Raw genomic sequence first — 72,089 nt, 5'->3', positions numbered from 1 at the left:
GGGAGGTATCCGCATCTCGACTAAGGAGAGGGAACGGAGAATCACCAACCGCCTCTGTCTCTATTGCGGTTCTGCTGGTCATTTTGTCACTTCATGTCCAGTAAAAGCCAGAGCTCATCAGTAAGCGGAGGGCTACTGGTGAGCGCTACTACTCCTGTCTCTCCTTCAAGATCCTGCACTACCTTGTCGGTCCATCTACGCTGGACCGGTTCGTCAGCTTCCTGCAGTGCCTTAATAGACTCTGGGGCGGAGGGCTGTTTTATGGACGAGACCTGGGCTCGGGAACATGACATTCCTCTCAGACAGTTAAGGGAGTCCACGGCCTTGTTCGCCCTGGATGGTAGTCCTCTCCCCAGGATTCAGCGTGAGACGCTACCTTTAACCCTCACTGTTTCTGGTAATCATAGCGAAACCATTTCTTTTTTAATTTTTCGTTCACCTTTTACACCTGTTGTTTTGGGCCATCCCTGGCTAGTTTGTCATAATCCTTCCATTAATTGGTCTAGTAATTCTATCCTCTCCTGGAACATCTCTTGTCATGTGAAATGTTTAATGTCTGCTATCCCTCCTCTTTCCTCTGTCTCTTCTTCACAGGAGGAGCCTGGTGATTTGACAGGGGTGCCAGAGGAATATCACGATCTGCGCACGGTGTTCAGTCGGTCCAGGGCCACCTCTCTTCCTCCACACCGGTCGTATGATTGTAGTATTGATCTCCTTCTGGGAACCACTCCCCCCGGGGTAGACTATACTCTCTGTCGGCTCCCGAACGTAAGGCTCTCGAAGATTATTTGTCTGTAGCTCTTGCCGCCGGTACCATAGTCCCCTCCTCCTCTCCCGCCGGAGCAGGGTTTTTTTTTGTTAAGAAGAAGGACGGGTCCCTGCGCCCCTGCATAGATTATCGAGGGCTGAATGACATAACAGTGAAGAATCGTTATCCGCTTCCTCTTATGTCTTCAGCCTTCGAGATCCTGCAGGGAGCCAGGTTTTTCACTAAGTTGGACCTTCGTAACGCTTACCATCTCGTGCGCATCAGGGAGGGGGACGAGTGGAAGACGGCGTTTAACACTCCGTTAGGGCACTTTGAATACCGGGTTCTTCCTTTCGGCCTCGCTAACGCTCCAGCTGTCTTTCAGGCATTAGTCAATGATGTCCTGAGAGACATGCTGAACATCTTTGTTTTCGTTTACCTTGACGATATCCTGATTTTTTCACCGTCACTCCAGATTCATGTTCAGCACGTTCGACGTGTCCTCCAGCGCCTTTTAGAGAATTGTCTTTTTGTGAAGGCTGAGAAGTGCTCTTTTCATGCCTCCTCCGTCACATTTCTCGGTTCCGTTATTTCCGCTGAAGGCATTAAGATGGATCCCGCTAAAGTCCAAGCTGTCATTGATTGGCCCGTCCCTAAGTCACGCGTCGAGCTGCAGCGCTTTCTCGGCTTCGCGAACTTCTATCGTCGTTTCATCCGTAATTTCGGTCAGGTGGCAGCTCCTCTCACAGCCCTTACTTCTGTCAAGACGTGCTTTAAGTGGTCCGTTTCCTCCCAGGGAGCTTTTGATCTCCTCAAGAATCGTTTTACATCCGCACCTATCCTTGTTACACCTGACGTCACTAGACAGTTCGTTGTCGAGGTTGACGCGTCAGAGGTGGGCGTGGGAGCCATACTTTCTCAGCGCTCCCTCTCTGACGACAAGGTCCACCCTTGCGCGTATTTTTCTCATCGCCTGTCGCCGTCGGAACGTAACTATGATGTGGGAAACCGCGAACTGCTCGCCATCCGCTTAGCCCTAGGCGAATGGCGACAGTGGTTGGAGGGGGAGACCGTTCCTTTTGTCGTTTGGACTGACCATAGGAACCTTGAGTACATCCGTTCTGCCAAACGACTTAATGCGCGTCAGGCGCGCTGGGCGCTGTTTTTCGCTCGTTTCGAGTTCGTGATTTCTTATCGTCCGGGCTCTAAGAACACCAAGCCTGATGCTTTATCTCGTCTCTTCAGTTCTTCAGTAGCCTCCACTGACCCCGAGGGGATTCTCCCTGAGGGGCGTGTTGTCGGGTTGACTGTCTGGGGAATTGAGAGGCAGGTAAAGCAAGCACTCACTCAAACTCCGTCGCCGCGCGCTTGTCCTAGGAACCTTCTTTTCGTTCCCGTTCCTACTCGTCTGGCCATTCTTCAGTGGGCTCACTCTGCCAAGTTAGCCGGCCACCCTGGCGTTCGGGGTACGCTTGCTTCCATTCGCCAGCGTTTTTGGTGGCCCACCCGGGAGCATGACACGCGTCGCTTCGTGGCTGCTTGTTCGGTCTGCGCGCAGACTAAGTCCGGTAACTCCCCTCCTGCCGGCCGTCTCAGGCCGCTTCCCATTCCCTCTCGACCGTGGTCTCACATCGCCTTAGATTTTGTCACCGGACTGCCTTCGTCAGCGGGGAAGACTGTTATTCTTACGGTTGTCGACAGGTTCTCTAAGGCGGCTCATTTTATTCCCCTTGCTAAGCTTCCTTCTGCTAAAGAGACGGCACAAATCATCATCGAGAATGTTTTCAGAATTCATGGCCTTCCGTCAGACGTCGTTTCGGACAGAGGTCCGCAATTCACGTCTCAATTTTGGAGGGAGTTTTGCCGTTTGATTGGGGCTTCCGTCAGTCTCTCTTCCGGCTTTCACCCCCAGTCTAACGGTCAAGCAGAACGGGCCAATCAGACTATTGGTCGCATCTTACGCAGTCTTTCTTTTCGCAACCCTGCGTCTTGGTCAGAACAGCTCCCCTGGGCAGAATACGCCCACAACTCGCTTCCTTCGTCTGCGACCGGGCTATCTCCTTTTCAGAGTAGCCTCGGGTACCAGCCTCCGCTGTTCTCATCTCAGTTCGCCGAGTCCAGCGTCCCCTCCGCTCAGGCTTTTGTCCAACGTTGCGAGCGCACCTGGAAGAGGGTCAGGTCTGCACTTTGCCGTTATAGGGCGCAGACTGTGAGAGCTGCTAATAAGCGTAGAACTAAGAGTCCTAGATATTGTCGCGGTCAGAGAGTTTGGCTCTCCACTCAGAACCTTCCCCTTAAGACCGCTTCTCGCAAGTTGACCCCGCGGTTCATTGGTCCGTTCCGTATTTCTCAGATCATTAATCCTGTCGCAGTGCGACTTCTTCTTCCGCGATATCTTCGTCGCGTCCACCCGGTCTTCCATGTCTCCTGTGTCAAGCCCGTTCTTCGCGCCCCCGCTCGTCTCCCCCCCCCCCCCCCATCCTTGTCGAGGGCGCACCCATCTACAGGGTCCGTAGGATTTTGGACATGCGTCCTCGGGGCCGTGGTCATCAGTACCTAGTAGATTGGGAGGGGTACGGTCCTGAGGAGAGGAGTTGGGTTCCCTCTCGGGACGTGCTGGACCGTGCGCTGATCGATGATTTCCTCCGTTGCCGCCAGGTTTCCTCCTCGAGTGCGCCAGGAGGCGCTCGGTGAGTGGGGGGGTACTGTCATGTATTGTCATGTTGTGTCTTGTTTCTGTCCTTTCTCTTCACCCTGTCTCCCTCTGCAGGTCGTTTTAGGTTACCTTTACTCCCCCTCTTTCCCCCAGCTGTTCCTTGTCTCCTCCTAACTACCTCGTCACCCCTTTTCCCACCTGTTCCCTTTTTCCCTCTGATTAGTCCTCTATATCTCTCTCTGTTTTTGTTTCTGTCTTTGTCGGATTCTTGTTTGTGTTATTCATGCCTGAACCAGACTATCGTCATGTTTGCTGCAACCTTGTCCTGTCCTGTCGGAATCTGCCGGTCCATCTGAGCCTACCTATGTTTTGTCATTAAAGAAGCTCTGTTTACGTTAATTCGCTTTTGGGTCCTCATTCACGCACCGTAACATATATGGGTTAATATCTATATATATATCTCCATACTACCATTCATTTGTATGGGTTAATATCTATATATATATCTCCATACTACCATTCATTTGTATGGGTTAATATCTATATATATCTCCATACTACCATTCATTTGTATTGGTTAATATCTATATATATCTCCATACTACCATTCATTTATATGGGTTAATATCTATATATATCTCCATACTACCATTCATTTGTATGGGTTAATATCTATATATATCTCCATACTACCATTCATTTATATGGGTTAATATCTATATACATCTCCATACTACCATTCATTTGTATGGGTTAATATCTATATATATCTCCATACTACCATTCATTTGTATGGGTTAATATCTATATATATCTCCATACTACCATTCATTTGTATGGGTTAATATCTATATATATCTCCATACTACCATTCATTTATATGGGTTACCTTCAGATGAAGGTTTAATATCTATATATATCTCCATACTACCATTCATTTGTATGGGTTACCTTCAGATGAAGGTTTACTATCTATATATATCTCCATACTACCATTCATTTGTATGGGTTAATATCTATATATATCTCCATACTACCATTCATTTATATGGGTTAATATCTATATATATATATCTCCATACTACCATTCATTTGTATGGGTTAATATCTATATATATCTCCATACTACCATTCATTTGTATTGGTTACCTTCAGATGAAGGTTTAATATCTATATATATCTCCATACTACCATTCATTTATATGGGTTAATATCTATATATATCTCCATACTACCATTCATTTATATGGGTTAATATCTATATATATCTCCATACTACCATTCATTTGTATTGGTTACCTTCAGATGAAGGTTTAATATCTATATATATCTCCATACTACCATTCATTTGTATGGGTTAATATCTATATATATCTCCATACTACCATTCATTTGTATGGGTTAATATCTATATATATATATCTCCATACTACCATGCATTTGTATGGGTTAATATCTATATATATCTCCATACTACCATTCATTTATATGGGTTAATATCTATATATATATCCATACTACCATTCATTTGTATGGGTTAATATCTATATATATCTCCATACTACCATTCATTTGTATGGGTTAAGATCTATATATATCTCCATACTACCATTCATTTATAAGGGTTAATATCTATATATATATATCTCCATACTACCATTCATTTGTATTGGTTAATATCTATATATATCTCCATACTACCATTCATTTGTATGGGTTAATATCTATATATATCTCCATACTACCATTCATTTGTATGGGTTAATATCTATATATATCTCCATACTACCATTCATTTGTATGGGTTAATATCTATATATATCTCCATACTACCATTCATTTGTATGGGTTAATATCTATATATATCTCCATACTACCATTCATTTATATGGGTTACCTTCAGATGAAGGTTTAATATCTATATATATCTCCATTCTACCATTCATTTGTATTGGTTAATATCTATATATATCTCCATACTACCATTCATTTGTATGGGTTACCTTCAGATGAAGGTGTAATATCTATATATATCTCCATACTACCATTCATTTATATGGGTTAATATCTATATATATATATCTCCATACTACCATTCATTTGTATGGGTTAATATCTATATATATCTCCATACTACCATTAATTTGTATTGGTTACCTTCAGATGAAGGTTTAATATCTATATATATCATTAATTTGTGATGTTAATTGAAAAACAGATCTCTCTTAAACTGCAGGATTTGGTTGGGGATATTTGTATTATGTTATTTAGATAAACACATACATGCGTCAATACACTCGTAAGGAAATGATTGTCTGTGTTAGTATCTGTGGTACAGCTCAGTGTTTACATCATGTACCATAGTGATAGTTATCTCTGCGTGTTTCAGTGTTTACATCATGTACCATAGTGATAGTTCTCCCTGTGTGTTTCAGTGTTTCCATCATGTACCATAGTGATAGTTATCTCTGTGTGTTTCAGTGTTTACATCATGTACCATAGTGATAGTTCTCTCTGTGTGTTTCAGTGTTTCCATCATGTACCATAGTGATAGTTCTCTCTGTGTGTTTCAGTGTTTCCATCATGTACCATAGTGATAGTTATCTCTGCGTGTTTCAGTGTTAACATCATGTACCATAGTGATAGTTCTCTCTGTGTGTTTCAGTGTTTCCATCATGTACCATAGTGATAGTTCTCTTTGTGTGTTTCAGTGTTTACATCATGTACCATAGTGATAGTTCTCTCTGTGTGTTTCAGTGCTGTTGAGTACACTGGTATACTGTAGCCTCGGACAAGGTGGAGGTGAGTACATTTCTCTATATTCATCACCTGTTCTATAATAGTAACATTTCTCTATATTCATCACCTGTTATATAATAGTAACATTTATCTATATTCATCACCTGTTCTATAATAATATTTCTCTATATTCATCACCTGTTCTATAATAGTAACATTTCTCTATATTCATCACCTGTTCTATAATAGTAACATTTCTCTATATTCATCACCTGTTCTATAATAGTAACATTTCTCTATATTCATCACCTGTTATGTAATAGTAACATTTATCTATATTCAACACCTGTCTATAATAACAACATTTCTCTTTAATTATCACCTGTTTGTTCTATAAAAGTATAATTTTGTCCTGGTCTCTTCATTGGTTTGGACTTCATGTCAGTCTCCATTCTCTTAGTAAAGAAGATTCTAAGAGAGAAGATAAGAGGGGTTAGAGTCCAGTGTAGTGTGGGAAGAGTCCAGTGTAGTGTGGGTAGAGTCCAGTGTAGTGTGGGTAGAGTCCAGTGTAGTGTGGGTAGAGTCCAGTGTAGTGTGGGTAGAGTCCAGTGTAGTATGGGTAGAGTCCAGTGTAGTGTTGGTAGAGTCCAGTGTAGTGTGGGTAGAGTCCAGTGTAGTGTTGGTAGAGTCCAGTGTAGTGTGGGTAGAGTCCAGTGTAGTATGGGTAGAGTCCAGTGTAGTGTGGGTAGAGTCCAGTGTAGTGTGGGTAGAGTCCAGTGTAGTTTGGGTGGATTCCAGTGTAGTCTGGATAGAGTCCAGTGTGGTGTGGGTAGAGTACAGTGTAGTGTGTGAGTAGAGTCCAGTGTAGTGTGGGTAGAGTCCAGTGTAGTCTGGGTAGAGTCCAGTGTAGTGTGAGTATAGAGTCCAGTGTAGTGTTGGTAGAGTCCAGTGTAGTGTGGGTAGAGTTCAGTGTAGTGTGGGTAGAGTCCAGTGTAGTGTGTGTGAGTGTATGAATGTGTGGGTCCTGTGTAGTGTGTTTGTTGAGTCCAGTGTGGTGTGGGTAGAGTCCAGTGTAGTGTGGGTAGAGTCCAGTGAGGTGTGTGTAGAGTCCAGTGTAGTGTGGGTAGAGTCCAGTGTAGTGTGTTTGTTGAGTCCAGTGTGGTGTGGGTAGAGTCCAGTGTAGTGTGGGTAGAGATCAGTGTAGTGTGGGTAGAGTCCAGTGTAGTGTGTGTGAGTGTATGAATTTGTGGGTCCTGTGTAGTGTGTTTGTTGAGTCCAGTGTGGTGTGGGTAGAGTCCAGTGTAGTGTGGGTAGAGATCAGTGTAGTGTGGGTAGAGTCCAGTGTAGTGTGTGTGAGTGTATGAATTTGTGGGTCCTGTGTAGTGTGTTTGTTGAGTCCAGTGTAGTGTGGGTAGAGTCCAGTGAGGTGTGTGTAGAGTCCAGTGTAGTGTGGGTAGAGTCCAGTGTAGTGTGGGTAGAGTCCAGTGTAGTGTGGGTAGAGTCCAGTGTAGTGTGTTTGTTGAGTCCAGTGTAGTGTGTGGGTGGATTCCAGTGTAGTGTGGGTAGAGTCCAGTGTAGTGTGTTTGTTGAGTCCAGTGTAGTGTGTGGGTGGATTCCAGTGTAGTGTGGGTAGAGTCCAGTGTAGTGTGGGTAGAGTCCAGTGTAGTGTGGGTAGAGTCCAGTGTAGTGTGGGTGGATTCCAGTGTAGTGTGGGTAGAGTCCAGTGTAGTGTGTTTGTTGAGTCCAGTGTAGTGTGTGTAGAGTCCAGTGTAGTGTGTTTGTTGAGTCCAGTGTAGTGTGGGTAGAGTCCAGTGTAGTGTGTTTGTTGAGTCCAGTGTAGTGTGTGGGTGGATTCCAGTGTAGTGTGGGTAGAGTCCAGTGTAGTGTGGGTAGAGTCCAGTGTAGTGTGGGTAGAGTCCAGTGCAGTGTGGGTGGATTCCAGTGTAGTGTGGGTAGAGTCCAGTGTAGTGTGGATAGAGTCCAGTGAAGTGTGGGTAGAGTCTAGTGTAGTGTGTGGGTAGACTCCAGTGTAGTGTATTGTTGGAGTCCAGTGTAGTGTGGGTAGAGTCCAGAGTAGTGTGGGTAGAGTCCAGTGTAGTGTGGGTAGAGTCCAGTGTAGTGTGGGTAGAGTCCAGTGTAGTGTGTGGGTAGAGTCCAGTGTAGTGTGGGTAGAGTCCAGTGTAGTGTGGGTAGAGTCCAGTGTAGTGTGGGTAGAGTCCAGTGTAGTGTGTTTGTTGAGTCCAGTGTAGTGTGTGGGTGGATTCCAGTGTAGTGTGGGTAGAGTCCAGTGTAGTGTGGGTAGAGTCCAGTGTAGTGTGGGTAGAGTCCAGTGCAGTGTGGGTGGATTCCAGTGTAGTGTGGGTAGAGTCCAGTGTAGTGTGGATAGAGTCCAGTGAAGTGTGGGTAGAGTCTAGTGTAGTGTGTGGGTAGACTCCAGTGTAGTGTATTGTTGGAGTCCAGTGTAGTGTGGGTAGAGTCCAGAGTAGTGTGGCTAGAGTCCAGTGTAGTGTGGGTAGAGTCCAGTGTAGTGTGTGGGTAGAGTCCAGTGTAGTGTGTGGGTAGAGTCCAGTGTAGTGTGGGTAGAGTCCAGTGTAGTGTGGGTAGAGTCCAGTGTAGTGTGGGTAGAGTCCAGTGTAGTGTGTGGGTAGAGTCCAGTGTAGTGTGTGGGTAGAGTCCAGTGTAGTGTGAGGATAGAGTCCAGTGTAGTGTGTGGGTAGAGTCCACATTAGTGTGTGGGTAGAGTCCAGTGTAGTTTGGGTGGATTCCAGTGTAGTGTGGGTAGAGTCCAGTGTAGTTTGGGTAGAGTCCAGTGAAGTGTGTGTAGAGTCCAGTGTAGTGTGTGGGTAGAGTCCAGTGTAGTTTGGTTAGAGTCCAGTGTAGTGTGGGTAGAGTCCATTGTAGTGTGTGGGTAGAGTCCAGTGTAGTGTGGGTAGAGTCCAGTGTAGTGTGTGGGTAGAGTCCAGTGTAGTGTGTGGGTAGAGTCCAGTGTAGTGTGTGGGTAGAGTCCAGTTTAGTGTTTGTGAGTAATTGAGTGTGTGAGCAGTGTAGTGTGGGTAGAGTCCAGTGAGGTGTGTGTAGAGTCCAGTGTAGTGTGTTTGTTGAGTCCAGTGTGGTGTGGGTAGAGTCCAGTGTAGTGTGGGTAGAGATCAGTGTAGTGTGGGTAGAGTCCAGTGTAGTGTGTGTGAGTGTATGAATTTGTGGGTCCTGTGTAGTGTGTTTGTTGAGTCCAGTGTGGTGTGGGTAGAGTCCAGTGTAGTGTGGGTAGAGATCAGTGTAGTGTGGGTAGAGTCCAGTGTAGTGTGTGTGAGTGTATGAATTTGTGGGTCCTGTGTAGTGTGTTTGTTGAGTCCAGTGTAGTGTGGGTAGAGTCCAGTGTAGTGTGGGTAGAGTCCAGTGAGGTGTGTGTAGAGTCCAGTGTAGTGTGGGTAGAGTCCAGTGTAGTGTGGGTAGAGTCCAGTGTAGTGTGGGTAGAGTCCAGTGAGGTGTGTGTAGAGTCCAGTGTAGTGTGTGGGTAGAGTCCAGTGTAGTGTGTGGATAGAGTCCAGTGAAGTGTGGGTAGAGTCCAGTGTAGTGTGTTTGTTGAGTCCAGTGTAGTGTGTGGGTAGAGTCCAGTGTAGTTTGGGTGGATTCCAGTGTAGTGTGGGTAGAGTCCAGTGTAGTGTGGGTAGAGTCCAGTGTAGTGTGTGGGTAGAGTCCAGTGTAGTGTGTGGGTAGTGTCCAGTGTAGTGTGTTGGTAGAGTCTAGTGTAGTGTGTGGGTAGAGTCCAGTGTAGTGTGTTGGTAGAGTCCAGTGTAGTGTGGGTAGAGTCCAGTGTAGTGTGGGTAGAGTCCAGAGTAGTGTGGGTAGAGTCCAGTGTAGTGTGTGGATAGAGTCCAGTGAAGTGTGGGTAGAGTCCAGTGTAGTGTGGGTAGAGTCCAGTGTAGTGTGGGTAGAGTCCAGTGTAGTGTGGGTAGAGTCCAGAGTAGTGTGGGTAGAGTCCAGTGAAGTGTGTGGATAGAGTCCAGTGAAGTGTGGGTAGAGTCCAGTGTAGTGTGGGTAGAGTCCAGTGTAGTGTGGGTAGAGTCCAGTGTAGTGTGGGTAGAGTCCAGAGTAGTGTGGGTAGAGTCCAGTGAAGTGTGTGGATAGAGTCCAGTGAAGTGTGGGTAGAGTCCAGTGTAGTTTGGGTAGAGTCCAGTGTAGTGTGGGTAGAGTCCAGTGTAGTGTGGGTAGAGTCCAGTGTAGTGTGGGTAGAGTCCAGTGTAGTGTGGGTAGAGTCCAGAGTAGTGTGGGTAGAGTCCAGTGTAGTGTGGGTAGAGATCAGTGTAGTGTGGGTAGAGTCCAGTGTAGTGTGTGTGAGTGTATGAATTTGTGGGTCCTGTGTAGTGTGTTTGTTGAGTCCAGTGTGGTGTGGGTAGAGTCCAGTGTAGTGTGGGTAGAGATCAGTGTAGTGTGGGTAGAGTCCAGTGTAGTGTGTGTGAGTGTATGAATTTGTGGGTCCTGTGTAGTGTGTTTGTTGAGTCCAGTGTAGTGTGGGTAGAGTCCAGTGTAGTGTGGGTAGAGTCCAGTGAGGTGTGTGTAGAGTCCAGTGTAGTGTGGGTAGAGTCCAGTGTAGTGTGGGTAGAGTCCAGTGTAGTGTGGGTAGAGTCCAGTGAGGTGTGTGTAGAGTCCAGTGTAGTGTGTGGGTAGAGTCCAGTGTAGTGTGTGGATAGAGTCCAGTGAAGTGTGGGTAGAGTCCAGTGTAGTGTGTTTGTTGAGTCCAGTGTAGTGTGTGGGTAGAGTCCAGTGTAGTTTGGGTGGATTCCAGTGTAGTGTGGGTAGAGTCCAGTGTAGTGTGGGTAGAGTCCAGTGTAGTGTGTGGGTAGAGTCCAGTGTAGTGTGTGGGTAGAGTCCAGTGTAGTGTGTTGGTAGAGTCTAGTGTAGTGTGTGGGTAGAGTCCAGTGTAGTGTGTTGGTAGAGTCCAGTGTAGTGTGGGTAGAGTCCAGTGTTGTGTGGGTAGAGTCCAGAGTAGTGTGGGTAGAGTCCAGTGTAGTGTGTGGATAGAGTCCAGTGAAGTGTGGGTAGAGTCCAGTGTAGTGTGGGTAGAGTCCAGTGTAGTGTGGGTAGAGTCCAGTGTAGTGTGGGTAGAGTCCAGAGTAGTGTGGGTAGAGTCCAGTGAAGTGTGTGGATAGAGTCCAGTGAAGTGTGGGTAGAGTCCAGTGTAGTGTGGGTAGAGTCCAGTGTAGTGTGGGTAGAGTCCAGTGTAGTGTGGGTAGAGTCCAGAGTAGTGTGGGTAGAGTCCAGTGAAGTGTGTGGATAGAGTCCAGTGAAGTGTGGGTAGAGTCCAGTGTAGTTTGGGTAGAGTCCAGTGTAGTGTGGGTAGAGTCCAGTGTAGTGTGGGTAGAGTCCAGTGTAGTGTGGGTAGAGTCCAGTGTAGTGTGGGTAGAGTCCAGAGTAGTGTGGGTAGAGTCCAGTGTAGTGTGGGTAGAGTCCTGTGCAGTGTGGATAGAGTCCAGTGTAGTGTGGGTAGAGTCCTGTGAAGTGTGGGGGTAGAGTCCAGTGTAGTGTGGGTAGAGTCCAGTGTAGTGTGTGGATAGAAGCCAGTGTAGTGTGGGTAGATTCCAGTGTAGTGTGTGGATCGAAGCCAGTGTAGTGTGGGTAGAGTCCAGTGTAGTGTGTGGATAGAGTCCAGTGAAGTGTGGGTAGAGTCCAGTGTAGTGTGGGTAGAGTCCAGTGTAGTGTGGGTAGAGTCCAGTGTAGTGTGGGTAGAGTCCTGTGCAGTATGGGTAGAGTCCAGTGTAGTGTGTGGGTAGAGTCCAGTGTAGTGTGTGGGTAGAGTCCAGTGTAGTGTGTTGGTAGAGTCTAGTGTAGTGTGTGGGTAGAGTCCAGTGTAGTGTGTTGGTAGAGTCCAGTGCAGTTTGGGTGGATTCCAGTGTAGTGTGGGTAGAGTCCAGTGTAGTTTGGGTAGAGTCCAGTGTAGTGTGGGTAGAGTCCAGTGTAGTTTGGGTAGAGTCCAGTGTAGTGTGGGTAGAGTACAGTGTCGTGTGAGGATAGAGTCCAGTGTAGTTTGGGTAGAGTCCAGTGTAGTGTGGGTAGAGTCCAGTGTAGTGTGTGGGTAGAGTCCAGTGTAGTTTGGTTAGAGTCCAGTGTAGTGTGGGTAGAGTCCATTGTAGTGTGTGGGTAGAGTCCAGTGTAGTGTGTGGGTAGAGTCCAGTGTAGTGTGTGGGTAGAGTCCAGTGTAGTGTGTGGGTAGAGTCCAGTGTAGTGTGTGGGTAGAGTCCAGTGTAGTGTGTTTCTAGAGTCCAGTGTAGTGTGTGTGAGTGTTTGAGTGTGTGAGTCCAGTGTAGTGTGGGTAGAGTCCAGTGTGGTGTGGGTAGAGTCCAGTGTAGTGTGGGTAGAGTCCAGTGTAGTGTGGGTAGAGTCCAGTGCAGTGTGGGTAGAGTCCAGTGCAGTGTGGGTAGAGTCCAGTGCAGTGTGGGTAGAGTCCAGTGTAGTGTGGGTAGTGTCCAATTTAGTGTGGGTAAAGTCAAGTCAAATCAAATCAAATTTATTCATATAGGCCTTCGTACATCAGCTGATATATCAAAGTGCTGTACAGAAACCCAGCCTAAAACCCCAAACAGCAAGCAATGCAGGTGTAGAAGCATGGTGGCTAGGAAAAACTCCCTAGAAAGGCCAAAACCTAGGAAGAAACCTAGAGAGGAACCAGGCTATGAGTAGTGGCCAGTCTTCTTCTGGCTGTGCCGGGTGGAGACTATAACAGAACATGGCCAAGATGTTCAAATGTTTATAAATGACCAGCATGGTCAAATAATAATAATCACAGGCAGAACAGTTGAAACTGGAGCAGCAGCATGGCCAAGTGGACTGGCGACAGCAAGGAGTCATCATGCCAGGTAGTCCTGAGGCATGGTCCTAGGGCTCAGGTCCTCCGAGAGAGAGTTAGAAAGAGAGAAAGAGAGAATAAGAGAGAGCATACTTAAATTCACCAAGGACACCGGATAAGACAAGAGAAGTACTCCAGATATAACATACTGACCCTTGCCCCCCGACACATAAACTACTGCAGCATAAATACTGGATGCTGAGACAGGAGGGGTCAGGAGACACTATGGCCCTATCCGATGCAACCCCGAGACAGGGCCAAACAGGAAGGATATAACCCTCCACTTTGCCAAAGCACAGCCCCCACACCACGAGAGGGATATCTTCAACCACCAACTTACCATCCTGAGACAAGGCCGAGTGGTGTAGCAGTCAGACGTCTTTTTCCTGCCGTGTCCCTTGTATAAATATTTACTTCGGATCTGGAATCCCTCAACTGAAGCTAGCCAGCTAACTACCAGCTATCAGTCAGCAATCCATTGCTAGCGGTCATCAGCTAACCTTTAGCTCGGAAAGCTCTTGCCAGTTCGAACAACGCGACTCTAACCAGAGCGTAACGGACCTATTATTTTTATCCCCGGATTCCCACCGCAAACTGAACATTTTCATCTGGATCTTCACAACTAGCTAACCACAACCCCGGATGGCTACTCCTGGCTAGCAATTCCATTCACTTAGCTTGAAGCTAGCCCGGCCAGAGCTCCTGTGCTACCACCGAAGCATACTCCTGGGCTACAATATCCGAACCCCTTCTACAGCTGGTACGGGGCATAGAACCCTGCAGATCCCCTACGACTGGAATACTGACATGATCTGCTATCTGCTTGCTTGCTAACCCGGTCTGCTAACTGCTAGCCCCTGCTAACTGCTTGCTTGCTAACCTGGTCTGCTAACTGCTAGCTCCTGCTAACTGCTTGCTTGCTAACCTGGTCTGCTAACTGCTAGCTTGTTTAGCCCCGGTCTGCTAACTGCTAGCTCCGGAACCTGGTCTGCTAGCACCGGATCCTTGCTGTAAACTCTGGACCTTGGCTAACGACACTTCCACGAAGCAAGCACCAGTTAGCAGTGAGCCAGGCACATCTCCCTGCCAACCCTGAGCAGACCTACCACCCCCAGGCTACTATCTTTAAATGCTGTGTCGCTAGCGTAGTGACGGCTTCCCTGTCCCATCTACCGCTGCCCCCTGGACACTGTGATTACTTGGCTACATAGCTGATGCCTGCCGGACTGTCCATTAATCACGGTACTCCATTCTGTATATTTATGTTTTATCTGTCGGCCCCAGCCGCGAACTCAGGCTCTGTGTGTAGTTAATCTGACCCTCTCTGCCTAGTCATCCCCATTTTACCTGCTGTTGTTGTTAGCTGATTAGCTGTTATTGTCTCACCTGTTGTTTTAGCTAGCTCTCCCAATCAACACCTGCGATTACTGTATGCCTCGCTGTATGTCTCTCTCAAATGTCAATATGCCTTGTATACTGTTGTTCAGGTTAGTTATCATTGTTTTAGTATACAATGGAGCCCCTAATTCCAATCTTCATACCTCTGACACCTCCTTTGTCCCACCTCCCACACATGCGGTGACCTCACCCATTTTTTATTTTATTTTTTTTATTTTACCTTTATTTAACTAGGCAAGTCAGTTAAGAACAAATTCTTATTTTCAATGACGGCCTAGGAACAGTGGGTTAACTGCCTGTTCAGGGGCAGAACGACAGACTTGCCAGCTCGGGAGTTTTGAACTTGCAACCTTCCGGTTGCTAGTCCAACACTCTAACCACTAGGCTACCCTGCCGCCCATTACAACCAGCATGTCCAGAGATACAACCTCTCTTATCATCACCCAGTGACTGGGCTTACCTCCGCTGTACCCGCACCCCACCATACCCCTGTCTGCGCATTATGCCCTGAAAATATTCTACCACGCCCAGAAATCTGCTCCTTTTATTTTTTGTCTCCAACGCTCTAGGCGACCAGTTTTGATAGCCTTTAGCCGCACCCTCATACTACTCCTCCTCTGTTCCGCGGGTGATGTGGAGGTAAACCCAGGCCCTGCATGTCCCCAGGCACCCTCATTTGTTGACTTCTGTGATCAAAAAAGCCTTGGTTTCATGCATGTCAACATCAGAAGCCTCCTCCCTGAGTTTGTTTTACTCACTGCTTTAGCACACTCTGCCAACTCTGTTGATGTCATTGCCGTGTCTGCATCCTGGCTTAGGAAGGCCACCAAAAATTCGGAGATTTCCATACCCAACTATAACATTTTCCGTCAAGATAGAACTGCCAAAAGGGGAGGAGTTGCAGTCTACTGCAGAGATAGCCTGCAAAGTAATGTCATACTTTCCAGGTCCATACCCAAACAGTTCAAACTACTAATTTAAAAAATTACTCTCCAGAAATAAATCTCTCACTGTTGCCGCCTGCTACCGACCCCCCTCAGCTCCCAGCTGTGCCCAGGACACCATTTGTGAATTGATTGCCCCCCATCTAGCTTCAGAGTTTGTTCTGTTAGGTGACCTAAACTGGGATATGCTTAACACCCCGACAGTCCTACAATCTAAGCTAGATGCCATCAATCTCACACAAATCATCAAGGAAACCACCAGGTAACACCCTAAATCTGTAAACAAGGGCACCCTCATAGACGTTATCCTGACCAACCAGCCCTCCAAATACACCTCCGCTGTCTTCAACAGGATCTCAGCGATCACTGCATCATTGACTGTATCCGCTACTGGTCCGCAGTCAAACGACCACCCCTCATCACTGTCAAACGCTCCCTAAAACACTTCTGAGAGCAGGCCTTTCTAATCGACCTGGCCCGGGAATCCTGGAAGGATATTGACCTCATCCCGTCAGTTGAGGATGCCTGGTCATTCTTTAAAAGTAACTTCCTCACCATCTTAGATAAGCATGCTCCGTTCAAAAAATACAGAACTAAGAACAGATATAGCCCTTGGTTCACTCCAGACCTGACTGCCCTCGACCAGCACAAAAACATCCTGTGGCGGACTGCAATAGCATTGAATAGTCCCCGCGATATGCAACTGTTCAGGGAAGTCAGGAACCAATACACGCAGTCAGTATAAAGCAAAGACAAGCTTCTTCAAGCAGAAATTTGCATCATGTAGCTCAAAAAGTTCTGGGCCACTGTAAAGTCCATGGAGAACAAGAGCACCTCCTCTCAGCTGCCCACTGCACTGAGGCTAGGTAACACGGTCACCACCGATAAATCCATGATAATCGGAAACTTCAACAAGCATTTCTCAACGGCTGGCCATGCCTTCCTCCTGGCTACTCCAACCTCGGCCTACAGCTCCGCAGCTACTCGCCCAAGCATCCCCAGCTTCTCCTTTACCCAAATCCAGATAGCAGATGTTCTGAAAGAGCTGCAAAACCTGGACCCGTACAAATAAGCTGGGCTTAACAATCTGGACCCTCTATTTCTGAAACTATCCGCCGCCATTGTCGCAACCCCTATTACCAGCCTGTTCAACCTCTCTTTCATATCGTCTGAGATCCTCAAGGTTTGGAAAGCTGCCGCAGTCACCCCCCTCTTCAAAGGGGGAGACACCCTGGACCAAAACTGTTACAGACCTATATCCATCCTGCCCTGCCTATCTAAGGTCTTCGAAAGCCAAGTCAACAAAAAGGTTACTGACCATCTCGAATCCCACCGTACCTTCTCTGCTGTGCAATCTGGTTTCCGAGCCGGTCACGGGTGCACCTCAGCCACGCTCAAGGTACTAAACGATATCATAACCGCCATCGATAAAAGACCAGCCGTCTTCATCGACCTGGCCAAGGCTTTCGACTCTGTCAATGACCATATTCTTATCGGCAGACTTAGTAGCCTCGGTTTTTCTAATGACTGCCTTGCCTGGTTCACCAACTATTTTGCAGACAGAGTTCAGTGTGTCAAATCGGAGGGCATGTTGGCCGGTCCTCTGGGAGTCTCTATGGGGTTGCCACAGGGTTCAATTCTCGGGCCGACTCTTTTCTCTGTATATAGCAATGATGTTGCTCTTGCTGCGGGCGATTCCCTGATCCACCTCTACACAGACGACACCATTCTGTATACTTCTGGCCCTTCCTTGGACACTGTGCTATCTAACCTCCAAACGAGCTTCAATGCCATACACCACTCCTTCCCTGGCCTCCAACAGCTCTTAAACGCTAGTAAACCCAAATGCATGCTTTTCAACTGTTCGCTGCCTGCACCCGCACGCCCGACTAGCATCACCACCCTGGATGGTTCGGACCTAGAATATGTGGACAACTATAAATACCTAGGTGTCTGGTTACACTGTAAACTCTCCTTCCAGACTCATATCAAACATCTCCAATCTAAAATCAAATCTAGTCGGCTTTCTATTCCGCAACAAAGCCTCCTTCACTCACACCGCCAAACTTACCCTAGTAAAACTGACTATCCTACCGATCCTTGACTTCGGCGATGTCATCTACAAAATAGCTTTGAATACTCTACTCAGCAAACTGGATGCAGTTTATCACAGTGCCATCCGTTTTGTTACTAAAGCACCTTATACCACCCACCACTGCGACCTGTATGCTCTAGTCGGCTGGCTCTCGCTACATATTCGTCGCCAGACCCACTGGCTCCAGGTCATCCAGGTCATCTACAAGTCCATGCTAGGTTAAGCTCTGCCTTATCTCAGTTCACTGGTCACGATGGCAACACCCACACGTAGCACACGCTCCAGCAGGTGTATCTCACTGATTATCCCTAAAGCCATTACCTCATTTGGCCGCCTTTCCTTCCAGTTCTCTGCTGCCTGTGACTGGAACGAATTACAAAAATCGCTGAAGTTGGAGACTTGTATCTCCCTAACCAACTTCAAACATCTGCTATCTGAGCAGCTAACCGATCGCTGCAGCTGTACATAGTCCATCGGTAAATAGCCCACCCAATTTACCTACCTCATCCCCATACTGTTTATATTTATTTACTTTTCTGCTCTTTTGCACACCAATATCTATACCTGTACATGACCATCTGATCATGTTTCACTCCAGTGTTAATCTGCAAAGTTGTAATTATTCGCCTACCTCCTCATGCCTTTTGCACACAATGTATATAGACTCTTTTTTTAAAATGTTCTACTGTGTTATTGACTTGTTTATTGTTTACTCCATGTGTAACTCTGTGTTGTTGTCTGTTTACACTGCTATGCTTTATCTTGGCCAGGTCGCAGTTGTAAATGAGAACTTGTTCTCAACTAGCCTACCTGGTTAAATAAAGGTGAAATAAAAAATCTAATTAAATTAAAAAGCCCATGTAATGCTTTGTAGGTTAGCAGGAAAACCTTTAAATCAGCCCTTGCCTTGACAGGAAGCCAGTGTAGGGAGATTTTTGCAATATTACGTTGATGGAAAAAAGCTGTCCTTGAAACAGCCTTGATATGTTAGTCAAAAGAGAGATCAGGGTCCAGAGTAATGCCGAGGTCCTTCACAGTTTTATTTGAGATGACTGTACAACCATTAAGATTAATTGTCAGATTCAACAGACGATATTTTTTGTTTCTCGGGACCTTGAACAAGCATCTCTGTTTTGTCCGAGTTTAAAAGTAGAATGTTTGCATCCATCCACTTCCTTATGTCTGAAACACAGGCTTCTAGCGAGGGCAACTTTTCAATGTTTCATTGAAATGTACAGCTGTGTGTCATCCGCATGGCAATGTAAGTTAACATTATGTTTTCGAATGACATCCCCAAGAGGTAAAATATATAGTGAACACAATAGTGGCCCTAAAACGGAAAACAGTGTAGTGTGTGGGTAGAGTCCAATGTATTGTAAAGGTAGAGTCCAGTGTAGGGTGGGTAGAGTCCAGTGTAGTGTGTGGGTAGAGTCCAGTGTAGTGTGTGGGTAGAGTCCAGTATAATGTGGGTAGAGTCCAGTGTAATGTGGGTAGAGTCCAGTGTAGTGGGGGTAGAGTCCAGTGTAGTGTGGGTAGAGTCCAGTGTTGTGTGGGTAGAGTCCATAGTAGTGTGGGTAGAGTCCAGTGTAGTATGGGTAGAGTCCAGTGTAGTGTGGGTAGAGTCCAGTGTAGTGTGGGTAGAGTCCAGTGTAGTATGGGTAGAGTCCAGTGTAGTGTGGGTAGAGTCCAGTGTAGTGTGTGGGTAGAGTCCAGTGTTGTGTGGGTAGAGTCCAGTGTTGTGTGGGTAGAGTCCATAGTAGTGTGGGTAGAGTCCAGTGTAGTATGGGTAGAGTCCAGTGTAGTGTGGGTAGAGTCCAGTGTAGTGTGGGTAGAGTCCAGTGTAGTGTGGGTAGAGTCCAGTGTAGTGTGGGTAGAGTCCAGTGTAGTGTGGGTAGAGTCCAGTGTTGTGTGGGTAGAGTCCAGTGTAGTGTGTTTTTAGAGTCCAGTGTAGTCTGGGTAGAGTCCAGTGTTGTGTGGGTAGAGCCATTACCATATAGTTAGTTGGTAAAAGGAGGTCAGTGTAAATAGTCCAGGTTGCCATTTGATTAGCTGTTCAGCAGTCTAATGGTTTGGGGGTGGAAGCTGTTATGGAGCCTTTTGGTTCCGCCTGGCACTCTGGTACAGCTTGCCATGCAGTTGCAGAGAGAACAGTCTATGACATGGGTGGCTGGAGGCCTACCATTTTTGGGCCTTCCTCTGACACTGCCTGGTATAGAGGTCCTGGATGGCAGGGAGCTCGGCCCCAGTGATGTCCTGGGCCGTACGTGGGTAATCCCTCTGTTGAACGTTGCGGCAGGTGGCAAAGCAGTTGCCATACCAGGCAGCGATGCAGCCAGTCAATATGCTCTCAATGGTGCAGCTGCAGAGCTTTGAGGATCTGAGGACCCATGCCAAATCTTTTCAGTCTCCTGAGGGGGAAGAGGCGCTGTCATAACCTCTTCACGACTGTGTTGGTGTGTTTGGACCATGAAAGTTTCTTAGTGATGTGGACATCAAGGAACTTGAAGCTCTCGACCCGATCTACTTCAGCCCCGTCGATATGAATGAGGCATTCTCAGACTACAGTTTCCTGTAGTCCACAATAATCTCCTTTGTCTTGCCCATCTTGAAGGAGAGATTGTTGTCCTGGCACCACACTGTCAGGTCTCTGACTTCCTCGCTATAGGCTGTCTCAATGTCATTCGTAATCAGGCCTATCACCCTTGTGTCATCAGCAAACGTAATGATGGTGTTGGAGTCGGGCTTGGCCATGCAGTCATGGGTGAACAGGGAGTACAGGAGGGGACTGAGCACGCACCCCTGAGGGGCCCCTGTGTTGAGGATCAGCGTGGCGGATATGTTGTTACCTACCCTTACCACCTGGGGGCAGGCCATCAGGAAGTCCAGGATCCAGTTGCAGAGGGAGGTGTTCAGTCCCAGGGTCCTTATCTTAGTGATAAGGTTGGAGGGCACTATGGTGTTGAACATTAAACTGTGGTCAATGAATAGCATTCTGTTCCTTTTGTCCAGATGGGAAAGGGAGTGCAATAGAGATTGCGTTATCTTTGGATCTGTTGGGGCGGTATTTGAATTGGAGTGGGTCTAGGGTGTCTGGGATGATGGTGTTGATGTGAGCCATGACCAGCATTTCAAATCATTTCATGGCTACAGATGCGAGTGCTACAGAACAACTACCTTGGTGTTCCTGGGTACAGGGACTATGGTGGTTTGCTTGCAACAGGTAGGTATTACAGACTGGGTCACTAATTGGGGTAAGAATGTTGATTATGAACATGCGAGAGTACCTAGTTCTACAGATAGGTGCTGGAGGAGGCCTGATGCTCCTGGAAGTGTGTCCATCCAACAGCATGTGGATGAGTTGGGGGTGGAGCTGACATCTTGGAGTGATATGTACCTTCCTTCATTTGAGATTACCACTGATCAGCGACCACCTTACCTAGTTATTACACCTGCCCCTGTTGGGTGGGTGTGTTTAACCAATGACACAACTCAGAGACCACCTTACCTAGTTATTACACCTGCCCCTGTTGGGTGGGTGTGTTTAACCAATGACACTACTCAGAGACCACCTTACCTAGTTATTACACCTGCCCCTGTTGGGTGGGTATGTTTTAATAGGTCACTCTCTCGGGATCTGTCTCAGCTGCACCAGGACATGTTTGTCATGGTAGTACAGAGTGAGTCTGATCAGACAACAGACCTAGTATCTGCCTGTGACAGTTCTAAGGTTGAGGAATGTCTAATGTCTGTTGAATTGACTCTCAGTGATAACACTAATGGTAACACTAGGACTACTTTTAGTGCCAATACCTTCGGTAATATCATCAATTATGGTATGATAGCTCCTAATGGGACTTACTTTATCTGTGGATCCTATGTCTATTCCTGGTTACAAAAGTTGTGGCAAGGGTCATGCTATTTGGGTTGAGTTATTAGGGTCGTGTTATTAGGGTCGTGTTATTAGGGTCATGCTATTAGGGTAGTGTTATTAGGGTCTTGTTATTAGGGGCATGTTGTTAGGGTCGTGTTATTAGGGTCATGCTATTAGGGTAGTGTTATTAGGGTCGTGTTATTAGGGTAGTGTTGTTAGGGTCGTGCTATTAGGGTAGTGTTATTAGGGTTGTGTTATTAGGGTAGTGTTATTAGGGTCGTGTTATTAGGGTAGTGTTATTAGGGTCGTGTTATTAGGGTCATGCTATTAGGGTAGTGTTGTTAGGGTCGTGCTATTAGGGTCGTGTTATTAGGGTCGTGTTATTAGGGTATTGTTATTAGGGGCATGTTGTTAGGGTCGTGTTATTAGGGTCGTGTTATTAGGGGTGTGTTGTTAGGGTCGTGTTATTAGGGTCGTGTTATTTGGGGTGTGTTGTTAGGGTCGTGTTATTAGGGTCGTGTTATTAGGGTTGTGTTATTAGGGTCGTGTTATTAGGGGAATGGTGTTAGGGTCGTGTTATTAGGGTTGTGTTATTAGGGGCATGTTGTTAGGGTCGTGTTATTGGGGTCGTGTTATTAGGGTTGTGTTATTAGGGGCATGTTATTAGGGTAGTGTTATTGGGGTCGTGTTATTAGGGTAGTGTTATTAGGGTCGTGTTATTAGGGTCGTGCTATTAGGGTCGTGTTATTAGGGTCGTGTTATTAGGGTCTTGTTATTAGGGGCATGTTGTTAGGGTCGTGTTATTAGGGTCGTGTTATTAGGGGCATGTTGTTAGGGTCGTGTTATTAGGGTCGTGTTATTTGGGGTGTGTTGTTAGGGTCGTGTTATTAAGGGCATGTTGTTAGGGTCGTGTTATTAGGGTCGTGTTATTAGGGGTGTGTTGTTCGGGTCGTGTTATTAGGGGCATGTTGTTAGGGTAGTGTAATTAGGGTCGTATTACTAGGGTCGTGTTATTGTGGTCTTGTTATTAGGGTCATGCTATTAGGGTAGTGTTATTAGGGTTGCGTTATTAGGGTCGTGTTATTAGGGTAGTGTTATTAGGGTAGTGTTATTAGGGGCGTGTTGTTAGGGGCATGTTGTTAGGGTCATGTTGTTAGGGTCGTGTTGTTAGGGTCGTGTTATTAGGGTAGTTTTATTAGGGTAGTGTTATTAGGGTAGTGTTATTAGGGTAGTGTTATTAGGGCCATGTTGTTAGGGTCGTTTTATTAGGGTCGTGTGTTAGGGTCGTGTTGTTAGAGTCGTGTGGTTAGGGTCGTGTTGTTAGGGTCGTGTGGTTAGGGTCGTGTGGTTAGGGTCGTGTGGTTAGGGTCGTGTTTTTAGTGTTGTGTTATTTAAGGGTGTTATTTGGGATATGTGGTACCCCATGTAAGACATTCTGTGAATTCTCCTTTTTCACACCGTCATGAATGTGTGATTACAGAAATGGAGAGATTCTTTGTGATTGCATTTAATCTTATGGTATTTCTAAAATTGCACGGAAAGTTATTAATATGGTTAGCTCTTTGGAAATACTAGCTAATAGTACAGGTGAGAGTCTTGAGGTAATAACAGCTGAGATGGTTGCCGTTCGTACTGTGGCAAAATCGTTTGGCCCTTGATTATCTTCTGTCCGCACAAGAGGGTAGATGTGCTGTTATTGGTGCTGAATGCTGTACTTACATTCCTGATCATTCTGAGGAAATAACTGACCTAATCCAAAAGATCAGGACTGAGGGCGCTAAATATCATGAATACAATCCAGATTTAGGCTTAGTCATGTGGTTGTCTTCCACAGTCGGTACATGGGGAGCATGATACTTCCAATAGTGTGAGTTCCAATAGTGTGAGTTCCAATAGTGTGAGTTCCAATAGTGAGAGTTCCAATAGTGAGAGTTCCAATAGTGTGAGTTCCAATAGTGAGAGTTCCAATAGTGAGAGTTCCAATAGTGTGAGTTCCAGTAGTGTGAGTTCCAGTAGTGTGAGTTCCAATAGTGAGAGTTCCAATAGTGTGAGTTCCAATAGTGTGAGTTCCAATAGTGAGAGTTCCAATAGTGAGAGTTCCAATAGTGAGAGTTCCAATAGTGTGAGTTCCAATAGTGGGAGTTCAAATAGTGAAAGTTCCAATAGTGAGAGTTCCAATAGTGAGAGTTCCAATAGTGTGAGTTCCAATAGTGTGAGTTCTAATAGTGTGAGTTCCAATAGTGTGAGTTCCAATAGTGTGAGTTCCAACAGTGTGAGTTCCAACAGTGTGAGTTCCAATAGTGAGAGTTCCAATAGTGAGAGTTCCAATAGTGAGAGTTCCAATAGTGTGAGTTCCAATAGTGAGAGTTCCAATAGTGAGAGTTCCAATAGTGAGAGTTCCAATAGTGTGAGTTCCAATAGTGGGAGTTCAAATAGTGTGAGTTCCAATAGTGAGAGTTCCAATAGTGAGAGTTCAAATAGTGTGAGTTCCAATAGTGTGAGTTCCAATAGTGTGAGTTCCAATAGTGTGAGTTCCAATAGTGAGAGTTCCAATAGTGAGAGTTCCAGTAGTGTGAGTTCCAGTAGTGTGAGTTCCAATAGTGTGAGTTCCAATAGTGTGAGTTCCAATAGTGTGAGTTCCAATAGTGAGAGTTCCAATAGTGAGAGTTCCAATAGTGTGAGTTCCAGTAGTGTGAGTTCCAGTAGTGTGAGTTCCAATAGTGTGAGTTCCAATAGTGTGAGTTCCAATAGTGTGAGTTCCAATAGTGAGAGTTCCAATAGTGAGAGTTCCAATAGTGAGAGTTCCAATAGTGAGAGTTCCAATAGTGAGAGTTCCAATAGTGTGAGTTCCAATAGTGTGAGTTCCAACAGTGTGAGTTCCAACAGTGTGCGTTCCAATAGTGTGAGTTCCAACAGTGTGAGTTCCAACAGTGTGAGTTCCAACAGTGTGCGTTCCAAAAGTGTGCGTTCCAATAGTGTGCGTTCCAATAGTGTGAGTTCCAACAGTGTGAGTTCCAACAGTGTGAGTTCCAACAGTGTGAGTTCCAACAGTGTGAGTTCCAACAGTGTGAGTTCCAATAGTGTGAGTTCCAATAGTGTGAGTTCCAATAGTGTGAGTTCCAGTAGTGTGAGTTCCAGTAGTGTGAGTTCCAATAGTGTGAGTTCCAATAGTGTGAGTTCCAATAGTGTGAGTTCCAATAGTGAGAGTTCCAATAGTGAGAGTTCCAATAGTGAGAGTTCCAATAGTGAGAGTTCCAATAGTGTGAGTTCCAATAGTGTGAGTTCCAATAGTGAGAGTTCCAATAGTGAGAGTTCCAATAGTGAGAGTTCCAATAGTGTGAGTTCCAATAGTGTGAGTTCAAATAGTGTGAGTTCCAATAGTGAGAGTTCCAATAGTGAGAGTTCCAATAGTGTGAGTTCCAATAGTGTGAGTTCCAACAGTGTGAGTTCCAACAGTGTGCGTTCCAATAGTGTGCGTTCCAATAGTGTGAGTTCCAACAGTGTGAGTTCCAACAGTGTGAGTTCCAACAGTGTGCGTTCCAAAAGTGTGCGTTCCAATAGTGTGCGTTCCAGTAGTGTGAGTTCCAACAGTGTGAGTTCCAACAGTGTGAGTTCCAACAGTGTGAGTTCCAACAGTGTGAGTTCCAACAGTGTGAGTTCCAATAGTGTGAGTTCCAATAGTGTGAGTTCCAACAGTGTGAGTTCCCACAGTGTGAGTTCCAATAGTGTGCGTTCCAATAGTGTGCATTCCAATAGTGGGAGTTCCAATAGTGTGCGTTCCAATAGTGTGCGTTCCAATAGTGTGCGTTCCAATAGTGTGCGTTCCAATAGTGTGCATTCCAATAGTGTGCGTTCCAATAGTGTGCGTTCCAATAGTGTGCGTTCCAATAGTGGGCGTTCCAATAGTGGGCGTTCCAATAGTGGGCGTTCCAATAGTGGGAGTTCCAAAAGTGGGAGTTCCAATAGTGGGAGTTGTGGTTATTTCTAGTGTGCTATTGGCCGATGTTTGTCTACTAAAATCCGATGGTGACGTGATAGGGGACATCATAAGATTCATCAACCGTGAGCTTTTGGAGATGGGTGTCAGTGGTGTTCACCAGAATGGGGATCAGAAGGGTCTTCATCATCACAGCCTCATGATCAATGTGTCCTCGGTGCTGTAGTGTGGTGGGGATCATAAGGGTCTTCATCATCACAGCCTCATGATCAATGTGTCCATGGTAACTGTCCTCGGTGCTGTAGTGTGGTGGGGATCATAAGGGTCCTCATCATCACAACCTCATGATCAATGTGTCCATGGTAACTGTCCTCGGTGCTGTAGTGTGGTGGGGATCATAAGGGTCTTCATCATCACAGCCTCATGATCAATGTGTCCATGGTAACTGTCCTCGGTGCTGTAGTGTGGTGGGGATCATAAGGGTCTTCATCATCACAGCCTCATGATCAATGTGTCCATGGTAACTGTCCTCGGTGCTGTAGTGTGGTGGGGATCATAAGGGTCCTCATCATCACAGCCTCATGATCAATGTGTCCATGGTAACTGTCCTCGGTGCTGTAGTGTGGTGGGGATCATAAGGGTCCTCATCATCACAACCTCATACTACTGTTTTCTAAAAACACATTTAAGTATATATTTTTTTAAATGGTCTACCCTACCTACCCTACACTAACCCTCCCTACCCTACACTAATCCTACCTACCCTACACTAACCCTCCCTACCCTAACCCTACCTACCCTACACTAACCCTACACTAACCCTACCTACCCCTACACTACCCTACACTAACCCTACCTACGCCTACACTAAACCTACCTACCCTACACTAACCCTACCTACCCTACACTAACCCTACCTACACCTATACTAACCCTACCTACCCTACACTAATCCTACCTAGGCCTACACTAACACTACCTACCCTACATTAACACTACCTACCCCTACACTAACCCTACCTACCCTACCTACCCTACACTAATCCTACCTACCCTACACTAACCCTACCTACCCTACACTAACCCTACCTACGCCTACACTAACACTAACTACCCCTACCTACCCTACACTACCCTACCTACCCTACACTAACACTAACTACCCCAACCCTAACCCTACCTAGCAACCCTAAACTAACCCTACCTACCCTACACTAACCCTACCTACCCTACACTAACCCTTCCTAACCCTACACTAACCCTACCTACCCTACACTAACCCTACCTACCCTACACTAACCCTACCTACCCTACACTAACCCTACCTACTCTACACTAACCCTCCCTACCCTACACTAACCCTACCTACCCTACACTAACCCTTCCTAACCCTACACTAACCCTACCTACCCCTACACTAACCCGACCTACCCTACCTACCCTACACTAACCCTACCTACCCCTACACTAACCCTACCTACCCCTACACTAACCCTACCTACCCTACACTAACCCTACCTACCCTACACTAACCCTACCTACCCCTACACTAACCCTACCTACCCTACACTAACCCTACCTACCCCTACACTAACCCTACCTACCCTACACTAACCCTACCTACCCCTACACTAACCCTACCTACCCTACACTAACCCTTCCTAACCCTACACTAACCCTACCTACCCTACACTAACCCTACCTACCCTACACTAACCCTACCTACCCTACACTAACCCTACCTACCCTACACTAACCCTACCTACTCTACACTAACCCTCCCTACCCTACACTAACCCTACCTACCCTACACTAACCCTTCCTAACCCTACACTAACCCTACCTACCCCTACACTAACCCGACCTACCCTACCTACCCTACACTAACCCTACCTACCCATACACTAACCCTACCTACCCCTACACTAACCCTACCTACCCTACACTAACCCTACCTACCCTACACTAACCCTACCTACCCTACACTAACCCTACCTACCCTACACTAACCCTACCTACCCTACACTAACCCTACCTACCCTACACTAACCCTACCGACCCTACAGTAACACTACCTACCTTTCCTAAGTTACTACTAACAGAAATCACTAGGTTAATTAAACAGCTAGAGAATAGCATCTTTGCTGTGTTTCAGCATCTCTCTTCCAATATAGGCTTTACTGCTCTTGAGGTCCAATATTTACAAATATACTTTCATCAATGCATCTCTCTCTCGGTCTTTCTCTCTCTTCCAGACTCTCTGAGTATCAGTCCGGACAGATCTCAGTTTTTTAAATATGAGTCTGTCTCTCTGAGCTGTGAGGTTCAGGGGAACTCTGCTGGATGGAGACTGAAGAGAAACACATTCTCTGGGGGGAGTTCAGATTGTGGAGGAAACTGGGGAAAACCACAAGGGTCTTCATGCACCGTGTCACTAATACCATCAGACAGTGGAGTGTACTGGTGTGAGTCTGGGTCTGGAGAACACAGCAATGCTGTAAACATCACAGTACATGGTATGTCCACAAACACCATCTACTGACATTATAGTGTTTAGTGGTTCATCTGGTTTCAGATAGCTGATGTTATGTTTATATATGATGTTTATATATTATATACAGCTGGAGCTGTGATCCTGGAGAGACCTGTTTATATGTGATGTTTATATATTATATACAGCTGGAGCTGTGATCCTGGAGAGACCTGTTTATATATGATGTTTATATATTATATACAAGCTGGAGCTGTGATCCTGGAGAGACCTGTTTATATATGATGTTTATATATTATATACAGCTGGAGCTGTGATCCTGGAGAGACCTGTTTATATACAGTGCCTTGCGAAAGTATTCGGCCCCCTTGAACTTTGCGACCTTTTGCCACATTTCAGGCTTCAAACATAAAGATATAAAAGTGTATTTTTTTGTGAAGAATCAACAACAAGTGGGACACAATCATGAAGTGGAACGACATTTATTGGATATTTCAAACTTTTTTAACAAATCAAAAACTGAAAAATTGGGCGTGCAAAATTATTCAGCCCCTTTACTTTCAGTGCAGCAAACTCTCTCCAGAAGTTCAGTGAGGATCTCTGAATGATCCAATGTTGATCTAAATGACTAATGATGATAAATACAATCCACTTGTGTGTAATCAAGTCTCCGTATAAATGCACCTGCACTGTGATAGTCTCAGAGGTCCGTTAAAAGCGCAGAGAGCATCATAAGGAACAAGGGACACACCAGGCAGGACCGAGATACTGTTGTGAAGAAGTTTAAAGCCGGATTTGGATACAAAAAGATTTCCCAAGCTTTAAACATCCCAAGGAGCACTGTGCAAGCGATAATATTGAAATGGAAGGAGTATCAGACCACTGCAAATCTACCAAGACCTGGCCGTCCCTCTAAACTTTCAGCTCATACAAGGAGAAGACTGATCAGAGATGCAGCCAAGAGGCCCATGATCACTCTGGATGAACTGCAGAGATCTACAGCTGAGGTGGGTGACTCTGTCCATAGGACAACAATCAGTCTTATATTGCACAAATCTGGCCTTTATGGAAGAGTGGCAAGAAGAAAGCCATTTCTTAAAGATATCCATAAAAAGTGTCATTTAAAGTTTGCCACAAGCCACCTGGGAGACACACCAAACATGTGGAAGAAGGTGCTCTGGTCAGATGAAACCAAAATTGAACTTTTTGGCAACAATGTAAAACGTTATGTTTGGCGTAAAAGCAACACAGCTGAACACACCATGCCCACTGTCAAACATGGTGGTGGCAGCATCATGGTTTGGGCCTGCTTTTCTTCAGCAGGGACAGGGAAGATGGTTAAAATTGATGGGAAGATGGATGGAGCCAAATACAGGACCATTCTGGAAGAAAACCTGATGGAGTTTGCAAAAGACCTGAGACTGGGACTGAGATTTGTCTTCCAACAAGACAATGATCCAAAACATAAAGCAAAATCTACAATGGAATGGTTCAAAAATAAACATATCCAGGTGTTAGAATGGCCAAGTCAAAGTTCAGACCTGAATCCAATCGAGAATCTGTGGAAAGAACTGAAAACTGCTGTTCACAAATGCTCTCCATCCAACCTCACTGAGCTCGAGCTGTTTTGCAAGGAGGAATGGGAAAAAATTTCAGTCTCTCGATGTGCAAAACTGATCGAGACATACCCCAAGCGACTTACAGCTGTAATCGCAGCAAAAGGTGGCGCTACAAAGTATTAACTTAAGGGGCTGAATAATTTTGCACGCCCAATTTTTCAGTTTTTGATTTGTTAAAAAAGTTTGAAATATCCAATAAATGTCGTTCCACTTCATGATTGTGTCCCACTTGTTGTTGATTCTTCACAAAAAATACAGTTTTATATCTTTATGTTTGAAGCCTGAAATGTGGCAAAAGGTCGCAAAGTTCAAGGGGGCCGAATACTTTCGCAAGGCACTGTATGATGTTTATATATGATATACAGCTAGAGCTGTGATCCTGGAGAGACCTGTTTATATATGATGTTTATATATTATATACAGCTGGAGCTGTGATCCTGGAGAGACCTGTTTATATATTATAATCAGCTGGAGCTGTGATCCTGGAGAGACCTGTTTACATATGATGTTTATATATTATATACAGCTGGAGCTGTGATCCTGGAGAGACCTGTTTATATATTATATACAGCTGGAGCTGTGATCCTGGAGAGACATGTTTATATATGTTTATATATTATATACAGATGGAGCTGTGATCCTGGAGAGCCCTGTTTATATATGTTTATATATTATATACAGATGGAGCTGTGATCCTGGAGAGCCCTGCCCTTCCTGTGACTGAGGGAGATTATGTGACTCTGCGCTGCAGATATCAGGGAACTCCCTCTGACCACACAGCTCATTTCTACAAAGATGGATCCCTGATCAGGACTGAGACTACAGGAGAGATGACCATCCCTGCAGTATCCAAGTCAGATGAAGGACTCTACAAGTGTACCAACTCTGGAGAATCACCAGAGAGCTGGATGACTGTGACAGGTGAGAATATGAGAAACCTTGACATTCCGATTATCTGCTTCTTCTTTACACTGTTAGGAGGTGCTGAAACCTGCATTATAAACTGGGTGGTTCTTCTTTACACTGTTAAGAGGTGCTGAAACCTGCATTATAAACTGGGTGGTTCTTCTTTACACTGTTAAGAGGTGCTGAAACCTGCATTGTAAACTGGGGGGTTCCAGGTTCATCATGAGTGAGACATTACTTAATAGTTCTTATAATCTCTGATTGATCAATAGAAGTTATTCATACTGTGTGTCTAAGATCAGATCAGTTTCTAACTATGTATTCTAACTGTTTCCTGTGTTTTTCAAGCTAGGGGATCTACCACCCCCCTCACACCCCACCCATCCTCCTCTCCTCCCTCCCCCCACCCCTCCTCTCCCCCCTCCCCCCTCTCTACCTCCCCCCTCACCCCCTCTCTCCTCCTCCCTCTGTCTGTCTCTGGGTTGGTGGCTGCCCTCTCCATCTCTCTGATCATTCTACTGGTCCTGATCTGCAAGAGGAACAAAGATGTAGCAGCTGAACCCAGAGATGTTACGTATGCTGACGTTAGAATCATACAGGAACCACAACCCAGGAGAAGGAGAGGTACACACACACACACACACGCACACACACAAAAACACACACAGTACAATGTCTTTATGTCTTCAACCCGTTGTCTCGTCTCCTCCAGAGAAGTCTCCAGGAGCTGATCCACTCTACTCTGCAGTGAAGACCTCCAACACCACAGGTACTGTCGTACTGTATAACACTATAACACCACAGGTACTGTAATACTGTATAACACTATAACACCACAGGTATTGTAATACTGTATAACACTATAACACCACAGGTACTGTAATACCGTATAACACCACAGGTACTGTAGTACTGTAATACCGTATAACACCACAGGTACTGTAATACTGTATAACACCACAGGTACTGTAGTACTGTATAACACTAACACCACAGGTACTGTAATACTGTATAGCACTACAACACCACAGGTACTGTAATACAGTATAACACTATAACACCACAGGTACTGTAATACTGTATAACACTATAACACCATAGGTACTGTAATACTGTATAACACTATAACACCACAGATACTGTAATACCGTAACAATATAACACCACAGTTGCTGTAATACTGTATAACACTATAACACCACAGGTACTGTAATACTGTATAACACTATAACACCACAGGTACTGTAATAAGGTATAACACGATAACACCACAGGTACTGTAATACTGTATACCACTAACACCACAGGTACTGTAATACTGTATACCACTATAACACCACAGGTACTGAAAAAATGTATAACACAATAACACCACAGGTACTGTAATACTGTATAACACCACAGGTACTGTAATACTGTATACCACTATAACACCACAGGTACTGTAAAACTGTATAACACGATAACACCACAGGTACTGTAATACTATATAACACTATAACACCACAGGTACTGTAACACTGTATAATACTATAACACCACAGGTACTGTAGTACTGTGTAACACTAACACCACAGGTACTGTAATACTGTATAACATTAACACGACAGGTACTGTAATACTGTATTACCCTATAACACCACAGGTACTGTAATACTGTAACAATATAACACCACAGGTGCTGTAATACTGTATAACACTAAAACACCACAGGTACTGTAATACTGTATAACACTATAACACCACAGGTACTGTAGTACTGTATAACACCACAGGTACTGTAGTACTGTATAACACGAACACCACAGGTAATGTAATACTGTATAACACTATAACACCACAGGTACTGTAATACCGTATAACACCACAGGTACTGTAATACTGTATAACACCACAGGTACTGTAATACTGTGTAACGCTAACACCACAGGTACTGTAGTACTGTATAACACTAACACCACCGGTACTGTAATACTGTATAACACTATAACACCACAGGTACTGTAGTACTGTATAACACTAACACCACAGGTACTGTAATACTGTATAACGCTATAACACCACAGGTACTGTAATACTGTATAACACTATAACACCACAGGTACTGTAGAACTGTATAACACTAACACCACAGGTACTGTAATACTGTATAACACTATAACACCACAGGTACTGTAATACCGTATAACACCACAGGTACTGTAGTACTGTGTAACGCTAACACCACAGGTACTGTAATACTGTATAACACTATAACACCACAGGTACTGTAATACCGTATAACACCACAGGTACTGTAGTACTGTAATACCGTATAACACCACAGGTACTGTAATACTGTATAACACTAACACCACAGGTACTGTAATACTGTATAACACTAACACCACAGGTACTGTAATACTGTATAACACTAACACCACAGGTACTGTAATACTGTATAACACTATAACAACACAGGTACTGCAATACCGTATAACACCACAGGTACTGTAATACTGTATTACACTATAACACCACAGGTACTGTAATACTCTATCACTATAACACCAAAGGTACTGTAATACTGTATAACACTAGAACACCACAGGTACTGTAATACTGTATAACACTAGAACACCACAGGTACTGTAATACTCTTTCACTATAACACCAAAGGTACTGTAATACTGTATAACACTATAACACCACAGGTACTGTAATACTGTATAACACTAACACCACAGGTACTGTAATACTGTATAACACTAACACCACAGGTACTGTAATACTGTATAACACTATAACACCACAGGTACTGCAATACCGTATAACACCACAGGTACTGTAATACTGTATTCCACTATAACACCACAGGTACTGTAATACTGTATAACACGATTACACCACAGGTACTGTAATACTGCATAGCACTATAACATAACATGTACTGTAATACTGTATAACACTAACACCACAGGTACTGTAATACTGTATAACACTATAACACCACAGGTACTGTAATCCTTTATAACACTATAAAACCACAGGTAATGTAATACCGTATAACACCACAGGTACTGTAATACTGTATAACACTAACACCACAGGTACTGTAATACTGTATTACACTATAACACCACAGGTACTGTAATACTGTATAACACTAACACCACAGGTACTGTAATACTGTATAACACTAACACCACAGGTACTGTAATACTGTATAACACTAACACCACAGGTACTGTACTACTGTATAACACTAACACCACAGGTACTGTAATACTGTATAACACTATAACACCACAGGTACTGTAATACTGTATAACACTATAACACCACAGGTAATGTAATACCGTATAACACCACAGGTACTGTAATACTGTATAACACTAACACCACAGGTACTGTAATACTGTATTACACTATAACACCACAGGTACTGTAATACTCTATAACACTATAACACCACAGGTACTGTAATACTGTATAACACTAACACCACAGGTACTGTAATACTGTATAACACTATAACACCACAGGTACTGTAATACTGTATAACACTATAACACCACAGGTACTGTAGTACTGTATAACACTAACACCACAGGTACTGTAATACTGTATAACACTATAACACCACAGGTACTGTAATACCGTATAACACCACAGGTACTGTAGTACTGTAATACCGTATAACACCACAGGTACTGTAATACTGTATAACACTAACACCACAGGTACTGTAATACTGTATAACACTATAACACCACAGGTACTGCAATACCGTATAACACTATAACACCACAGGTACTGTAATACTGTATAACACTATAACACCACAGGTTCCTGCAATACCGTATAACACCACAGGTACTGTAATACTGTATAACACTATAACACCACAGGTACTGTAATACTGTATAACAATATAACACCACAGGTACTGTAATACTGTATACCACTATAACACCACAGGTACTGTAATACTGTATATTTATATAACACCACAGGTACTGTAGTACTGTATAACACTAACACCAAAGGTACTGTAATACTGTAATACCGTATAACACCACACGTACTGTAATACTGTATAACACTAACACCACAGGTACTGTAATACTGTATAACACTAACACCACAGGTACTGTAATACTGTATTACACTATAACACCACAGGTACTGTAAAACTGTATAACACTAACACCACAGGTACTGTAATACCGTATAACACCACAGGTACTGTAGTACTGTATAACACTATAACACCACAGGTACTGTAATATTGTATAACACTATAGCACCACAGGTACTGTAATACTGTATAACACTATAACACCACATGTACTTTAATACTGTATAACACCACAGGTACTGTAATACTGTATACCACTATAACACCACAGGTACTGTAAAACTGTATAACACTTTAACACCACAGGTACTGTAATACTGTATAACACGATAACACCTCAGGTACTGTAATACTGTATAACACTATAACACCACAGGTACTGTAGTACTGTGTAACACTATAATACCACAGGTACTGTAATACTGTATAACACTATAACACCACAGGTACTGTAATACACTAACACCACAGGTACTGTAATACTGTATAACACTATAACACCACAGGTACTGTAATACTGTATAACACTATAACACCACAGGTACTGTAATACTGTATAACACTATAACACCACAGGTACTGTAATACTGTATAACACTATAACACCACAGGTACTGTAATACCGTATAACACCAAAGGTACTGTAGTACTGTAATACCGTATAACACCACAGGTACTGTAATACTGTATAACACTAACACCACAGGTACTGTAATACTGTATAACACTATAACACCACAGGTACTGTAATACTGTATAACACTATAACACCACATGTACTGTAATACTGTATAACACTATAACACCACAGGTACTGTAATACTGCATAGCACTATAACACCACAGGTACTGTAATTCTGTATAACACTATAACACCACAGGTACTGTAATACTGTATAACACTATAACACCACAGGTACTGTAATGCCGTATAACACCACAGGTACTGTAATACTGTATAACACTAACACCACAGGTACTGTAATACTGTATAACACTATAACACCACAGGTACTGTAATACTGTATAACACTATAACACCACAGGTACTGTAATACCGTATAACACCACAGGTACTGTAGTACTGTAATACCGTATAACACCACAGGTACTGTAGTACTGTAATACTGTATAATACCACAGGTACTGTAATACTGTATAACACTAACACCACAGGTACTGTAATACTGTATAACACGAACACCACAGGTACTGTAATACTGTATAACACTATAACACCACAGGTACTGTAGTACTGTGTAACACTAACACCACAGATACTGTAGTACTGTATAACACTAACACCACAGGTACTGTAATACTGTATAACACTATAACACCACAGGTACTGTAATACCGTATAAACCCACAGGTACTGTAGTACTGTAATACCGTATAACACCACAGGTACTGTAATACTGTATAACACTAACACCACAGGTACTGTAATACTGTATAACACTATAACACCACAGGTACTGCAATACCGTATAACACCACAGGTACTGTAATACTGTATTACACTATAACACCACAGGTACTGTAATACTCTATCACTATAACACCAAAGGTACTGTAATACTGTATAACACTATAACACCACAGGTACTGTAATACTGTATAACACTAACACCACAGGTACTGTAATACTGTATAACACTATAACACCACAGGTACTGTAATACTGTATAACACTAACACCACAGGTACTGTAATACTGTATAACACTAACACCACAGGTACTGTAATACTGTATAACACTATAACACCACAGGTACAGTAATACTGTATAATAATATAACACCACAGGTACTGTAATACTATATAACACTATAACACCACAGGTACTGTAATACTGTATAACACTATAACACCACAGGTACTGTAATACTGTATAACACTATAACACCACAGGTACTGTAATACCGTATAACACCAAAGGTACTGTAGTACTGTAATACCGTATAACACCACAGGTACTGTAATACTGTATAACACTAACACCACAGGTACTGTAATACTGTATAACACTATAACACCACAGGTACTGTAATACTGTATAACACTATAACACCACAGGTACTGTAATACACTAACACCACAGGTACTGTAATACTGTATAACACTATAACACCACAGGTACTGTAATACTGTATAACACTATAACACCACAGGTACTGTAATACTGTATAACACTATAACACCACAGGTACTGTAATACTGTATAACACTATAACACCACAGGTACTGTAATACCGTATAACACCAAAGGTACTGTAGTACTGTAATACCGTATAACACCACAGGTACTGTAATACTGTATAACACTAACACCACAGGTACTGTAATACTGTATAACACTATAACACCACAGGTACTGTAATACTGTATAACACTATAACACCACATGTACTGTAATACTGTATAACACTATAACACCACAGGTACTGTAATACTGCATAGCACTATAACACCACAGGTACTGTAATTCTGTATAACACTATAACACCACAGGTACTGTAATACTGTATAACACTATAACACCACAGGTACTGTAATGCCGTATAACACCACAGGTACTGTAATACTGTATAACACTAACACCACAGGTACTGTAATACTGTATAACACTATAACACCACAGGTACTGTAATACTGTATAACACTATAACACCACAGGTACTGTAATACCGTATAACACCACAGGTACTGTAGTACTGTAATACCGTATAACACCACAGGTACTGTAGTACTGTAATACTGTATAATACCACAGGTACTGTAATACTGTATAACACTAACACCACAGGTACTGTAATACTGTATAACACGAACACCACAGGTACTGTAATACTGTATAACACTATAACACCACAGGTACTGTAGTACTGTGTAACACTAACACCACAGGTACTGTAATACTGTATAACACTATAACACCACAGGTACTGTAATACCGTATAAACCCACAGGTACTGTAGTACTGTAATACCGTATAACACCACAGGTACTGTAATACTGTATAACACTAACACCACAGGTACTGTAATACTGTATAACACTATAACACCACAGGTACTGCAATACCGTATAACACCACAGGTACTGTAATACTGTATTACACTATAACACCACAGGTACTGTAATACTCTATCACTATAACACCAAAGGTACTGTAATACTGTATAACACTATAACACCACAGGTACTGTAATACTGTATAACACTAACACCACAGGTACTGTAATACTGTATAACACTATAACACCACAGGTACTGTAATACTGTATAACACTAACACCACAGGTACTGTAATACTGTATAACACTAACACCACAGGTACTGTAATACTGTATAACACTATAACACCACAGGTACAGTAATACTGTATAATAATATAACACCACAGGTACTGTAATACTGTATAACACTAACACCACAGGTACTGTAATACTGTATAACACTATAACACCACAGGTACTGTAATACTGTATAACACTAACACCACAGGTACTGTAATACTGTATAACACTAACACCACAGGTATTGTAATACTGTATAACACTATAACACCACAGGTACTGTAATACTGTATAACACTAACACCACAGGTACTGTAATACTGAATACCACTAACACCACAGGTACTGTAATACTGTATAACACTATAACAACCACAGGTACTGTAGTACTGTATAACACTAACACCACAGGTACTGTAATACTGTATAACACTATAACACCACAGGTACTGTAATACTGTATAACACTAACACCACAGGTACTGTAATACTGTATAACACTAACACCACAGGTACTGTACTACTGTATAACACTAACACCACAGGTACTGTAATACTGTATAACACTATAACACCACAGGTACTGTAATACTGTATAACACTATAACACCACAGGTAATGTAATACCGTATAACACCACAGGTACTGTAATACTGTATAACACTAACACCACAGATACTGTAATACTGTATTACACTATAACACCACAGGTACTGTAATACTGTATAACACTAACACCACAGGTACTGTAATACCGTATAACACCACAGGTACTGTAGTACTGTATAACACTATAACACCACAGGTACTGTAATACCGTATTACACTATAGCACCACAGGTACTGTAATACTGTTAGTGTTACACCTCAGGTACTGTAATACTGTATAACACTAACACCACAGGTACTGTAATACTGTATAACACGATAACACCACAGTTACTGTAATACTTTATAACACTAACACCACAGGTACTGTAGTACTGTGTAACACTATAACACCACAGGTACTGTAATACTGTATAACACTATAACACCACAGGTACTGTAGAACTGTATAACACTAACACCACAGGTACTGTAATACTGTATAACACTATAACACCACAGGTACTGTAATACCGTATAACACCACAGGTACTGTAATACTGTATAACACGAACACCACAGGTACTGTAGTACTGTGTAACGCTAACACCACAGGTACTGTAGTACTGTATAACACTATAACACCACAGGTACTATAATACTGTATAACACTAACACCACCGGTACTGTAATACTGTATAACACTATAACACCACAGGTACTGTAGTACTGTATAACACTATAACACCACAGGTACTGTAGTACTGTATAACACTAACACCACAGGTACTGTAATACTGTATAACACTATAACACCACAGGTACTGTAATACTGTATAACATTATAACACCACAGGTACTGTAGAACTGTATAACACTAACACCACAGGTACTGTAATACTGTATAACACTATAACACCACAGGTACTGTAATAACGTATAACACCACAGGTACTGTAGTACTGTGTAACGCTAACACCACAGGTACTGTAATACTGTATAACACTATAACACCACAGGTACTGTAATACCGTATAACACCACAGGTACTGTAGTACTGTAATAACGTATAACACCACAGGTACTGTAATACTGTATAACTCTAACACCACAGGTACTGTAATACTGTATAACACTAACACCACAGGTACTGTAATACTGTATAACACTAACACCACAGGTACTGTAATACTGTATAACACTATAACAACACAGGTACTGCAATACCGTATAACACCACAGGTACTGTAATACTGTATAACACTATAACACCACAGGTACTGTAATACTGTATAACACTAACACCACAGGTACTGTAATACTGTATAACACTAGAACACCACAGGTACTGTAATACTCTTTCACTATAACACCAAAGGTACTGTAATACTGTATAACACTATAACACCACAGGTACTGTAATACTGTATAACACTAACACCACAGGTACTGTAATACTGTATAACACTAGAACACCACAGGTACTGTAATACTCTTTCACTATAACACCAAAGGTACTGTAATACTGTATAACACTATAACACCACAGGTACTGTAATACTGTATAACACTAACACCACAGGTACTGTAATACTGTATAACACTAACACCACAGGTACTGTAATACTGTATAACACTATAACACCACAGGTACTGCAATACCGTATAACACCACAGGTACTGTAATACTGTATACCACTATAACACCACAGGTACTGTAATACTGTATAACACTAACACCACAGGTACTGTAATACTGTATAACACTATAACACCACAGGTACTGTAATCCTTTATAACACTATAAAACCACAGGTAATGTAATACCGTATAACACCACAGGTACTGTAATACTGTATAACACTAACACCACAGGTACTGTAATACTGTATTACACTATAACACCACAGGTACTGTAATACTCTATAACACTATAACACCACAGGTACTGTAATACTGTATAAAACTAACACCACAGGTACTGTAATACCGTATAACACCACAGGTACTGTAGCACTGTATAACACTATAACACCATAAGTACTGTAATACCGTATTACACTATAGCACCACAGGTACTGTAATACTGTTAGTGTTACACCTCAGATACTGTAATACTGTATAACACTATAACACCACAGGTACTGTAATACTGCATAACATAATAACACCACAGGTACTGTAATACTGTATACCACTATAACACCACAGGTACTGTAATACTGTATAACACTAACACCACAGGTACTGTAATACTGTATAACACTATAACACCACAGGTACTGTAGTACTGTATAACACTAACACCACAGGTACTGTAATACTGTATAACACTATAACACCACAGGTACTGTAATACCGTATAACACCACAGGTACTGTAGTACTGTAATACCGTATAACACCACAGGTACTGTAATACTGTATAACACTAACTCCACAGGTACTGTAATACTGTATAACACTAACACCACAGGTACTGTAATACTGTATAACACTAACACCACAGGTACTGTAATACTGTATAACACTATAACACCACAGGTACTGCAATACCGTATAACACCACAGGTACTGTAATACTGTATAACACTATAACACCACAGGTACTGTAATACTGCATAGCACTATAACACCACAGGTACTGTAATACTGTATAACACTATAACACCACAGGTACTGTAATACTGTATAACACTAACACCAAAGGAACTGTAATACTGTATAACACTATAACACCACAGGTACTGTAATGCCGTATAACACGAACACCACAGGTACTGTAATACTGTATAACACTATAACACCACAGGTACTGTAGTACTGTGTAACACTAACACCACAGATACTGTAGTACTGTATAACACTAACACCACAGGTACTGTAATACTGTATAACACTATAACACCACAGGTACTGTAATACCGTATAAACCCACAGGTACTGTAGTACTGTAATACCGTATAACACCACAGGTACTGTAATACTGTATAACACTAACACCACAGGTACTGTAATACTGTATAACACTATAACACCACAGGTACTGCAATACCGTATAACACCACAGGTACTGTAATACTGTATTACACTATAACACCACAGGTACTGTAATACTCTATCACTATAACACCAAAGGTACTGTAATACTGTATAACACTATAACACCACAGGTACTGTAATACTGTATAACACTAACACCACAGGTACTGTAATACTGTATAACACTATAACACCACAGGTACTGTAATACTGTATAACACTAACACCACAGGTACTGTAATACTGTATAACACTAACACCACAGGTACTGTAATACTGTATAACACTATAACACCACAGGTACAGTAATACTGTATAATAATATAACACCACAGGTACTGTAATACTGAATACCACTAACACCACAGGTACTGTAATACTGTATAACACTATAACACCACAGGTACTGTAGTACTGTATAACACTAACACCACAGGTACTGTAATACTGTATAACACTATAACACCACAGGTACTGTAATACCGTATAACACCACAGGTACTTTAGTACTGTAATACCGTATAACACCACAGGTACTGTAATACTGTGTAACACTAACACCACAGGTACTGTAATACTGTATAACACTAACACCACAGGTACTGTAATACTGTATAACACTATAACACCACAGGTACTGTAATACTGTATAACACTATAACACCACAGGTAATGTAATACCGTATAACACCACAGGTACTGTAATACTGTATAACACTAACACCACAGATACTGTAATACTGTATTACACTATAACACCACAGGTACTGTAATACTCTATAACACTATAACACCACAGGTACTGTAATACTGTATAACACTAACACCACAGGTACTGTAATACCGTATAACACCACAGGTACTGTAGTACTGTATAACACTATAACACCACAGGTACTGTAATACCGTATTACACTATAGCACCACAGGTACTGTAATACTGTTAGTGTTACACCTCAGGTACTGTAATACTGTATAACACTAACACCACAGGTACTGTAATACTGTATAACACGATAACACCACAGTTACTGTAATACTTTATAACACTAACACCACAGGTACTGTAGTACTGTGTAACACTATAACACCACAGGTACTGTAATACTGTATAACACTATAACACCACAGGTACTGTAGAACTGTATAACACTAACACCACAGGTACTGTAATACTGTATAACACTATAACACCACAGGTACTGTAATACCGTATAACACCACAGGTACTGTAGTACTGTGTAACGCTAACACCACAGGTACTGTAGTACTGTATAACACTAACACCACCGGTACTGTAATACTGTATAACACTATAACACCACAGGTACTGTAGTACTGTATAACACTAAAACCACAGGTACTGTAATACTGTATAACACTAACACCACAGGTACTGTACTACTGTATAACACTAACACCACAGGTACTGTAATACTGTATAACACTATAACACCACAGGTACTGTAATACTGTATAACACTATAACACCACAGGTAATGTAATACCGTATAACACCACAGGTACTGTAATACTGTATAACACTAACACCACAGATACTGTAATACTGTATTACACTATAACACCACAGGTACTGTAATACTCTATAACACTATAACACCACAGGTACTGTAATACTGTATAACACTAACACCACAGGTACTGTAATACCGTATAACACCACAGGTACTGTAGTACTGTATAACACTATAACACCACAGGTACTGTAATACCGTATTACACTATAGCACCACAGGTACTGTAATACTGTTAGTGTTACACCTCAGGTACTGTAATACTGTATAACACTAACACCACAGGTACTGTAATACTGTATAACACGATAACACCACAGTTACTGTAATACTTTATAACACTAACACCACAGGTACTGTAGTACTGTGTAACACTATAACACCACAGGTACTGTAATACTGTATAACACTATAACACCACAGGTACTGTAGAACTGTATAACACTAACACCACAGGTACTGTAATACTGTATAACACTATAACACCACAGGTACTGTAATACCGTATAACACCACAGGTACTGTAGTACTGTATAACACTAACACCACCGGTACTGTAATACTGTATAACACTATAACACCACAGGTACTGTAGTACTGTATAACACTAACACCACAGGTACTGTAATACTGTATAACACTATAACACCACAGGTACTGTAATACTGTATAACATTATAACACCACAGGTACTGTAGAACTGTATAACACTAACACCACAGGTACTGTAATACTGTATAACACTATAACACCACAGGTACTGTAATAACGTATAACACCACAGGTACTGTAGTACTGTGTAACGCTAACACCACAGGTACTGTAATACTGTATAACACTATAACACCACAGGTACTGTAATACCGTATAACACCACAGGTACTGTAGTACTGTAATAACGTATAACACCACAGGTACTGTAATACTGTATAACTCTAACACCACAGGTACTGTAATACTGTATAACACTAACACCACAGGTACTGTAATACTGTATAACACTAACACCACAGGTACTGTAATACTGTATAACACTATAACAACACAGGTACTGCAATACCGTATAACACCACAGGTACTGTAATACTGTATTACACTATAACACCACAGGTACTGTAATACTCTATCACTATAACACCAAAGGTACTGTAATACTGTATAACACTAGAACACCACAGGTACTGTAATACTGTATAACACTAGAACACCACAGGTACTGTAATACTCTTTCACTATAACACCAAAGGTACTGTAATACTGTATAACACTATAACACCACAGGTACTGTAATACTGTATAACACTAACACCACAGGTACTGTAATACTGTATAACACTAGAACACCACAGGTACTGTAATACTCTTTCACTATAACACCAAAGGTACTGTAATACTGTATAACACTATAACACCACAGGTACTGTAATACTGTATAACACTAACACCACAGGTACTGTAATACTGTATAACACTAACACCACAGGTACTGTAATACTGTATAACACTATAACACCACAGGTACTGCAATACCGTATAACACCACAGGTACTGTAATACTGTATACCACTATAACACCACAGGTACTGTAATACTGTATAACACTAACACCACAGGTACTGTAATACTGTATAACACTATAACACCACAGGTACTGTAATCCTTTATAACACTATAAAACCACAGGTAATGTAATACCGTATAACACCACAGGTACTGTAATACTGTATAACACTAACACCACAGGTACTGTAATACTGTATTACACTATAACACCACAGGTACTGTAATACTCTATAACACTATAACACCACAGGTACTGTAATACCGTATAACACCACAGGTACTGTAGCACTGTATAACACTATAACACCATAAGTACTGTAATACCGTATTACACTATAGCACCACAGGTACTGTAATACTGTTAGTGTTACACCTCAGATACTGTAATACTGTATAACACTATAACACCACAGGTACTGTAATACTGCATAACATAATAACACCACAGGTACTGTAATACTGTATACCACTATAACACCACAGGTACTGTAATACTGTATAACACTAACACCACAGGTACTGTAATACTGTATAACACTATAACACCACAGGTACTGTAGTACTGTATAACACTAACACCACAGGTACTGTAATACTGTATAACACTATAACACCACAGGTACTGTAATACCGTATAACACCACAGGTACTGTAGTACTGTAATACCGTATAACACCACAGGTACTGTAATACTGTATAACACTAACTCCACAGGTACTGTAATACTGTATAACACTAACACCACAGGTACTGTAATACTGTATAACACTAACACCACAGGTACTGTAGTACTGTGTAACACTATAACACCACAGGTACTGTAATACTGTATAACACTATAACACCACAGGTACTGTAGAACTGTATAACACTAACACCACAGGTACTGTAATACTGTATAACACTATAACACCACAGGTACTGTAATACCGTATAACACCACAGGTACTGTAGTACTGTGTAACGCTAACACCACAGGTACTGTAGTACTGTATAACACTAACACCACCGGTACTGTAATACTGTATAACACTATAACACCACAGGTACTGTAGTACTGTATAACACTAAAACCACAGGTACTGTAATACTGTATAACACTAACACCACAGGTACTGTACTACTGTATAACACTAACACCACAGGTACTGTAATACTGTATAACACTATAACACCACAGGTACTGTAATACTGTATAACACTATAACACCACAGGTAATGTAATACCGTATAACACCACAGGTACTGTAATACTGTATAACACTAACACCACAGATACTGTAATACTGTATTACACTATAACACCACAGGTACTGTAATACTCTATAACACTATAACACCACAGGTACTGTAATACTGTATAACACTAACACCACAGGTACTGTAATACCGTATAACACCACAGGTACTGTAGTACTGTATAACACTATAACACCACAGGTACTGTAATACCGTATTACACTATAGCACCACAGGTACTGTAATACTGTTAGTGTTACACCTCAGGTACTGTAATACTGTATAACACTAACACCACAGGTACTGTAATACTGTATAACACGATAACACCACAGTTACTGTAATACTTTATAACACTAACACCACAGGTACTGTAGTACTGTGTAACACTATAACACCACAGGTACTGTAATACTGTATAACACTATAACACCACAGGTACTGTAGAACTGTATAACACTAACACCACAGGTACTGTAATACTGTATAACACTATAACACCACAGGTACTGTAATACCGTATAACACCACAGGTACTGTAGTACTGTATAACACTAACACCACCGGTACTGTAATACTGTATAACACTATAACACCACAGGTACTGTAGTACTGTATAACACTAACACCACAGGTACTGTAATACTGTATAACACTATAACACCACAGGTACTGTAATACTGTATAACATTATAACACCACAGGTACTGTAGAACTGTATAACACTAACACCACAGGTACTGTAATACTGTATAACACTATAACACCACAGGTACTGTAATAACGTATAACACCACAGGTACTGTAGTACTGTGTAACGCTAACACCACAGGTACTGTAATACTGTATAACACTATAACACCACAGGTACTGTAATACCGTATAACACCACAGGTACTGTAGTACTGTAATAACGTATAACACCACAGGTACTGTAATACTGTATAACTCTAACACCACAGGTACTGTAATACTGTATAACACTAACACCACAGGTACTGTAATACTGTATAACACTAACACCACAGGTACTGTAATACTGTATAACACTATAACAACACAGGTACTGCAATACCGTATAACACCACAGGTACTGTAATACTGTATTACACTATAACACCACAGGTACTGTAATACTCTATCACTATAACACCAAAGGTACTGTAATACTGTATAACACTAGAACACCACAGGTACTGTAATACTGTATAACACTAGAACACCACAGGTACTGTAATACTCTTTCACTATAACACCAAAGGTACTGTAATACTGTATAACACTATAACACCACAGGTACTGTAATACTGTATAACACTAACACCACAGGTACTGTAATACTGTATAACACTAGAACACCACAGGTACTGTAATACTCTTTCACTATAACACCAAAGGTACTGTAATACTGTATAACACTATAACACCACAGGTACTGTAATACTGTATAACACTAACACCACAGGTACTGTAATACTGTATAACACTAACACCACAGGTACTGTAATACTGTATAACACTATAACACCACAGGTACTGCAATACCGTATAACACCACAGGTACTGTAATACTGTATACCACTATAACACCACAGGTACTGTAATACTGTATAACACTAACACCACAGGTACTGTAATACTGTATAACACTATAACACCACAGGTACTGTAATCCTTTATAACACTATAAAACCACAGGTAATGTAATACCGTATAACACCACAGGTACTGTAATACTGTATAACACTAACACCACAGGTACTGTAATACTGTATTACACTATAACACCACAGGTACTGTAATACTCTATAACACTATAACACCACAGGTACTGTAATACCGTATAACACCACAGGTACTGTAGCACTGTATAACACTATAACACCATAAGTACTGTAATACCGTATTACACTATAGCACCACAGGTACTGTAATACTGTTAGTGTTACACCTCAGATACTGTAATACTGTATAACACTATAACACCACAGGTACTGTAATACTGCATAACATAATAACACCACAGGTACTGTAATACTGTATACCACTATAACACCACAGGTACTGTAATACTGTATAACACTAACACCACAGGTACTGTAATACTGTATAACACTATAACACCACAGGTACTGTAGTACTGTATAACACTAACACCACAGGTACTGTAATACTGTATAACACTATAACACCACAGGTACTGTAATACCGTATAACACCACAGGTATTGTAGTACTGTAATACCGTATAACACCACAGGTACTGTAATACTGTATAACACTAACTCCACAGGTACTGTAATACTGTATAACACTAACACCACAGGTACTGTAATACTGTATAACACTAACACCACAGGTACTGTAATACTGTATAACACTATAACACCACAGGTACTGCAATACCGTATAACACCACAGGTACTGTAATACTGTATAACACTATAACTCCACAGGTACTGTAATACTGCATAGCACTATAACACCACAGGTACTGTAATACTGTATAACACTATAACACCACAGGTACTGTAATACTGTATAACACTAACACCACAGGTACTGTAATACTGTATAACACTATAACACCACAGGTACTGTAATGCCGTATAACACCACAGGTACTGTAATACTGTGTAACACTAACACCACAGGTACTGTAATACTGTATAACACTATAACACCACAGGTACTGTAATACTGTATAACACTATAACACCACAGGTACTGTAATACCGTATAACACCACAGGTACTGTAGTACTGTAATTCCGTATAACACCACAGGTACTGTAGTACTGTAATACTGTATAACATCACAGGTAGTGTAATACTGTATAACACTAACACCACAGGTACTGTAATACTGTATAACACTATAACACCACAGGTATTGTAATACTGTATAACACTAACACCACAGGTACTGTAATACTGTATAACACTATAACACCACAGGTACTCTAATACTGTATAATACCATAACACCACAGGTACTGTACTACTGTATACAACTATAACACCACAGGTACTGTAATACTGTATAACACTAACACCACAGGTACTGTAATACTGTATAACACGATAACACCACAGTTACTGTAATACTGTATAACACTAACACCACATGTACTCTAGTACTGTGTAACACTATAACACCACAGGTACTGTAATACTGTATAACACTATAACACCACAGGTACTGTAGTACTGTATAACACTAACACCACAGGTACTGTAATACTGTATAACACTATAACACCACAGGTACTGTAATACCGTATAACACCACAGGTACTGTAGTACTGTAATACCGTATAACACCACAGGTACTGTAATACTGTATAACACTAACACCACAGGTACTGTAATACTGTATAACACTAACACCACAGGTACTGTAATACTGTATAACACGAACACCACAGGTACTGTAATACTGTATAACACTATAACACCACAGGTACTTTAGTACTGTGTAACACTAACACCACAGATACTGTAGTACTGTATAACACTAACACCACAGGTACTGTAATACTGTATAACACTATAACACCACAGGTACTGTAATACCGTGTAACACCACATGTACTGTAGTACTGTAATACCGTATAACACCACAGGTACTGTAATACTGTATAACACTAACACCACAGGTACTGTAATACTGTATAACACTATAACACCACAGGTACTGTAATACCGTATAACACTACAGGTACTGTAATACTGTATTACACTATAACACTTCAGGTACTGTAATACTCTATCACTATAACACCAAAGGTACTGTAATACTGTATAACACTATACCACCACAGGTACTGTAATACTGTATAACACTAGAACACCACAGGTACTGTAATACTCTTTCACTATAACACCAAAGGTACTGTAATACTGTATAACACTAACACCACAGGTACTGTAATACAGTATAACACTAACACCACAGATACTGTAATACTGTATAACACTATAACACCACAGGTACTGCAATACCGTATAACACCACAGGTACTGTAATACTGTATAACACTATAACACCACCGGTACTGTAATACTGTATAACACGATTACACCACAGGTACTGTAATACTGCATAGCACTATAACATAACATGTACTGTAATACTGTATAACACTAACACCACAGGTACTGTAATACTGTATAACACTATAACACCACAGGTACTGTAATCCTTTATAACACTATAAAACCACAGGTAATGTAATACCGTATAACACCACAAGTACTGTAATACCGTATTACACTATAGCACCACAGGTACTGTAATACTGTTAGTGTTACACCTCAGGTACTGTAAAACTGTATAACACTATAACACCACAGGTACTGTAATACTGCATAACATTATAACACCACAGGTACTGTAATACTGTATAACACTAACACCACAGGTACTGTAATACTGTATAACACTATAACACCACAGGTACTGTGGTACTGTATAACACTAACACCACAGGTACTGTAATACTGTATAACACTATAACACCACAGGTACTGTAATACCGTATAACACCACAGGTACTCTAGTACTGTAATACCGTATAACACCACAGGTACTGTAATACTGTATAACACTAACTCCACAGGTACTGTAATACTGTATAACATTAACACCATAGGTACTGTAATACTGTATAACACCACAGGTACTGTAATACTGTATAACACTATAACACCACAGGTACTGTAGTACTGTGTAACATTAAAAACCACAGGTACTGTAATACTGTATTACACTATAACACCACAGCTACTGTAATACTCTATAACACTATAACACCAAAGGTACTGTAATACTCTATAACACTATAACACCACAGGTACTGTAATACTGCATAGCACTATAACACCACAGGTACTGTAATACTGTATAACACTATAACACCACATGTACTGCAATACCGTATAACACCACAGGTACTGTAATACTGTATAACACTAACACCACAGGTACTGTAATACTGTATAGCACTATAACACCACAGGTACTGTAATACTGTATAACACTATAACACCAAAGGTACTGTAATACTGTATAACACTAACACCACAGGTACTGTAATACTGTATAACACTAACACCACAGATACTGTAATACTGTATAACACTATAACACCACAGGTACTGCAATACCGTATAACACCACAGGTACTGTAATACTGTATAACACTATAACACCACCGGTACTGTAATACTGTATAACACGATTACACCACAGGTACTGTAATACTGCATAGCACTATAACATAACATGTACTGTAATACTGTATAACACTAACACCACAGGTACTGTAATACTGTATAACACTATAACACCACAGGTACTGTAATCCTTTATAACACTATAAAACCACAGGTAATGTAATACCGTATAACACCACAGGTACTGTAGCACTGTATAACACTATAACACCACAGGTACTGTAATACTGTATAACATGATTACACCACAGGTACTGTAATAATGCATAGCACTATAACATAACATGTACTGTAATACTGTATAACACTAACACCACAGGTACTGTAATACTGTATAACACTATAACACCACAGGTACTGTAATCCTTTATAACACTATAAAACCACAGGTAATGTAATACCGTATAACACAACAAGTACTGTAATACCGTATTACACTATAGCACCACAGGTACTGTAATACTGTTAGTGTTACACCTCAGGTACTGTAATACTGTATAACACTATAACACCACAGGTACTGTAATACTGCATAACATTATAACACCACAGGTACTGTAATACTGTATAACACTAACACCACAGGTACTGTAATACTGTATAACACTATAACACCACAGGTACTGTAGTACTGTATAACACTAACACCACAGGTACTGTAATACTGTATAACACTATAACACCACAGGTACTGTAATACCGTATAACACCACAGGTACTCTAGTACTGTAATACCGTATAACACCACAGGTACTGTAATACTGTATAACACTAACTCCACAGGTACTGTAATACTGTATAACACTAACACCATAGGTACTGTAATACTGTATAACACCACAGGTACTGTAATACTGTATAACACTATAACACCACAGGTACTGTAGTACTGTGTAACATTAAAAACCACAGGTACTGTAATACTGTATTACACTATAACACCACAGCTACTGTAATACTCTATAACACTATAACACCAAAGGTACTGTAATACTCTATAACACTATAACACCACAGGTACTGTAATACTGCATAGCACTATAACACCACAGGTACTGTAATACTGTATAACACTATAACACCACATGTACTGCAATACCGTATAACACCACAGGTACTGTAATACTGTATAACACTAACACCACAGGTACTGTAATACTGTATAGCACTATAACACCACAGGTACTGTAATACTGTATAACACTATAACACCACAGGTACTGTAATACCGTATAACACCACAGGTACTGTAGTACTGTAATACCGCATAACACCACAGGTACTGTAATACTGTATAACACTATAACACCAAAGGTACTGTAATACTGTATAACACTAACACCACAGGTACTGTAATACTGTATAACACTAACACCACAGGTACTGTAATACTGTATAACACTAACACCACAGGTACTGTATTACTGTATAACACTATAACAACACAGGTACTGCAATACCGTATAACACCACAGGTACTGTAATACTGTATTACACTATAACACCACAGGTACTGTAATACTCTATCACTATAACACCAAAGGTACTGTAATACTGTATAACACTATACCACCACAGGTACTGTAATACTGTATAACACTAGAACACCACAGGTACTGTAATACTCTTTCACTATAACACCAAAGGTACTATAATACTGTATAACACTAACACCACAGGTACTGTAATACTGTATAACACTAACACCACAGATACTGTAATACTGTATAACACTATAACACCACAGGTACTGCAATACCGTATAACACCACAGGTACTGTAATACTGTATAACACTATAACACCACAGGTACTGTAATACTGTATAGCACGATTACACCACAGGTACTGTAATACTGCATAGCACTATAACATAACATGTACTGTAATACTGTATAACACTAACACCACAGGTACTGTAATACTGTATAACACTATAAAACCACAGGTACTGTAATCCTTTATAACACTATAAAACCACAGGTAATGTAATACCGTATAACACCACAGGTACTGTAGCACTGTATAACACTATAACACCACAGGTACTGTAATACTTTATAACACAATTACACCACAGGTACTGTAATACTGCATAGCACTATAACATAACATGTACTGTAATACTGTATAACACTAACACCACAGGTACTGTAATACTGTATAACACTATAACACCACAGGTACTGTAATCCTTTATAACACTATAAAACCACAGGTAATGTAATACCGTATAACACCACAAGTACTGTAATACCGTATTACACTATAGCACCACAGGTACTGTAATACTGTTAGTGTTACACCTCAGGTACTGTAATACTGTATAACACTATAACACCACAGGTACTGTAATACTGCATAACATTATAACACCACAGGTACTGTAATACTGTATAACACTAACACCACAGGTACTGTAATACTGTATAACACTATAACACCACAGGTACTGTAGTACTGTATAACACTATAACACCACAGGTACTGTAATACCGTATAAGACCACAGGTACTCTAGTACTGTAATACCGTATAACACCACAGGTACTGTAATACTGTATAACACTAACTCCACAGGTACTGTAATACTGTATAACACTAACACCATAGGTACTGTAATACTGTATAACACCACCGGTACTGTAATACTGTATAACACTATAACACCACAGGTACTGTAGTACTGTGTAACATTAAAAACCACAGGTACTGTAATACTGTATTACACTATAACACCACAGCTACTGTAATACTCTATAACACTATAACACCAAAGGTACTGTAATACTCTATAACACTATAACACCACAGGTACTGTAATACTGCATAGCACTATAACACCACAGGTACTGTAATACTGTATAACACTATAACACCACATGTACTGCAATACCGTATAACACCACAGGTACTGTAATACTGTATAACACTAACACCACAGGTACTGTAATACTGTATAGCACTATAACACCACAGGTACTGTAATACTGTATAACACTATAACACCACAGGTACTGTAATACCATATAACACCACAGGTACTGTAGTACTGTAATACCGTATAACACCACAGGTACTGTAATACTGTATAACACTATAACACCAAAGGTACTGTAGTACTGTATAACACTAACACCACAGGTACTGTAATACTGTATAGCACTATAACACCACAGGTACTGTAATACTGTATAACACTATAACACCACAGGTACTGTAATACCGTATAACACCACAGGTACTGTAATACTGTATAACACTATAACACCAAAGGTACTGTAATACTGTATAACACTAACACCACAGGTACTGTAATACTGTATAACACTATAACACCACAGGTACTGTATACCGTATAACACCACAGGTACTGTAATAGTGTATAACACTAACACCACAGGTACTGTAATAGTGTATAACACTAACACCACAGGTACTGTAATACTGTATTACACTATAACACCACAGGTACTGTAATACTCTATAACACTATAACACCACAGGTACTGCAATACCGTATAACACCACAGGTACTGTAATACTGTATAACACTATAACACCACAGGTACTGTAGTACCGTGTAAAACTAACACCACAGGTACTGTAATACTGTATTACACTATAACACCACAGGTACTGTAATACTCTATAACACTATAACACCACAGGTACTGTAATACTGTATAACACTATAACACCACAGGTACTGTAATACCGTATAACACCACAGGTACTGTAGTATTGTAATACCGTATAACACCACAGGTACTGTAATACTGTATAACACTAACACCACAGGTACTGTAATACTGTATAACACGATAACACCACAGATACTATAATACTGTATAACACTAACACCACAGGTACTGTAGTACTGTGTAACACAAACACCACAGGTACTGTAGTACTGTATAACACTAACACCACAGGTACTGTAATACTGTATTACACTATAACACCACAGGTACTGTAATGCTGTAGTATTACACTATAACACCACAGGTATTGTAATACTCTATAACACTAACACCACAGGTACTGTAGTACTGTGTAACACTATAACACCACAGGTACTGTAATACTGTATAACACAATAACACCACAGGTACTGTAGTACTGAATAACACCACAGGTACGGTAATACTGTATAACACTATAACACCACAGGTACTGTAATACTGTATAACACTAACACCACAGGTACTGTAATACTGTATAACACTATAACACCACAGGTACTGTAATACTGTATAACACTATAACACCAGAGATACTGTAATATTGTATAACACCACAGGTACTGTAGTACTGTAATATCGTATAACACCACAGGTACTGTAATACTGTATAACACTAACACCACAGGTACTGTAATACTGTATAACACTAACACCACAGGTACTGTAATACTGTATAACACTGTAACACCACAGGTACTGTAATACTGTATAACACTATAACACCACAGGTACTGTAGTACTGTGTAACACTAACACCACAGGTATTGTAGTACTGTATAACACTAACACCACAGGTACTGTAATAATGTATTACACTATAACACCACAGGTAGTGTAATACTCTATAACACTATAACACCACAGGTAGTGTTATACTCTATAACACTATAACACCAAAGGTACTGTAATACTGTATAACACTGTAACACCACAGGTACTGTAATACTGTATAACACTGTAACACCACAGGTACTGTAAAACTGTATAACACTATAACACCACAGGTACTGTAGTACTGTATAACACTAACACCACAGGTACTGTAATAATGTATTACACTATAACACCACAGGTAGTGTAATACTCTATAACACTATAACACCACAGGTACTGTAATACTGTATAACACTATAACACCACAGGTACTGTAGTACTGTGTAACACTAACACCACAGGTACTGTAGTACTGTATAACACTAACACCACAGGTACTGTAATAATGTATTACACTATAACAACACAGGTATTGTAATACTCTATAACACTATAACACCACAGGTACTGCAATACCGTATAACACCACAGGTACTGTAATACTGTATAACACTATAACACCACAGGTACTGTAATACTGTATAACACGATAACACCACAGGTACTGTAATACTGTATAACACTAACTCCACAGGTACTGTAATACTGTATAACACTAACACCATAGGTACTGTAATACTGTATAACACCACAGGTACTGTAATACTGTATAACACTATAACACCACAGGTACTGTAGTACTGTGTAACATTAAAAACCACAGGTACTGTAATACTGTATTACACTATAACACCACAGCTACTGTAATACTCTATAACACTATAACACCAAAGGTACTGTAATACTCTATAACACTATAACACCACAGGTACTGTAATACTGCATAGCACTATAACACCACAGGTACTGTAATACTGTATAACACTATAACACCACATGTACTGCAATACCGTATAACACCACAGGTACTGTAATACTGTATAACACTAACACCACAGGTACTTTAATACTGTATAGCACTATAACACCACAGGTACTGTAATACTGTATAACACTATAACACCACAGGTACTGTAATACCGTATAACACCACAGGTACTGTAGTACTGTAATACCGTATAACACCACAGGTACTGTAATACTGTATAACACTATAACACCAAAGGTACTGTAATACTGTATAACACTAACACCACAGGTACTGTAATACTGTATAACACTAACACCACAGGTACTGTAATACTGTATAACACTAACACCACAGGTACTGTAATACTGTATAACACTATAACAACACAGGTACTGCAATACCGTATAACACCACAGGTACTGTAATACTGTATTACACTATAACACCACAGGTACTGTAATACTCTATCACTATAACACCAAAGGTACTGTAATACTGTATAACACTATACCACCACAAGTACTGTAATACTGTATAACACTAGAACACCACAGGTACTGTAATACTCGTTCACTATAACACCAAAGGTACTATAATACTGTATAACACTAACACCACAGGTACTGTAATACTGTACAACACTAACACCACAGATACTGTAATACTGTATAACACTATAACACCACAGGTACTGCAATACCGTATAACACCACAGGTACTGTAATACTGTATAACACTATAACACCACAGGTACTGTAATACTGTATAGCACGATTACACCACAGGTACTGTAATACTGCATAGCACTATAACATAACATGTACTGTAATACTGTATAACACTAACACCACAGGTACTGTAATACTGTATAACACTATAACACCACAGGTACTGTAATCCTTTATAACACTATAAAACCACAGGTAATGTAATACCGTATAACACCACAGGTACTGTAGCACTGTATAACACTATAACACCACAGGTAATGTAATACTTTATAACACGATTACACCACAGGTACTGTAATACTGCATAGCACTATAACATAACATGTACTGTAATACTGTATAACACTAACACCACAGGTACTGTAATACTGTATAACACTATAACACCACAGGTACTGTAATCCTTTATAACACTATAAAACCACAGGTAATGTAATATCGTATAACACCACAAGTACTGTAATACCGTATTACACTATAGCACCACAGGTACTGTAATACTGTTAGTGTTACACCTCAGGTACTGTAATACTGTATAACACTATAACACCACAGGTACTGTAATACTGCATAACATTATAACACCACAGGTACTGTAATACTGTATAACACTAACACCACAGGTACTGTAATACTGTATAACACTATAACACCACAGGTACTGTAGTACTGTATAACACTATAACACCACAGGTACTGTAATACCGTATAACACCACAGGTACTCTAGTACTGTAATACCGTATAACACCACAGGTACTGTAATACTGTATAACACTAACTCCACAGGTATTGTAATACTGTATAACACTAACACCATAGGTACTGTAATACTGTATAACACCACAGGTACTGTAATACTGTATAACACTATAACACCACAGGTACTGTAATCCTTTATAACACTATAAAACCACAGGTAATGTAATATCGTATAACACCACAAGTACTGTAATACCGTATTACACTATAGCACCACAGGTACTGTAATACTGTTAGTGTTACACCTCAGGTACTGTAATACTGTATAACACTATAACACCACAGGTACTGTAATACTGCATAACATTATAACACCACAGGTACTGTAATACTGTATAACACTAACACCACAGGTACTGTAATACTGTATAACACTATAACACCACAGGTACTGTAGTACTGTATAACACTATAACACCACAGGTACTGTAATACCGTATAACACCACAGGTACTCTAGTACTGTAATACCGTATAACACCACAGGTACTGTAATACTGTATAACACTAACTCCACAGGTACTGTAATACTGTATAACACTAACACCATAGGTACTGTAATACTGTATAACACCACAGGTACTGTAATACTGTATAACACTATAACACCACAGGTACTGTAGTACTGTGTAACATTAAAAACCACAGGTACTGTAATACTGTATTACACTATAACACCACAGCTACTGTAATACTCTATAACACTATAACACCAAAGGTACTGTAATACTCTATAACACTATAACACCACAGGTACTGTAATACTGCATAGCACTATAACACCACAGGTACTGTAATACTGTATAACACTATAACACCACATGTACTGCAATACCGTATAACACCACAGGTACTGTAATACTGTATAACACTAACACCACAGGTACTGTAATACTGTATAGCACTATAACACCACAGGTACTGTAATACTGTATAACACTATAACACCACAGGTACTGTAATACCGTATAACACCACAGGTACTGTAGTACTGTAATACCGTATAACACCACAGGTACTGTAATACTGTATAACACTATAACACCAAAGGTACTGTAGTACTGTATAACACTAACACCACAGGTACTGTAATACTGTATAGCACTATAACACCACAGGTACTGTAATACTGTATAACACAATAACACCACAGGTACTGTAATACCGTATAACACCACAGGTACTGTAGTACTGTAATGCCGTATAACACCACAGGTACTGTAATACTGTATAACACTATAACACCAAAGGTACTGTAGTACTGTATAACACTAACACCACAGGTACTGTAATACTGTATAACACTATAACACCACAGGTACTGTATACCGTATAACACCACAGGTACTGTAATAGTGTATAACACTAACACCACAGGTACTGTAATAGTGTATAACACTAACACCACAGGTACTGTAATACTGTATTACACTATAACACCACAGGTACTGTAATACTCTATAACACTATAACACCACAGGTACTGCAATACCGTATAACACCACAGGTACTGTAGTACTGTATAACACTAACACCACAGGTACTGTAATACTGTATAACACTATAACACCACAGGTACTGTATACCGTATAACACCACAGGTACTGTAATAGTGTATAACACTAACACCACAGGTACTGTAATAGTGTATAACACTAACACCACAGGTACTGTAATACTGTATTACACTATAACACCACAGGTACTGTAATACTCTATAACACTATAACACCACAGGTACTGCAATACCGTATAACACCACAGGTACTGTAATACTGTATAACACTATAACACCACAGGTACTGTAGTACCGTGTAAAACTAACACCACAGGTACTGTAATACTGTATTACACTATAACACCACAGGTACTGTAATACTCTATAACACTATAACACCACAGGTACTGTAATACTGTATAACACTATAACACCACAGGTACTGTAATACCGTATAACACCACAGGTACTGTAGTACTGTAATACCGTATAACACCACAGGTACTGTAATACTGTATAACACTAACACCACAGGTACTGTAATACTGTATAACACGATAACACCACAGATACTATAATGCTGTATAACACTAACACCACAGGTACTGTAGTACTGTGTAACACAAACACCACAGGTACTGTAGTACTGTATAACACTGTAACACCACAGGTACTGTAATACTGTATTACACTATAACACCACAGGTACTGTAATGCTGTAGTATTACACTATAACACCACAGGTATTGTAATACTCTATAACACTAACACCACAGGTACTGTAGTACTGTGTAACACTATAACACCACAGGTACTGTAATACTGTATAACAAAATAACACCACAGGTACTGTAGTACTGAATAACACCACAGGTACGGTAATACTGTATAACACTATAACACCACAGGTACTGTAATACTGTATAACACTATAACACCAGAGATACTGTAATATTGTATAACACCACAGGTACTGTAGTACTGTAATATCGTATAACACCACAGGTACTGTAATACTGTATAACACTAACACCACAGGTACTGTAATACTGTATAACACTAACACCACAGGTACTGTAATACTGTATAACACTGTAACACCACAGGTACTGTAATACTGTATAACACTATAACACCACAGGTACTGTAGTACTGTGTAACACTAACACCACAGGTATTGTAGTACTGTATAACACTATAACACCACATGTACTGCAATACCGTATAACACCACAGGTACTGTAATAATGTATTACACTATAACACCACAGGTAGTGTAATACTCTATAACACTATAACACCACAGATAGTGTAATACTCTATAACACTATAACACCAAAGGTACTGTAATACTGTATAACACTGTAACACCACAGGTACTGTACTACTGTATAACACTGTAACACCACAGGTACTGTAATACTGTATAACACTATAACACCACAGGTACTGTAGTGCTGTATAACACTAACACCACAGGTACTGTAATAATGTATTACACTATAACACCACAGGTAGTGTAATACTCTATAACACTATAACACCACAGGTACTGTAATACTGTATAACACTATAACACCACAGGTACTGTAGTACTGTGTAACACTAACACCACAGGTACTGTAGTACTGTATAACACTAACACCACAGGTACTGTAATAATGTATTACACTATAACAACACAGGTATTGTAATACTCTATAACACTATAACACCACAGGTACTGCAATACCGTATAACACCACAGGTACTGTAATACTGTATAACACTATAACACCACAGGTACTGTAATACTGTATAACACGATAACACCACAGGTACTGTAATACTGTATAACACTAACTCCACAGGTACTGTAATACTGTATAACACTAACACCACAGGTACTGTAATACTGTATAACACCACAGGTACTGTAATACTGTATAACACTATAACACCACAGGTACTGTAGTACTGTGTAACATTAAAAACCACAGGTACTGTAATACTGTATTACACTATAACACCACAGCTACTGTAATACTCTATAACACTATAACACCAAAGGTACTGTAATACTCTATAACACTATAACACCACAGGTACTGTAATACTGCATAGCACTATAACACCACAGGTACTGTAATACTGTATAACACTATAACACCACATGTACTGCAATACCGTATAACACCACAGGTACTGTAATACTGTATAACACTAACACCACAGGTACTTTAATACTGTATAGCACTATAACACCACAGGTACTGTAATACTGTATAACACTATAACACCACAGGTACTGTAATACCGTATAACACCACAGGTACTGTAGTACTGTAATACCGTATAACACCACAGGTACTGTAATACTGTATAACACTATAACACCAAAGGTACTGTAATACTGTATAACACTAACACCACAGGTACTGTAATACTGTATAACACTAACACCACAGGTACTGTAATACTGTATAACACTAACACCACAGGTACTGTAATACTGTATAACACTATAACAACACAGGTACTGCAATACCGTATAACACCACAGGTACTGTAATACTGTATTAAAATATAACACCACAGGTACTGTAATACTCTATCACTATAACACCAAAGGTACTGTAATACTGTATAACACTATACCACCACAAGTACTGTAATACTGTATAACACTAGAACACCACAGGTACTGTAATACTCGTTCACTATAACACCAAATGTACTATAATACTGTATAACACTAACACCACAGGTACTGTAATACTGTACAACACTAACACCACAGATACTGTAATACTGTATAACACTATAACACCACAGGTACTGCAATACCGTATAACACCACAGGTACTGTAATACTGTATAACACTATAACACCACAGGTACTGTAATACTGTATAGCACGATTACACCACAGGTACTGTAATACTGCATAGCACTATAACATAACATGTACTGTAATACTGTATAACACTAACACCACAGGTACTGTAATACTGTATAACACTATAACACCACAGGTACTGTAATCCTTTATAACACTATAAAACCACAGGTAATGTAATACCGTATAACACCACAGGTACTGTAGCACTGTATAACACTATAACACCACAGGTACTGTAATACTTTATAACACGATTACACCACAGGTACTGTAATACTGCATAGCACTATAACATAACATGTACTGTAATACTGTATAACACTAACACCACAGGTACTGTAATACTGTATAACACTATAACACCACAGGTACTGTAATCCTTTATAACACTATAAAACCACAGGTAATGTAATACCGTATAACACCACAAGTACTGTAATACCGTATTACACTATAGCACCACAGGTACTGTAATACTGTTAGTGTTACACCTCAGGTACTGTAATACTGTATAACACTATAACACCACAGGTACTGTAATACTGCATAACATTATAACACCACAGGTACTGTAATACTGTATAACACTAACACCACAGGTACTGTAATACTGTATAACACTATAACACCACAGGTACTGTAGTACTGTATAACACTATAACACCACAGGTACTGTAATACCGTATAACACCACAGGTACTCTAGTACTGTAATACCGTATAACACCACAGGTACTGTAATACTGTATAACACTAACTCCACAGGTACTGTAATACTGTATAACACTAACACCATAGGTACTGTAATACTGTATAACACCACAGGTACTGTAATACTGTATAACACTATAACACCACAGGTACTGTAGTACTGTGTAATATTAAAAACCACAGGTACTGTAATACTGTATTACACTATAACACCACAGCTACTGTAATACTCTATAACACTATAACACCAAAGGTACTGTAATACTCTATAACACTATAACACCACAGGTACTGTTATACTGCATAGCACTATAACACCACAGGTACTGTAATACTGTATAACACTATAACACCACATGTACTGCAATACCGTATAACACCACAGGTACTGTAATACTGTATAACACTAACACCACAGGTACTGTAATACTGTATAGCACTATAACACCACAGGTACTGTAATACTGTATAACACTATAACACCACAGGTACTGTAATACCGTATAACACCACAGGTACTGTAGTACTGTAATACCGTATAACACCACAGGTACTGTAATACTGTATAGCACTATAACACCACAGGTACTGTAATACTGTATAACACTATAACACCACAGGTACTGTAATACCGTATAACACCACAGGTACTGTAGTACTGTAATGCCGTATAACACCACAGGTACTGTAATACTGTATAACACTAACACCACAGGTACTGTAATACTGTATAACACTATAACACCACAGGTACTGTAATACCGTATAACACCACAGGTACTGTAGTACTGTAATACCGTATAACACCACAGGTACTGTAATACTGTATAACACGATAACACCACAGATACTATAATACTGTATAACACTAACACCACAGGTACTGTAGTACTGTGTAACACTAACACCACAGGTACTGTAGTACTGTGTAACACTAACACCACAGGTACTGTAGTACTGTGTAACACAAACACCACAGGTACTGTAGTACTGTATAACACTAACACCACAGGTACTGTAATACTGTATTACACTATAACACCACAGGTACTGTAATGCTGTAGTATTACACTATAACACCACAGGTATTGTAATACTCTATAACACTAACACCACAGGTACTGTAGTACTGTGTAACACTATAACACCACAGGTACTGTAATACTGTATAACACAATAACACCACAGGTACTGTAGTACTGAATAACACCACAGGTACGGTAATACTGTATAACACTATAACACCACAGGTACTGTAACACTGTATAACACTATAACACCAGAGATACTGTAATATTGTATAACACCACAGGTACTGTAGTACTGTATAACACTAACACCACAGGTACTGTAATACTGTATAACACTAACACCACAGGTACTGTAATACTGTATAACACTAACACCACAGGTACTGTAATACTGTATAACACTAACACCACAGGTACTGTAATACTGTATAACACTGTAACACCACAGGTACTGTAATACTGTATAACACTATAACACCACAGGTACTGTAGTACTGTGTAACACTAACACCACAGGTATTGTAGTACTGTATAACACTAACACCACAGGTACTGTAATAATGTATTACACTATAACACCACAGGTAGTGTAATACTCTATAACACTATAACACCACAGGTAGTGTAATACTCTATAACACTATAACACCAAAGGTACTGTAATACTGTATAACACTGTAACACCACAGGTACTGTACTACTGTATAACACTGTAACACCACAGGTACTGTAGTACTGTATAACACTATAACACCACAGGTACTGTAGTACTGTGTAACACTAACACCACAGGTACTGTAGTACTGTATAACACTAACACCACAGGTACTGTAATAATGTATTACACTATAACAACACAGGTATTGTAATACTCTATAACACTATAACACCACAGGTACTGCAATACCGTATAACACCACAGGTACTGTAATACTGTATAACACTATAACACCACAGGTACTGTAATACTGTATAACACGATAACACCACAGGTACTGTAATACTGTATAACACTAACTCCACAGGTACTGTAATACTGTATAACACTAACACCACAGGTACTGTAATACTGTATAACACCACAGGTACTGTAATACTGTATAACACTATAACACCACAGGTACTGTAGTACTGTGTAACATTAAAAACCACAGGTACTGTAATACTGTATTACACTATAACACCACAGCTACTGTAATACTCTATAACACTATAACACCAAAGGTACTGTAATACTCTATAACACTATAACACCACAGGTACTGTAATACTGCATAGCACTATAACACCACAGGTACTGTAATACTGTATAACACTATAACACCACATGTACTGCAATACCGTATAACACCACAGGTACTGTAATACTGTATAACACTAACACCACAGGTACTTTAATACTGTATAGCACTATAACACCACAGGTACTGTAATACTGTATAACACTATAACACCACAGGTACTGTAATACCGTATAACACCACAGGTACTGTAGTACTGTAATACCGTATAACACCACAGGTACTGTAATACTGTATAACACTATAACACCAAAGGTACTGTAATACTGTATAACACTAACACCACAGGTACTGTAATACTGTATAACACTAACACCACAGGTACTGTAATACTGTATAACACTAACACCACAGGTACTGTAATACTGTATAACACTATAACAACACAGGTACTGCAATACCGTATAACACCACAGGTACTGTAATACTGTATTACACTATAACACCACAGGTACTGTAATACTCTATCACTATAACACCAAAGGTACTGTAATACTGTATAACACTATACCACCACAAATACTGTAATACTGTATAACACTAGAACACCACAGGTACTGTAATACTCTTTCACTATAACACCAAGGGTACTATAATACTGTATAACACTAACACCACAGGTACTGTAATACTGTACAACACTAACACCACAGATACTGTAATACTGTATAACACTATAACACCACAGGTACTGCAATACCGTATAACACCACAGGTACTGTAATACTGTATAACACTATAACACCACAGGTACTGTAATACTGTATAGCACGATTACATCACAGGTACTGTAATACTGCATAGCACTATAACATAACATGTACTGTAATACTGTATAACACTAACACCACAGGTATTGTAATACTGTATAACACTATAACACCACAGGTACTGTAATCCTTTATAACACTATAAAACCACAGGTAATGTAATACCGTATAACACCACAGGTACTGTAGCACTGTATAACACTATAACACCACAGGTACTGTAATACTTTATAACACGATTACACCACAGGTACTGTAATACTGCATAGCACTATAACATAACATGTACTGTAATACTGTATAACACTAACACCACAGGTAATGTAATACTGTATAACACTATAACACCACAGGTACTGTAATCCTTTATAACACTATAAAACCACAGGTAATGTAATACCGTATAACACCACAAGTACTGTAATACCGTATTACACTATAGCACCACAGGTACTGTAATACTGTTAGTGTTACACCTCAGGTACTGTAATACTGTATAACACTATAACACCACAGGTACTGTAATACTGCATAACATTATAACACCACAGGTACTGTAATACTGTATAACACTAACACCACAGGTACTGTAATACTGTATAACACTATAACACCACAGGTACTGTAGTACTGTATAACACTATAACACCACAGGTACTGTAATACCGTATAACACCACAGGTACTCTAGTACTGTAATACCGTATAACACCACAGGTACTGTAATACTGTATAACACTAACTCCACAGGTACTGTAATACTGTATAACACTAACACCATAGGTACTGTAATACTGTATAACACCACCGGTACTGTAATACTGTATAACACTATAACACCACAGGTACTGTAGTACTGTGTAACATTAAAAACCACAGGTACTGTAATACTGTATTACACTATAACACCACAGCTACTGTAATACTCTATAACACTATAACACCAAAGGTACTGTAATACTCTATAACACTATAACACCACAGGTACTGTAATACTGCATAGCACTATAACACCACAGGTACTGTAATACTGTATAACACTATAACACCACATGTACTGCAATACCGTATAACACCACAGGTACTGTAATACTGTATAACACTAACACCACAGGTACTGTAATACTGTATAGCACTATAACACCACAGGTACTGTAATACTGTATAACACTATAACACCACAGGTACTGTAATACTGTATAACACCACAGGTACTGTAGTACTGTAATACCGTATAACACCACAGGTACTGTAATACTGTATAACACTATAACACCAAAGGTACTGTAGTACTGTATAACACTAACACCACAGGTACTGTAATACTGTATAACACTATAACACCACAGGTACTGTATACCGTATAACACCACAGGTACTGTAATAGTGTATAACACTAACACCACAGGTACTGTAATACTGTATAACACTATAACACCACAGGTACTGTAATACTTTATAACACGATTACACCACAGGTACTGTAATACTGCATAGCACTATAACATAACATGTACTGTAATACTGTATAACACTAACACCACAGGTACTGTAATACTGTATAACACTATAACACCACAGGTACTGTAATCCTTTATAACACTATAAAACCACAGGTAATGTAATACCGTATAACACCACAAGTACTGTAATACCGTATTACACTATAGCACCACAGGTACTGTAATACTGTTAGTGTTACACCTCAGGTACTGTAATACTGTATAACACTATAACACCACAGGTACTGTAATACTGCATAACATTATAACACCACAGGTACTGTAATACTGTATAACACTAACACCACAGGTACTGTAATACTGTATAACACTATAACACCACAGGTACTGTAGTACTGTATAACACAATAACACCACAGGTACTGTAATACCGTATAACACCACAGGTACTCTAGTACTGTAGTACCGTATAACACCACAGGTACTGTAATACTGTATAACACTATAACACCAAAGGTACTGTAGTACTGTATAACACTAACACCACAGGTTCTGTAATACTGTATAACACTATAACACCACAGGTACTGTAGTACTGTATAACACTATAACACCACAGTTACTGTAATACTGTATTACACTATAACACCACAGGTACTGTAATACCGTATAACACCACAGGTACTGTAGTACTGTAATACCGTATAACACCACAGGTACTGTAATACTGTATAACACTATAACACCAAAGGTACTGTAGTACTGTATAACACTAACACCACAGGTTCTGTAATACTGTATAACACTATAACACCACAGGTACTGTAGTACTGTATAACACTATAACACCACAGTTACTGTAATACTGTATTACACTATAACACCACAGGTTCTGTAATACTGTATACCGTATAACACCACAGGTACTGTAATAGTGTATAACACTAACACCACAGGTACTGTTATACTGTATTACACTATAACACCACAGGTACTGTAATACTCTATAACACTATAACACCACAGGTCCTGCAATACCGTATAACACCACAGGTACTGTAATACTGTATAACACTATAACACCACAGGTACTGTAGTACCGTGTAAAACTAACACCACAGGTACTGTAATACTGTATTACACTATAACACCACAGGTACTGTAATAGTCTATAACACTATAACACCACAGGTACTGTAATACTGTATAACACTATAACACCACAGGTACTGTAATACCGTATAACACCACAGGTACTGTAGTACTGTAATACCGTATAACACCACAGGTACTGTAATACTGTATAACACTAACACCACAGGTACTGTAATACTGTATAACACGATAACACCACAGATACTATAATACTGTATAACACTAACACCACAGGTACTGTAATACTGGATAACACTAACACCACAGGTACTGTAATACTGTATAACACGATAACACCACAGATACTATAATACTGTATAACACTAACACCACAGGTACTGTAGTACTGTGTAACACAAACACCACAGGTACTGTAGTACTGTATAACACTAACACCACAGGTACTGTAATACTGTATTACACTATAACACCACAGGTACTGTAATGCTGTAGTATTACACTATAACACCACAGGTATTGTAATTCTCTATAACACTAACACCACAGGTACTGTAGTACTGTGTAACACTATAACACCACAGGTACTGTAATACTGTATAACACAATAACACCACAGGTACTGTAGTACTGAATAACACCACAGGTACGGTAATACTGTATAACACTATAACACCACAGGTACTGTAATACTGTATAACACTATAACACCAGAGATACTGTAATATTGTATAACACCACAGGTACTGTAGTACTGTAATATCGTATAACACCACAGGTACTGTAATACTGTATAACACTGTAACACCACAGGTACTGTAATACTGTATAACACTGTAACACCACAGGTACTGTAATACTATATAACACTGTAACACCACAGGTACTGTAATACTATATAACACTATAACACCACAGGTACTGTAGTACTGTGTAACACTAACACCACAGGTACTGTAGTACTGTATAACACTAACACCACAGGTACTGTAATAATGTATTACACTATAGCACCACAGGTAGTGTAATACTCTATAACACTATAACACCACAGGTAGTGTAATACTCTATAACACTATAACACCAAAGGTACTGTAATACTGTATAACACTGTAACACCACAGGTACTGTAATACTGTATAACACTGTAACACCACAGGTACTGTAATACTGTATAACACTATAACACCACAGGTACTGTAGTACTGTATAACACTAACACCACAGGTACTGTAATAATGTATTACACTATAACAACACAGGTATTGTAATACTCTATAACACTATAACACCACAGGTACTGCAATACCGTATAACACCACAGGTACTGTAATACTGTATAACACTATAACACCACAGGTACTGTAATACTGTATAACACGATAACACCACAGGTACTGTAATACTGTATAACACTATAACACCACAGGTACTGTAATACTGTATAACACTATAACACCACAGGTACTGTAGTACTGTGTAACACTAGCACCACAGGTACTGTAATACTCTATAACACTATAACACCAAAGGTACCAAAATACTGTATAACACTATAACACCACAGGTACTGTAATACTGCATAGCACTATAACACCACAGGTACTGTAATACAGGTATAACACTATAACACCACAGGTACTGTAATACTGTATAACACTATAACACCACAGGTACTGTAATTCTGTATTAAACTAACACCACAGGTACTGTAATACTGTATAACACCACAGGTACTGTAGTACTGTAATACCGTATAACACCACAGATACTATAATACTGTATAACACTAACACCACAGGTACTGTACTACTGTGTAACACAAACACCATAGGTACTGTAGTACTTTATAACACTAACACCACAGGTACTGTAATACTGTATTACACTATAACACCACAGGTACTGTAATAATGTAGTATTACACTATAACACCACAGGTATTGTAATACTCTATAACACTAACACCACAGGTACTGTAGTACTGTGTAACACAATAACACCACAGGTACTGTAGTACTGAATAACACCACAGGTACTGTAATACTGTATAACACTATAACACCACAGGTACTGTAATACTGTATAACACTATAACACCACAGGTACTGTAATACAGGTATAACACTATAACACCACAGGTACTGTAATACTGTATAACACTATAACACCACAGGTAGTGTAATTCTGTATTACAATAACACCACAGGTACTGTAATACTGTATAACACTATAACACCATAGGTACTGTAATACCGTATAACACCACAGGTACTGTAGTACTGTAATACCGTATAACACCACAGGTACTGTAATACTGTTTAACACTAACACCATATGTACTCTAATACTGTATAACACTATAACACCACAAGTACTGTTATACTGTAGTACTGTATAGCACCACAGGTACTGTAATACTGTATAACACTATAACACCAAATGTACTGTAATACTGTAGTACTGTATAACACCACAGGTACTGTAATACTGAATAACACTATAACACCACAGGTACTGTAATACTGTATAACACTATAACACCACAGGTACTATAATACGGTATAACACTATAACACCACAGGTACTGTAATACTGTATAACACTATAAAACCACAGGTACTGTAATACTGTAGTACTGTATAACACCACAGGTACTGTAATACTGAATAACACTATAACACCACATGCACTGTAATACTGTATAACACTATAACACCACAGGTAGTGTACTACTGTGTAACACTATAACACCACAGGTACTGTAGTACTGTATAACACTAACACCACAGGTACTGTAATACTTTATAACACCACAGGTACTGTAATACTTTATAACACCACAGGTACTGTAATACTGTATAACACTATAACACCAAAGGTACTGTAATACTGTAGTACTGTATAACACCACAGGTACTGTAATACTGTATTACACTATAACAAACCAGGTACTGTAATACTGTTTAACACTATAACACCACAGGTACTGTAATACTGTATAACACTATAACACACCAGGTACTGTAATACTGTATAACACCACAGGTACTGTAATACTGTATAACAACACAGGTACTGTAATACTGTATAACACTATAACACCACAGGTACTGTAGTACTGTATGTGGTGTTTAGTTCCAGGAAGATCTGGTTCAGTCCGTGTTAATATCCTCTCTCTCTCCTGTGTTTAGTTCCAGGTTGATCTGGTCCTTTCTGTGTTAATATCCTCTCTCTCTCTCCTGTGTTTAGTTCCAGGTGGATCTGGTCCAGTCTGTGTTAATATCCTCTCTCTCTCCTGTTTTTAGTTCCAGGTTGATCTGGTCCTTTCTGTGTTAACATCCTCTCTCTCTCTCCTGTGTTTAGTTCCAGGTGGATCCGTTCCAGGTGATGTGACCTATGCTGACATCAACCACACAGAGAAGAGACAACACAACAGGAGTAGAGGTAGGAAGAAGGGAGAGACCAACAACACTCCCCTCATCTTTCTGAAGTAAATCATATGTATTTACTGTGTTTTTAACAATAGTTAAAA

General features: G+C 40.4%; 1 protein-coding gene and 1 pseudogene across 1 annotated transcript; both read left to right on the top strand.

Moving 5' to 3' along the window:
• The first annotated feature begins 20,654 nt into the window (after nucleotides 1–20,654).
• Nucleotides 20,655–23,146, top strand: LOC149980692 (syncytin-2-like; annotated as a pseudogene).
• Nucleotides 23,147–25,368: 2,222 nt separating this feature from the next.
• Nucleotides 25,369–71,759, top strand: LOC110515346 (Fc receptor-like protein 5). The gene is made up of 7 exons (XM_090185648.1): nucleotides 25,369–25,446; nucleotides 25,535–25,591; nucleotides 25,693–25,762; nucleotides 27,485–27,745; nucleotides 30,021–30,260; nucleotides 30,958–31,014; nucleotides 71,749–71,759. Exons 1-7 carry the CDS (start codon nucleotides 25,369–25,371, stop codon nucleotides 71,757–71,759), a joined length of 774 nt encoding a protein of 257 aa, XP_090041774.1.
• Nucleotides 71,760–72,089: the final 330 nt, after the last annotated feature.

Source organism: Oncorhynchus mykiss, chromosome 9 (assembly GCF_057628025.1).
Source record: "Oncorhynchus mykiss isolate SJ-2025 chromosome 9, ASM5762802v1, whole genome shotgun sequence".
NCBI classification, from domain to species: domain Eukaryota; kingdom Metazoa; phylum Chordata; class Actinopteri; order Salmoniformes; family Salmonidae; genus Oncorhynchus; species Oncorhynchus mykiss.
This window is presented reverse-complemented; position numbering and strand designations above follow the sequence as displayed.

Excerpts from the sequence above, each read along its gene's own strand:
- LOC110515346 (XM_090185648.1), top strand. The coding sequence starts at position 25,369 with ATGGGTGTCAGTGGTGTTCACCAGAATGGGGATCAGAAGGGTCTTCAT. Across the intron at positions 25,592-25,692 it reads TCATGATCAATGTGTCCATG|TGTGGTGGGGATCATAAGGG; the intron begins GTAACTGTCCTC and ends TCGGTGCTGTAG. Across the intron at positions 27,746-30,020 it reads TGTAAACATCACAGTACATG|ATGGAGCTGTGATCCTGGAG; the intron begins GTATGTCCACAA and ends TATTATATACAG.